At 42.8% G+C, this 66458-nt stretch overlaps 1 protein-coding gene across 2 annotated transcripts; it reads left to right on the top strand.

The window, feature by feature from the left end:
- The first annotated feature begins 12821 nt into the window (after window positions 1-12821).
- On the top strand, window positions 12822-64318 carry bcl11aa (BAF chromatin remodeling complex subunit BCL11A a). 2 transcript variants are annotated; one of them, XM_036574302.1, is made up of 3 exons: window positions 12822-13144; window positions 16751-17086; window positions 58962-64318. In XM_036574302.1, the coding sequence occupies exons 1-3, from the start codon at window positions 13090-13092 to the stop codon at window positions 61025-61027; spliced, it is 2457 nt and encodes an 818-aa protein (XP_036430195.1). In that variant the 5' UTR covers window positions 12822-13089; the 3' UTR covers window positions 61028-64318. The 2 variants fall into 2 exon arrangements, with proteins under 2 accessions (XP_036430195.1, XP_036430196.1); XM_036574303.1 differs by lacking the exon at window positions 12822-13144 and adding an exon at window positions 16088-16298.
- The last annotated feature ends 2140 nt before the right edge of the window (window positions 64319-66458 follow it).

The following is a 66458-nucleotide window of genomic DNA, read 5'->3' as shown; positions in this document are numbered from 1 at the left end:
AGTGTTTCCCCAACATAGACTTGGTATGGTTGGGCCAAGCGCAACAGCAAGACACTAGTTGTTGTCCGTAGTGTTAGACTGTTCACTAGCCTTCTATTTGCTGATGTACTAAAGGCCTTGTGGTATTCCTGCAGTGCAAAATGCAATGTGGAAATGTTATGTAAACACGAAAACAAATGCCTTAATGACATGCCATCATTTAAATTTCCAGTGGATGTAGGAGTGAGATCTATGTATAGTGCAGCATGATGTAATGAGTAATAGTTTAACATGCATAAATCATAAAGTGAGCAAGGTCCTAAAAACTGGAAAAGAGTGCAGAATTCTGCTGAAAGAGAAAGTCCAATCACTATTTATTTATTTATTTATTTTTAATAATCGTGAACTCCTAGAAACACAGAAGAGTACATTCTAATTTTTTCAACTGGGTCTCACTCTACATCTCTCAGGTGGTGGTCAAGAATTGAGCCTTAGCAGAGAAGACAACCTGTTTTTCCAAGACTTGATGGCATTTGCTTAAAACCCTGGTTCACCAAGGCAGTTTATTACAGACTACTTGACTCAGAGGTGTGTATCTGTTTATTGTCTTTTCATGTGAACAAAATCTGAAAGGCCTTTTCTGATAGCTCAGAAACAGAAACAGTCAAATGCAGACATGGTGATCAAATGTACTCATTACTGAATGTTGGTAAATAGACCTAAAGTGATTTTTGTGATCTGTTTTTAACCTTTTCTCAATTTAATTTTTAATGCAAAGCATTGTTTTTAGGTCCTACTTACTATGATAATGTAAAAATTGTGGTAACGATTAATGTCACCTCAAATTTTGAAACTCTCACAAGCTGCACCAAATGGCAACCTCCACAGAGTCTGGTGTGCAGAGCTGGCAACTGCATGCTACTGCTGACAAGCTAGCATTTAGCTTGATAAAACAGACGTCTGTTCCTCCTTGTTAGGGCGTGGTAAACATGTCATTTTCTAATATTTTAATGATCAAATTTACCAAATATTTGTTGCAGCCCTAGTGCAAACCAGACGAAAATTTATGCCACTGTCCCAAATTAACTAACAAGTGTGAGGGCAAACATAGCACACCTTAGTGTTTAACTTAGCTTGGCTGAAAACAGAATGACTTCCAAAGAAAGATTATACAATGAATGGATCTTCAAAATGGACCTGGTAAGAAATCAAACATACTACTACACTGATAACAAAACTCAGTAACAGGACATGTCTATATTAAACCAGTTAAGACTTTGTATGTTTTGTAGAGCGTGTAAGCACACAGCAAAGAAGGTGGTGTAAATTAGAAAATTTATGGAGATCCCTGCCACAACCTAAAGAAGGACAAAATAGACAATCATATTCATGGAGACCACCACAATGCACTTGTAGTCAAAGGTAAGATCATTACCCAATCAAGGCTGTCAACATTTAACGCAATTCAGAAAGTTTTATTTACTGATCCTTAACTTACATAATTAATTAATGTGGTTATTTATCTGTAAATATAGTTCTGTATATTTTACAGGAATGTAGACTATGTGCTCAATCTCTCTTGAAACCTATGCAGCATGGTTATTTACATAATATTTGTGTCATACATATTCCAGGTCAACCTGTTTCAGGTGCCTTTGAGCAGGGCTGTTTTGGGGGCATTTAAGTGTTTATGTTGGCTAATCAAACACAAAATTGTTCATCACACAAACTCTGCAGCCCTGCTAGATTTTTCTGAGCTTCTTAGCTCTGAATGTTTTACCAAATTAAAGGTAATGAATGTATTGACCATTGCTTTTTGTTGTCTTTTCTTGTTTACTTCACAAATTTTTGTTTAACCTTGTGATAGAAAGCACTTTCCCTGCTGTCTTACCTACACCTGGTACATCTCTGTAAATTCATTTGAAAGGAACACCTTAACTTAATTGCCATACATGACCAGTGTAAGCAGCTAAAGAGGGACAAAAATATGTGTCAAAACATTTTTCTTGCTAACTATGATAATCAACCCACCAGATTTCCATGAGCACTGATCAAAGCCATTCAAGAAAATTGAGGAGACTTACCTCATGGATCAAGCCTAGCTGATCTCTTCCGTGACTTGGATGATCCTAATGATCAGGAGATTACCAGGGAGGGATAGCTGGTCATGAGAACTGTCAACGACTGTGGGAGAAGTTTCAGGCAGAGGTATTCCACCATAAATAACAAAACACTGACAATGTGTCAGTGTGATGAAGTGATTTGACCAACATACTAGTTCTCCACCCATGATTTTCATCAGTTGATGGTGCAAAACCTAGAAAGTTTGCTCTTACGACAGATTCCAGAATGTAAACATCGTAACCAGAAGAATTTTTGAGCAACATACACAAGCTGAAAATGACGTGGTGAGTATTACATCCAGCCACAGAAGTTAGTACAGGATGTACTTTAGGAGAAGCAGCCCAGCAAATCAGAGTTTTCATGAATACTTTTTCACTCCATGCAGCTAGTCTCAAAGTAAATGTGACAAACACTTGGTTTCTAACTACACAGAACAAGCATGAACATGGTCATGCAGCTACTTGCTCCAAATGTGAGGAGTTTGTTCACCTCTTCCTCAGCCTCATCACAGCATTCACTTAGACCACCCCCTCAGTGGTCTCAACAGTGAGAGGTAGGGATGCACTGATAAGGGAATTGTGGGGAAATATCAGATTTTCTTTATGTGCATATCTGCCAATGCTGAAATACAAACACTTGTTTGAGACTACATTTACCTAAATTAGGATTACAGAGAAATATAAAAAATTATATGCAGGGTTACAAATGCAGTACAATTAATAAAATTGATATATTTTGGCACAGTTGCCCAGCATCACCTAAACATGCTGCCTTTCCGAAGTAGAACAAATATGTCAAATATATGTTTGAAATATTGGCTAAATCTAAGCAAATGTATATTGCCAGTATTTCTTCTAAAGCAAATATCTGCTAATACTGCTATGATCACTGAGCATCTCTAGTGAGAGTTTTTTTTTTCTTTTTGGCAGTGAACAAAGTTGGGAAATACATGTCTTTTTTTTACATTTTTTACCAAAATACATTCACAAAACATACCCCAGTGTGTTGCAAGAACTGCTACGAAGTCCCATTAAAGTAGAACTGCTGTAATAAAGTTTTAGATATCTGAGAAAATCAGTTAATGATCCTCAAGGCAAAATGTTTCCACTCAGTGAGGAAGGATGAGACCATGTATATAGTTGGACAGTGTGTACCAAATGCAGGGATCCTCCAAACATTTTTGAAAGAGATTTTGAAAGTCAGTAAAACTACACAAACAATTTCGGTGCACTATACAGACACTTAAGTGATATTGCTCCATGACAAGTGTTTATTAATTTTTATCCAGCTGATGGTATTTTTAATTCTATGTGTGTGAGAAGGGTTTATTCTAATAAAAATGTCCAAACAATTCAGACCAATTAGGTATTTTTTGTTGTTGAACAATGGTCCCAGTTAATCTATACTATTAACAGGTTCTGAAACTGAACCTTCTGTTAAGATCCAAGGGTCCCATTTTGCTATTTGAGACGATGATTCTCAGAAAAGCTTAGTTTTGTCTGTCCATTTGAACTACTGCTTTTTCCAGGGTCTTGTGCTATGTTTAGCATAACTATAATGACCCTTCTTCTCTGTTTCATCTGTCATAGCAAGACACAAAATAGCTGATGAGTAGAATTAAACTTTAAATTGCTACCTCACTGTATAAAATTAATGTGGTTGATGTTTGATATAAATATAACACACAGAGAAGACAAACATTTTATGCAAAATTACTGTAAATGTTGGGAGATTGTAATTGTAATTGATACAATCTTGTTTATTTAGGTATAGGTTAATACTTCATTAACAGTAAATTAACAGTAAATTTTCTTTTAGATGCTCACAGTAGCCACACTAAGTGAAATCATCCTAATCTTGTATAATAAACAGGTTTATTCTTTTAGGCCTGCAAGAAGGTATGGTATAGTTTTTGAGAAAGAAGTGGGTTCTAAAATCTGTACAGTTAATGGTATTTTCTAGGACCATAACTCATACTAGTGACAAAAGGTTGAACATGGCTAATTCAAGCTCCTAACAGTGAGGAATAAGAAATCACCAAACAAAGAAACAGAATCCTGTCTTGGGCTTGATTTACTATACATTCTTGAAAATGATGGTTCTTGAAGTGTTCTTTAGTAAAGAACCCTTTGCATGATTAAAGCGTTCTTTGCATCGCTAAATGGTTCTTCAGATTGATGGAGAATGTGCTGTAGATGGTTCTGTATAAAACCTTTTTGAAAAAGGGTTCTGTATTGCACCAAAAAGGGTTCTTCTACTGATGTCAAGCCTGTAACAATAGAAGAACCCTTTTTGGTGCTATATAGAACTCTTTTTAAAAAAGGTTCTATACAGAACCACATAAAACACATTCTCTATCAGTCTGAAGAACGATTTAGCGATGCAAAGAACACTTTAATCATGCAAAGGTTTCTTTGAGTGTTCACGATTCTATATAGAACCATTTTCTTTACTTAAGAACCCTTGAAGAACCACCGTTTAAAGTGTGTAGATCTTTCAAATGGAGGAGAAATTGACATTTTTTTAAATAACTTCAAAATCCTTCCCAGACTCACAGGCATCAACAGTTTTTTGTTTGTGGATCTCAGAGAGCTTTTTTGACCATCTCATGAAGGGTATTAATAACAAATTAAACCAGGTTTTGATGTTAGACATAAGATAGGGTCCTAATCATTTGCTCCTGTTTTAGAGTAGCTGACTAATTACAGTTGTTTTGATGACAGAACTAGAATATGTATGTAGACTCCTCCCTAACAAATAAAGCAGACTTCATAAAAAGACAGTTTTAAAATTCTCCAAAGGACTTTATTGTAAATTTAAATTTATGTTTATTTTAAAAACAACACATGAATAAATAAACACACACAAATATTGTCATATGCTATAATTTTGATTTGTCACAGCACAGGCCAGGTGTGTGTTAGTAAGTCAGTAGGTGTGCTAAACAAATTTAAGCTAATACAAAATAAATAGGGTATTTTCCAAGAAAGTGCAAGCATATGAAAAAATTCTACAGTAAACAAAATACCGAACATACTAGGCTAGTAATATATATATATATATATATATATATATATATATATATATATATATATATGTATGATTACCTTTGCTATTTCAAAGTTGAATGACTTCTTGATTCTGTGAGGTTCGCAGAGGTGAAACTGACTAGGTACAAAATCTGCTGTCACATAAACAAAACATTAGTCATCACAGAACTCTGTACAGTGGATATCTGATAGCCCTTTTTTGCATGACAGTGGTGAAAGTGATATGGATGGTGGAAAATAGCACTTTAGCACCACCACGTGGTTAATGCTTGGGCAACATTCACTTTTTCTGCTCTTACATTTCAGAGAGCGAACTGCCCTATTTAAACAAAACTGTTTATTGGTGATCTTATTCAATGTAAGCCACGAATGAAGGTTAGTGCAGGCTTCTCGTGTTATTGTTGTAGCGGGTTTTGATTTCAGTTTATTAACTGTTAACATGGGGGACGCGCACATACAGCCATAGCCTGACCTGTTTCTGAATCTCAGGAATCTGCTATGAATACCTGTGAAGCTTTTGTCTTGTGTGCGTGGTTATCCAACGAACCAATAAGTTTACAAAGTCATTCTTTAATTAGTAACAAACATTTTTGTAACTAGAATTAAAGCTGACGTTGTCTTTATTTTATTTATCTTAGCTGCCTTTATATCAGCTGTTGCATGCTGTATTGTTATACATATTCACGTATTGCACATATTATATACTCTTCATATTATATAATAAATTTAACAGCTAAAATATTGCACACATTGCTTACACACACATTTTGTAATATAGTTTGAACTGATAAAGACACCCTGCTGAAAGAGCGCACTGACAGAGACAATTTATACACAATCCACTTGCTTAGGAAAGTCTCTTCAGTCAATCCCGCAAAGTTCTGCGTCTCTGCGCACATCCCCGTTTGAAAATCAGGCGCTAAGACACACCCAATAACCTAACTTACACAAACATTTAGAGACCGGTGAAGCTTAAACAAGAGTACTTTTACTTTCCCAGCTCTCACTTTTAATTTTATGTAGTTCTCTGTTCAGATAATGGTCCATGCTTTCTCCTTTTACACTGGGATGCTCCTCGAAAAGGTTTGGGATGCTTTACTGTGGTTTTGAATTTTTATCCTGGTTCGTTCGTATCCTGAATGCATTTGTTTGCATCGTAGTTTACCTAGAACCGTTAGCAAATGTTCTTGCTTAGTTCAGAGATTTAGAATGTGCGCACGGCTTCTGACGGGATATGAAACTCATCGGCTGTATGTGTATTAGTTTTAGACTCTTATGGATGTTTAAGTGTATAGATTTTGTGTGTTTAGGCTAACTGACGCTACTTAGCAGCGGAAACACTGTGAAAACGCGAGGCGGGAGTGGCGCTGTCCAGGGTCCTGAATCCTTCAGTTAATGAACGGGACAGTAGCTTACAGCAGGTGTTGATCCTGAGTAGATTAATTGGAGATTTAGAAATGTTTGTATTATTTCGTCATCTGGGGAAAATGTTGGAATCAGTAACTCGGGGGGAGCGGCGCAGGTAAAGTTTTCCGTCTGGAAGGTAGGTTCGTTTTTAATTCCAAGCACTACTCGTTATTTTCTTTTTTTCTGGTTATTATTATTTTTTTCCCAAGTTTATTCCGCTCAACGTGTTAGCAGCCATATCTAGTAGTTACCACAGTCTGCCAACATGGGCGAATGGCTGCCCCAGAAAACCTGCTCTGATCTTCCCGGTGCCATTATTTTTAAACTGTCTGCGGCCATTTGGATATGACCGTATACACATTCCGTCACTTGTGTTATTATGTTATATTGTTATTTTTATTATTACCTCCACAACGCCATTCTCAGCTTTAAATCTAGGCCTATTTAAATGAATGAAAATGGTTTAGAAATATCATATATGAGTTGCTTCATCGCGGAAGAGCAAATTCGTATATTTTGATACAGCCTTTGAAAATCCTGGTTTGTTAGGATTGTATTGTAAGTATGAATAATTATAATCATTACAATAATAAATAGAAGAATATGGTGAATAACTGGTTTTGTTTTGCATGCTGTACATGAAAAAAAAAAAACTAATGTGACGAACAGAAACAAAAAAATTATGTATGCCCATCTCAGTTATGCCAGTTGTACATTAGGCTAATTTATATTGTCAATATTATGGGAGATTAAACACAAGCATAATCAGATAATTTGGTATAAGAAACTGGTCTCAACTGAAGTCCCTGCAGAGCTAATGGGACCATTTCAGACAAAAAACGAACAATTTAACAAATGTCAGCAAAAGAGCTCTACTATCAGGTGAAAATAAATTTAGGTTATTGAAAAATATTTAAATATGGATTTTTTTTTATGTCACTTTAAAGTATTGAAAGGTAAAACTTTAACCCCACTGTGTTGCAGGCGGCATCACTTCACCACTCGCGGTTGTTGTGGATGTGCGAACGGCTTTGGCTGCATCTTCGAAAGCAGAAAAAAGCTCTCTCTCTCCCTCTGTCTCGTGTCATAATATATTTAGGCACTAGAGGGGGCTTGGACCACGACTGATTGGTATCATAACACTACGAAACCTGTAAAGCGCTCCTCTTTCGCTTTTCAGGAGATAGGGGATAGTACGCCTGTAAGATTACACTTATTCTACCGGCGTGAAATAAATTCACTCGCTTTCATGGACTTAAAAAAGGTACGCTTTTTAAAGATACCTTGCATGGTCTATTCTATATGATTTAGAGCCCTAGTGATTATCCTAGCCTTGTACTACACGATTAATTTCATTCATTGGCTAAGGCTTATTGGCATATTTTAGGTACCTGCTTATATGTGACCAACTATCTTATTGTGGCTTATTTTATGTATCTAATAACGCACTTGAATATGACCGTACAGATACGTTTTGTGCACTTTCCAATCTGAAATCTGAGAACATAAAAAGAAAGCAAGGCTGTGCAGCAGGCCTGCAGATAAACGTCCCCAGTGTGCTATCTTGGCCTCCTCATTCATCATCATAACTACCGTTTAGTGTAAAATTAACAACGACTTAACTATCATAGCAATAAACACGGGCATGCATTAGCCTCTACCATAAATTGATGAGTGCTTGACAGATTCCACAACCCTACACGTACGATGGGCATGTGTGCTACTGAAACTTGTCTGCTTGAATTAAGGACGGTCAGATGTAATCATAGTATCACAGAGCTCGTGTGTATGTGTTCGATTTAAATTCAGAGACTGCGCTGTTTTATTTTAAATCTCTCTCTCTCTCTCTCTCTCTCTCTCTGTCTCTCTCCACATTCACATCGCTGCTTTTTTATATAAGAACCACCAGTACTCACGTTTAAATTTTTTTCCCACAGACACCTAATCCCTTTGATTATATCTAATACCTGCCAAACCCCAGATGGCATGCCCACCCATCGCTCAGTGTGATAATGCCATTGTGGAATCTACCCATTAATATTAATTTTCGGTCTCTGAATCTGTCTGAACTACTAAAGCTTGAAATTTCTTCAAAAAGGCAAGCATGACTTACTAGGGATTTTTTTAGATAATTCCCATTCCGCTTCTCTTTCTTTCCTTTGAGGTGAGACTCATATTCACTATTTTGGCTTAGTGTGGTTAAAAGCTTCCTTTTTGGTCTTTGAAAACACACGTCGATTCCCTGTAGAATTTCATTTTAAGCAGCCTGTTGATTAAAATGTTTATCACCGTCAAATAGCCTATTGGTTTCAGGTCCGAGAAAATCTCGTTTTAATGATCTCTCTACAGTAGTCGCCCATTTGACTGCAGGCCTGTCACTAGGCTCCGTGTCTTCAGCGCATCCTGCTTAATTCCACGATTGTAAAGCAAAGGTGTAATCGAGCATTTGTCACGGGTTTCCATGCTGAAGTAAAGCTTGTTCAGTAGAAGCTTTAGCCTTGCCTATAGCCGTCAAAATGATGATGATAATGATGATGATGAGAATGTTGGCAACTTGATCATAGAGACGCATGGCACATTATTTAGAAGGAACAGCAAGGCCAGACTGATTTAATTCAGTCCAAGAGGGTCAGTGCGGGCTCTATCAGAGCCTAACCTCCTCGCTCTCCATCTGTACGAGCCCCAATCCAAACCCTCTCCATGGGGCCTTCTGTGTTCAGCAGCGTCCACTAACAAACTCAAGTGGTGTGGGCGCGCGCGCACAAATACACAAGTATTTACACATGAACTAGCAGTTAAATGATACACAGCCTATTTGTGCGGAAACGGCGTGAATGATTGGGTTAAACCGTCGTTTTTTTCGAAAAAGAAGTGAAGTTACTAACTGTAATCTTTACATATTGCGATAAATATGAAGGAAGGGGCTGCCTCCCTCAGTCTAAATGCAGCAATCTTTACAGTGAAATCGCTTGTGAATAACAGTTTGCAAACAGTAGAATGAAATCCTTTTAAAAATTACCCCGTAGTGATCAGAAAGTTGTATTCAACTATTTATGAACCCTAAAAGAAATTGTTTACATAACAAAGTTGTCTAAATTCACACCTGAGCAAAACAGCTTTAAAGGTACAAGCACGCATGACTTTGAGCACAAATAATTCATAGACTAATAACGTTTACACAATAGACTAGGCCTGTTTTAATAAGCTGATAAATCCCTCCGGCTAACCATTCACACACTACAAAAAGTAACTCTTGAATCTGCGCATCTCTTTTCATTTATCTTTATCTGAACTAGATAACTTCATATACATAGTACTGATCAGCCTGTTGGTATGATTCTCACTTGTCTGTCGCTGTATTTGAAAAGAAAGAATGACAACCTGGGAGAAGTTGTGCCACTTTCTTTAAATAATATATATATATATATATTTTTTTTTTTGCACGTGAAGCAATCTCCAGCGGGACATACAGCTCCAAATAGTTTTAAACCGAATGTAAATCACTGGGAAATTAAAAATACAAAGGCGAAGTCGGTGGCTGGAACTTTTGGATCATTAGAGCTATGACATCCAGACAAGTTCGGTGGAAATTTGGCTGTGATTTAACATACTTTCATTTGAGAGGAAGATATTGTCTGGTTATGGCCGAAAGAGAAGTGTATGAAATGCAAATAGATCATGCGCTGAGGAGACTTATGATTTAAAAAGAAAAAAAAAAAACAGAAAGTGGTGGAAGAGAGCTGCACAAAGTAGAGATTAAAGAGATATAGAGGGAAAGAGTGAAGCATGAAGAGGATTCTGCGCTGATTTATCATTCCCACACGCTAAAATGCGCACAAGCGGCCAGTCGGTCACTCAGTGTCCGTGAAGACGTGCCTGTGACTTAGAGGCGTTTCACGGCGTTTTTCTGGATCATGAAATTTAAGTTTAAACACATCAAGTAAATGTTGAGATAAAACGGGATCCATCAGTTTGCATGCTTGATATTCGTTTTAAGCATTGATCGGTTATCGGTCACACACACACACACACACACATACACACTTTATCTGTCTCTCTCTCTCTCTCTCTCTCACACACACACACACACACACACACTAACTTCTCTGGAAAGCGACTGAAGCGTGCCTGGCAGTGCGCTATAGGCGACATGGACACTCCAGTATATTTGAGGTCGGTTGACTGGTGTATGATGGGCTCAGTCCCACTGCCGTTTACAGGCAGAGCTTTCCTCTTTCCCGCGCAGGGCTTTGTCTGCCTTATGCTCTCAGTCCCCGCAGGAGGCGTAGCGCTTCATCTGCTTTGATCAGTGTCCGCCTAAAGGAGCTGGGCTGGCGGGAGAAAGAAAGAGGAAACGCGGAGAGAAGTGGGGAATGTGTGCAGGTCAAGGTTAGCCTTGTTCCCTTTCTACACAACGCACGACACGGTGTGTCTATATCACAGAACTAGTTACCGCGGTCCGTCACAACCCCCTACCTGTCCACCAGGTTCCATTATAAATGCGAAAGGCCACATTTTATAACGCAAAACGCTGCTGCATTCAATCGGTTTGTTATGCTAAACTTTGCGCTATTTTCAGCGTGCATCAAACTGATGTTATATTATCGTTTGTTTAATATGACGAGGTGCAGAGGTTATGACAACACACTCCCAAAAAAGCATGTTCCCAAAGCAGTTTCTAAACACCCTTTCAACGTCTCGTTTACTGCATGCAGCATGACTGCCACCGGCACGACTTCACAGAAACACCGTGAATCCTAAAGTCACATTAATCAGTGTTCCCACTCTCCCTGTTGTTTGGACTGTTTTCAGTTTAAGAAGACATATCATTCTACTGTCGTGCTATACTACAGTTCATAAGCACATTAACGCATGAAAACTGCTTAACAAAGTTAACGAGGTTGCGCCCTTCGCGTTTCTGCACCACTTTGTCAACACGAATCGTCCCTCTAGCGTTAAGGTGGCTCTGTCCACTCGGTGCCAGCTTCTGCCGAAAGTTTCTGCCACTTCACTGCTGAGCTCAGAGAACTAACCCGCGCCAACACACCGATCGACTCTTCTCCAAAACGAAAGACACCAAAACAGCGTAGCCTGTAAAACATTGTCACTCACTCGCTCACTGACCACACCTTATCTCGCAGGTTCGTCTTTCCATCCCAGCTCCTCTCACTCTCAGAGTCCCTCCTGCCTCTCTCCCCTTCCCCGCAGACTGGCGCCTGCTCGCGCTCCCGTGATTGTGTCGCGCAGCCTTGCTAAGACTAGTCCTACTTCAGCTACTTGGCGGGGATGTGTCTCTCTTCCTCCCGCCTCGCGTGTGCGCAGCCTACACGCTCCAAGCCTCTTTACGTGGCGTTATTTGAAATGTTTTAAGCATCTTCTACTGGAATCCGCGTGGAAAAGCTTCCATAAACCCCCCTCCCCCCGCCGCCATTCTGACCTGAACACAGCTGAAACTTATTAAACCCCAGCCCCCTTTGTAGTGGGCTGCTCCCATCATATAGTCGTCACTGTGGTATGGGTTTTAAAACTAGGCTACACTTGTGTAGTATTTAAGTCCCACCTACATCATTCGGGAAAAAAACTGTGAGTGTCCAGTTTTACTTGACGGATGTCGCTAACATATTGTTTAACTCGTTTTTGGGGGGTTTCTGTGGCAGGGCTCGGGGACATGAGGCGCTCTTCCGATACGCTGAGACTCCGTGCCCTGGTGCGGAACCTGTCCGTCTTGTTCACGCGCAACCTGATCGTTTGTTTTTCAGCGCAGGTTCGCCGTCGCTCTGCGTCCGTTTGAACTCTACACTTCTGTTGAACCACGAGCTGAACGTGCGTTTCAGCCGCTGTGTTCGTACTCGCTAGCCCTGGTCAATGTCCACTGAAGCAGCTTCTATTAAAGGTTTCTTTCCCCCTCCCCTCGCATAGCGCATGTCCAGCCCCCCCTGAATCTCATGGCCATTGGCTTTTCGTGGTCCGTGTTCCTACGTCCACCCCCTACACACACACGCACACACACAGACACACACACTGCACACTGCTTTCATTAAACTCTCTCTCTCTCTCTCTCTCTCTCTCTCGCTCTCGCTCTCGCTCTCTCTCTCTCTCTCGCCTCTTGTCCGGCCCCCTGATCTTTCTGTCCATTGGCTTCTTCGGGTCTATTTTTCATGTCCAGCCCCTAATGAGTGTCCATTGGTTTTGTTATTTCCACTCCCTCCTCCCACTCCCCGGCTTTGCCCTGCCCATGTTTTGTATGTCTGTGTCCATCCATCTCCTGACGTTCAAGTTCGCAGGGACGTCACGTCCGCACTTGAACTTGCAGCTCAGGGGGGCTTTTGCCATTTTTTCATCTCTCTCTCTCTCTCTTTTCAAAAAAGCCATGACGGCTATCCCACAATCCATCTTCCCAGCGCCATCTTTCTATTATTTCTAATTTATTTTGGATGTCAAAGGCATTGATGAAGATATTTTCTCTGGAGTCTCCCTTCTAACCCGGCTCTCCCGATGTGAACCGAGCTGAAAGCCACCACCAACCACCATGTCTCGCCGCAAGCAAGGCAAACCCCAGCACTTAAGCAAACGGGATTTCTCGCGTAAGTACAGCATGTGTGTGTTGTGTCCTCCTTTCCCTCACCTTTTCTCGGTCTCGGTGTGTAACGTGCAGTAAAGAGGAAAAAAAGCAGCTATCGAGGAGCGAAACCCGGCGAAGGCACACTGGACAGTGGACAGCGAAGACCGTGGTCAAGTGGACTTCACTAAGGAGCGCGGCGAGTGTTGCCGTTCACGAAAGAGCAGGACGCGTACCTTCGTCTGCTGAAAACTTTTTCGCTTTCGTCCACACACCGCCCGCTGAAATTTCGAAGAAGTTCAGAGCGCGATTTTCTTTGTAAGCACGTGCATTGCATTCCGTGCCCCCGTCCGTCCGTCGCTCTGACCACCTAAGACCCGTCAAGGTGCCGGACTGTGGTAGGTATGCAGCTCCAGCCCTGGCTCTTAGCGCTTGTGTTGTGGAGTAAACCGTAGCTCTCGGCTGCGAGCGATTCTGGGCAGGATTTCCCCCCTCTCGTACTATTTTTGGAAGATTTTCAAAAAGTGGAAGTGGATTTTGATTGGGAAGAAAAAAAAATCTCGTGTCCGACTGTTTACAAGCGCGGCGTGCGCGGTACTACCCACCGGCAGCAGCGCTGCAGCGGAGACACTCATCGCGTATTTGAAACTAAGCTCACAAACCGGCTCAACTAGAGCTTTTATACATACAGCAGTGTTTTTAAAACTTTAAGCGCTGCTATTTGAGAGAGAAAGCACGTTGCCGGCTGTGCTCGAGTCGATGTCGAGGAGCAACAGGAACACGGCTTAAGTGCTAGTGTTCTTTTTCCCTGTTTTTAACTCATATTGCATGTGGAGAATTTCGCTTTCCGTTTAATTAGGTATACCTGGCAGTGACCCAAAGATACATCAACACGGTACTGTAATTTTAACTTTTTAAAACAGACGTTCGTCAAAGCGTTTTAAATTTTTAAACCAAAAACGGCTAAATATTTTCGGAACTCCGTTTTTATGACTACACTCCAAAAAGTGTTCGCACACACTCGAGGAGAATTGCGTTGTTATGCAAAGTCGGCCTATTTCATATTTTATAGCCCCATAAGCATGTTCGGGAATATGGCGATGATCCTATACGAAAGCACACAGTTATTGTTCTTCTCTTGACTCGTTTTCTTCAGACCACACCGAGCTCCAAAAGCATTAGGCTCCCCTTTACGTGATAAACATGCTTGACACAAATCCCACGTTGTTGTAACGTTGTAACGTATCGTGTAACATTATTGGGTTTCCCCCCCACACACACAGGCTGTTGGGTTTCAGTGCCGTCTCCAGGTCGCACGCCAGTCTCTCTCTCTCTCAGCCGTGTGTGTCAGCCGTCGCTAGGAGGCACACTACGATCAGAAACTGGAAATGAACTTGAACCTGATCGATTTTGCCGCCACCTCTATCTACATATTTGACGATAGGTTTGTAAGAGAGGGAAACTTGTTATGCAGACCTGCAGCCTATTTCACACCCGGAACCACGTGCGTTATTTAGTGGATTGCAGGTGAAATTTTAAGAAGTAGGTTAATCAACTGAGAAGACACACACAAGTTTAGATAAACTTGACAACAAAACCACATTGACGCTGTGGACATGGCTTTTACTGTCAAACACCAGACGAACGCTGGACAGCAATTACTTTAATTCAGAAAGAACACTGAACACTGTAAACTGAGACTTCAGTGACAAGTATTATGTTTTTTTATCCATTCATTCATTTTCTCACACCATATGCGATCTGCATTTATGAACTGCCAATATCTATGTATATATTTTAATTTTCGATTTTCCTGATCATTCTTCGAGCTTGATAGGATTTGAGAAAACTTGGGAAATAATAAATTGCAGAATTTTATTTAAGTGCGTTTTCAGACCATTTCAGCCTTTGATACAGGCTTCGGTCTGTTTAATTGGCTTTAATTTGATTTAGACCAGCTTAAACGGTTCTTTTCTAAACATTTCAACTCTGGTTTAAATGGGCTGTCTTATTTAGTACACTCGATTGCAGTACCACTACAAGATTTATAGAAAAAGATGAGCTGCTTATTCTCTTATAAATTGTATGACAGCGTAAACATGCAGATTGAACGTATATTTATCAAACATCTGTAATTACTCAATCCAAACGATTCCCATAAGAATCCATCGTTGTCTGCATTATGATGATTAGTTATATGTATAAGTAGAAATACATCAGCCAACTGCATTCATAGATTTGCATTTTAATTAATCAGCCTCAAATATTGGAAGGGAACTACGGTTAGAATATGAACGGAAAAAGCAGACCTAAGAAAATGAACGGCAAAATGAAGCAGCTCTTCAAACAGCCCCAAACTTAATATTTCCTAATGGTTTAAGTTCCTCTTTTAAACGCGTTTGCCTGTACGTGGTGAGAGTTAAACGTGTTAATCCACGCAGGTAAAAACGCAGGGCGCTACAAAACCCCCCGCTGTTCTCCGGAAAGAGCCAGCGTTTAAAGAAGTAGGCTACGGACCAGCCGGGTTTCAGTCCGTGCTGTCGTTTTGTCCGCGATCAAGCGCACATGTGGTGAACGTCTGGGTGCTCAGTATGTGCTTCAGCATGAGCTAAAATCGTTTAGCCTCATTCTCGCAAGAGCTCAACACCTTAAAACAGAGAGGGGAAATCAAAATCCGCCTTTATCAGTCTTCACTAACTAAAATGAGGATCTATTTTTTGATCCTCTGCGGTTTTAAGTCCATTAAAGTGTGAGATTGGCAGCTTAGTAAAGAAGGTCAGGATGCTTCGTACTGGGAAACTCACAGAAACACTTCGAGTGCGATAAGCACTAAAACACTGCTCTTCTCTTCCACTTTGGTAGCATGTAGTCCTGTATTATCTTTTTCTCCAGCTGGAGGAAACTTTATCACGACTAAAAAAAGTGCAGTCACCGATGGTGTGTGAGGCATTTTGCTGGAGCCGTTTGGGAAAGTGGTTATGAATGAAATAAAAGTATCGCGCATGATCTTGCTTTGGTTTGCACATATCTTTGGTTCATAGCCTACATGTCTGTTAACCACGTCCTAATGGGTTTTTCTTCACATGTGCGCACATACAAACTTGGAGAGAAAAGAAAGAGAACCATGAGCTGAGTGGTGTTGCGTTGCACTGTACTAAATGCTGTCCATGCATAAAAGCGTTAGTAGTGATTTTTTTTAACTGTATTTAAAACTTTAAAATACCAGATTTTGTCTTTAAATTGAAATATGCAGTTCACTGTAATATTGGTTAATTGATGCAAATCTTTCTCCCTGAACTAGAGCACAGCAAATTACTTTTAATTTGATTAGGATATCATTTTTTGTACAATTTAATGATTTCATAATGCTTGGATCTATGGAGAGGGTCCAGAAAAGGGAATTTGAAGGGGAAAATTAAAAATTCTCAAGTTAATGAGCTAATTGCGTCAAACAATCTTTGCACAGAAATTCTTGTGTCAAGATAACAATAATCTGTAATATTTGGTTGATCTGAATTCTCTTTCAAATTGGTTGTGTTCATCTCAACACCCCTAATCGCTAATTTTCTCTCTGTCTCTGTGTCTCTCCCTCATTCCTTGTGTCTTGCACACCGATGCTTCCCGTGAGCAGCCGAGCCGCTGTCGTCTGTGGTCTCAGAGGAGAGGCAGGAACAGCACGGGCTGGTACAGGTCGCTCCGGAAGGGGACCAGGATCTGCTTACTTGCGGCCAGTGTCAGATGAACTTCCCTCTGGGGGATATCCTGATTTTTATTGAGCACAAACGGAAGCAATGCAATGGCACCCTGTGCATGGACAAGGCAGTGGATAAACCCCCTTCGCCTACACATGGTGAGCTGAGGAGAGCCTCCAACCCTGTAGAGGTGGGAGTCCAGGTCACACCGGAGGATGATGACTGCTTGTCAACATCTTCTCGAGGAATCTGTCCTAAACAGGAGAACATTACAGGTAATCACAGCCCAGAAGACTCTTCCAAATGACATGGCACTCATTGGAAAGTGCAGTAAATGAACGGAGAGAGATTTTGTGTCCTCGGTTGCATGTTGTGTATATGTGTGTGTCTGTGTGTGGGTGGGTATGTGTGCTCAGGATGTCTGTGATGCACACTTTTTGCGCTGTGGAATCGAGTGGATGTGTAGGCCACATATCGCACACACATGTTCTCTCTCCGTGGGGTTTCTCGTCCACAACTCTGGAGACACATATCAGAGTGTTGAATATTTACGAGCTGTGGGGTTGGAGGATTGGGGGCTTATATATCATACCATTGCATGACTCTGTTAGAGCACGAAGATGAAGGAAAAAAAAAACATTCTTTGTTCTGATTTATTGTCTAGGGCTCATCGCAGTTTGGAATCAGCCTGGCTCTCACTCTGCACTTTGACTGGGTGGGATTTTGTTAATTAAACTCAGTCTTACTGCATACATCATGCATCTCAGACATTGGCTGTATGCTTGTTTTGGCACATGAGTGAGTCTAGTATTACCTCTGTTCCTTTGGTCTTTCTGAGCAGTTAACCAGTTAACCTTACTCAGGTATTACCCTGGGATTCATTCTAGTTTAACGAAGTGGTGCTTTTTTCCATAGTAATCAAATCCAGTCCGGTGGTGAAGAGGCCCATCGAGCCTTGATTTTAAGTTGCCGTTTTGTGATCAACCAAAGCAGAGCACTAAAGGGTGTGTCAGGAGGACAGCACATCCACGCCAAGGGAATTAGGGAACGAGAGAGAGAGAGAGAGAGCAAGGGAGAGACAGGGCAGTTTGGGTGCTGGAGGGCTGGTTGGAGGAGATCGTAGTGTGACAGGAGAGGCCATCCCCTCAGTGTGTGTCCACAGGCCCGTGGGAAATGCCTTTCTGCGCTGCTCATACTCTCTCATGTGGTTTCCACAGATGCATCTTGATTTCACTGCGGTTTTTACACGGCCACATCTTATCCATGTAAATGTATGCCTGCACATTTTCACTTTCTGACCAAAAAAGTGGAAAGGAAATGGAAGGCCATTCGGTTATTTTCAGATGTTAGGGGACAGTCACTTATTTAAAGAATCCTAACACCACTAATTATTTGTTTTAGTTTTTGCGTATTTTAATTAGAATGAGTTTTAGTGCTATTTTAGTTTTAGCACTAAATAAGGCATGGGAAAACACGGAATACTGCAACGGAAACAAAGAACCAAACAAGACAGTTTATCACTTTGATTGTAAACAACCTTAAAAAAGAAATGTCTGGAATCCAGTGTGTTAAAATGTGACCCAAGGTAGTCATAAGTCTCCCCGTGCCTTGAGTAGCTAGCTTTAGTGAAGTAAGCCATTATTGTTCTTCATGTAACATTAGAGATGTGATCTTGGTGGCTATATGAGTGAGTATGTGTGTGAGTTTGTGGCTGCTGGAGGTGATTTACAGAGAGCGTTTGTTGAGAGAAGAAAAAGTGTGAGTGAGTCTCTCTAGCCTGTTTTTCTGCCCTGGCCTCACATTGGGCCATTCTCTGGTCTGCTTCGAGGATCAGGTTCCGGGAAGCGCCTCAGGCCCAGTCAGTCCCATCTACAGTCGTTTGGGCATCGCCCTCATTGAGGGCTAATTATTGGTTACGCAGTTCTATCATAGAGGTGTTTCTGTTTCCACTTCTCTTTTATGTAGTGGAGTCAGTGAATCTTAAGGAACAATAAAAACCCAGGGGCTGTGAATAGAGTCAAATGGTGCATGTGGGTTTACTGTGGTTCCAGTAGCCAGCACATACATTTGATTGATTTAGGTTTTAATGGATAAGGGTGGTAAGCAGGGTCAGCTACGTCTAGTTAACCCCTTTGTTTTAAAGATGTTGATGCCATTTCAGCACAAATTATACAACCCCTTTAAATGCGCAAGCTATCGTGCACACGTCTCTTGTTTCTGTCAGATGCTAAACTGGGTTATTAAACTCATTTACATCATAATGTAAAAGGGTTCAGTTGATAGCGTTGGGTCACTGGTATTATGTGTGCTTCTTATGTTTTAAAACAGCTTTGTGGGGAGAACTTTAACAGCTTCTCAGTGTGTTATTGAATGAGCTGCCATGACTGGTCAAAAGAGTTATTAATTAGTCTTATTGCTGATGGTTTCAGACATAATGTCTTCAAGGTTAGCTTAGACTGTAGGTTACAATAAATGTGTAAATGAAAAGTATGTGCATAGGGGAAATTTTTTAAAATAAAGAGAAAAAAATGGTTTGCCTCGAGACTTTAGGAACGCTATTATTATTATTATTATTATTTTTATTATTATTATTATTATTTATGTATTATGTTTTATTTGAGGAATAGTGTTCCTAAAATAAAGTCAGTCAGACATATAGCTAAACAGGTTCAGAGTGTTGTTCAAACCACCAAATATGGAGTGCTGCATGTGTGATGTAACATCATAATTTCCATATAGAGCAGCTCAGTAAGACGAAAGGCAGTACCTGTCACAGAGGAATGGACTCTGAAAAGGGGCAGTCGAGAGGAGTGTGTGTGTGTGTGTGTGTGTGTGTGTGTGCACTGCCCCAAATAGGCCATGTATCCTGGTTGGGGGGCCCAGCCAGAAAGCACAAGGCTAATCGACTCTGCAGCCTTCTCTTCTCTTCTCTTCTCTTCTTTTCTCTTCTCTTCTCTTCTCTTCTCTTCTCTTCTCTTCTCTTCTCGACAGTTTGATGTGGACTTCAAACTCCTGTTTAACTGTACTGTTTTATTCTGCTCATCCCTAAATGAGATTATATATCCAATCCTGAGATTCGTTGGCAGAGGGGGTAAAAATGAAAGCAGGTTGTCAAAAATCAGGTAGTGCTTTTATTTTATTTTTATTTTTTTTCAAGTTTTATTAATCATTTGTTTATAAGAGATCTGAATGTGGACTGTTGTGTTTTTGGCTTTATTCTATTTAAATTATAAATAGTGTAGTTTAATACACAATGCATGAATTTGATGAAATGCAACAGTTACGCAAATAACATCCTGCAGTCTCCTGTTTTGAGACACATTGTCCAAAAATATGTCTACATGACAGATTTAATTTACTTTGGCTCTGAATATGTGGCCATTTGGAGTGGTGAAGTTTTTTAACAGGCAGTTTCAAGACTGTGTCCTGCCATGGTGTCGCTTTAGAAATTATGACTGCTCTGCAATAGATCAACCGATTAGTTCAGACGCACGCTGCAGCCATGCAGAATGGACCTCAATGCAGATAATTGTTTTTTAAATGGTCTTTGCTAGGCTGGCTTTCAACGGTTCCAGTTCTCTGTCTCTCTCTCTTTCTCTCTCCCTCTCTCTCTTTTTCTTTCTTCATAAGGCTTTAGCCGTCAGTGTAAATCAGGGGCATCCAATTAATATTGAATCAATTACACTGTGTGCGATTGCCTGGCGTATGAGCTGCCAGCAATTTTCTGTGCCAAAATGTGACCTGGATGAGTGGCTTAACAAAGACCCCTGCAATTTGAGCATTTTTCCCCCTTTATTCTTTATTGTCTAGTTTTGTCTTTTTGAAATCACCCACTATGTTTGGGTTGTCTGTCATGATCATAATTATCATCAAAGCAGAAATCTTCGGATTCAAGAGAGAAGCCTGACAAAAAACATTTTGAGCAGATGCGAAGCCTGTGCAGTTTGCTGGTGGGCTTGAACATAGTACCTTTCACAACCAATGCAATCTACAGCACTCCCTTGAATCTCTCTGTCCCCCTCTGCTATTGCATGTGGACGTGAGCATGTGTGTGTGCATGGCATCATTGTGACGACAGACGTGATAAATGGGTGGGGATGTGCTTGCTGTAGAGGCCCTTGAAGATGTGGAAATGTATGTGTGCGTGTGCAGAGTTGTTTTGGCATTACAAGAGCGAAAAATCCTTTTATTTGTGCAGAGACAGGGGCAGAGAACGATGTGAATGTGTGTGTATGCTGCAGTGCTTTCACCTCTGAATACACACAGCCACCCATACACCACATCTTCCAGCATGTCTTTTTTTCCCCAATATCAGAAAAATGAATTATCAGGAAGTGGCTCGCCGCATGACAAAGAAGCATGTCTTCGCCAAGCCGTGATGGTGTGCAGTGCCTGCAAAGGTGCTCTTTATGAATATGCATTGAAATGGAAGCTCCTCTAATTTTCCAAAGAATGCGAGATTTTATTTCTTTTCACTGGCATGATTGCTCCACAGACTCCGGCTCTGAGAGTCCTGTCCTCCTGTCTAAAGAAACTGAGGCTCCAGACCTTGCCACTATGTATGTTTGTGTATGTTTGTGTGTGTGTGTGTGTGTGTGTGTGTGTGTGTAGACTCACAGATATACCTGAAAGTGTGTGCTATTCATGTATTCATGAGCGTTTTAAATATATTGAAAGACCGGAATGTGTGTTTGTGTACATGTGTGTATGTGTGTGAGAGAGATGCGTAACGCTATCCTCAGGGATGATGTTTAATAATGGTGCATGATAAGGATTAATTCTCTACTTCTAGAGCAGTAGGGTGTTTGGGTGGCTCTCACTCTGAGCAACACTCACAGATGCATTGCGATATCCAGCATCCTCGGCATTGATTTGCATGATCCAGTCAGCTGTGTAGTGTGGAGGGTACATGGGCTTTGTTCAGTTGCTCTTTTCATTTAATGGACCATGGCGTACACACATTTGTGGGCTTATGATTTTTTTTACTGCCTTAACCCTCTACTCTAAAAAAGGAGAACAGTGATGCCCCTTTTGCCCCATTACAAAAAAAAAACAACAAAAGATGTTTTCATTCGTTTCATGATTTACCAATTCTATAATGATTATTCATTTTCTAAGAAAATTAATAAATGTAAAGAAAAGAAAATAAATCTTTTTTGGTCTTTGAACCCCAAATCGTAGTAGACTTGTCCTCGTCACCTGGTTTTGTGGCAAAAGCCAGCTTACGGGAAACAAAGGTATTTAGTAGCCAGACGGGCACTGCCTGGCACAGTGCCACTCTCTCTCTCTCACCACACAGTGACGCTTCTTCCCTGAGACCCTCCCACCCCAGGACAATGGCGGCTTCTCTGTAGCGAGAAGAGAAATGCTCATCTCTTATACCTCTGTTCATCTTGGATCACCAGAACATGCATATAGTGCATTCTTCCTCTAAGCCTGGCTGGTTCAGTGTTATTTAAAGAAATTCTGATGAAATAAAAGACCCCTATTTTCTAACCGAGGCAGAGATATGAGTAGTTGCTTTCTATTAATAAACAGGCAGTACTTAGTAGGTTCAGGTAACAACGGCCTTTCGTTTTCTACAAAAAGGAAAAACACTGAAGTTATACTTAGAAGTGTTTTTGCCAAGCTCCGGTGTGTGTGTGTGTGCATGTGTGTGTGTGTGTGTGTGTGTGTGTGTGCATATGTATGTGGCTTTGCCTGCTCACATGTTTGTGTGAGTGTGGATGGATGTGTATAGACCCACCAGGTTCTGTCATAGGGTAGCTCTCAAATTATGTCAGATGTTTTAGAGAATGAGTCCATAAAAATGTTTATGTACTACAAAGTGTATTTATAAATCCCGGTGGATTACAGAGTGGGCTTTTGGAAACACCAGGGGAACGGTGCAGAATTACTGTGCTACATCTGCGTGTGTGTGAGTATGCTTATGTGTGTCTGTACATTTGTACATTTGTTTGTGGTTACTGAGAACAGTGTGTGTGTGTGTGTGCGCACATGTGAGTGTATGTGTCGGGTGGGACGCGGTACAACATGAAAGGCTACGTGAGTTGGCAGTGTTGCAACAGGACATCCCTCAGAGGACGCTGCCAGAGAAGAGTTGGCACAGAGCAAGACTGGCGGCCTAGGGTGGGCTACAGTGAGGCCAGCTTTTACTACTGTGTTTACCTTTACTGTTTTACTGTACACACACACGCACACACACACACACACATGCATTAGATTACATCGGCCTCGTTTTGTGGCAGCTTGCCTTCAGAAACCAGGACTGTCACTGCTATGTCTCTGTATGTATGTGTGTGTCCATCTATTCTTTATTTTCTTCTTTTTCTTTCTCTCTCTTTCTCTTTCCCTCTCTCTCTGGTTTCAAAGGGCAGATGAAGCTGCACTAAGTGTGTGAGGTCACCTTGACCAGCAGTGCCACTCACTTTCAGCTTCTGCCAGCCAAGACGCTCAATGCGATCAATTCATCAGGGCTATAATGGTTACAAATGGCAGAAGTTGAGTCTCTGAAGACACCTTCAGGGCTGTGCTTTTTTCTTTTCTTCTTTTCTCCTTTTCTTCTGGCTCTGTTTCTCTCAATTGGCCCTCTCTGTAGTACTCTACAGAGATAAAGGCTACCTGCTTACGGTCAACCAGTTACATAGTTTAGATTAAACGGAGACTGAAGTGTTATGGCCTGTCAGTGAATCTGGACTGATTCCACCCAATGCTCAGGCTAAAGAGCCGGAGCCTCACTCCACTCAAGTCTATGACACACCCCTCACACATGTGCCTGTTTAAAAGAGTGTGTGCCAAGACTGAAATGTGTGTGTGTTTCTATTTGTGTGTGAACTGGTTGATTGCCTGCTGATGTTAGTATTGGGCACTTGCCTAGTTTTAGCAGATTTCTATGTGTGTGTGTGTGTGTGTGTGTTAGTAAGTGCATATTCATGGTGTGCCTGTGTTGTGGCCTCAATAGTGGAGGTAAATAGAGGGAGTGTGTCGACTGAAATGCTGCAGAAGGAAAATGGGTCTTGTACTTTTGAAAAAGAATCATGACTGCAGACAATGGGAGAAAATGTATTTTCGTATATTTGCATATTCACAATACCAAGTAACATTTTGAATCAGCATCAAATGCACAAAAATTGAATGAAGTAGTTATGTGTCCTTCCGAGATTAACTGTGTTTTTGTTGCTGTTGTGTATATGACTTACAAAGCATGTCCTAGGAAACAAATACTTTAACAGAAACATCTGCTGATATTCAGATAGCATCATAAGTACTCGCTGTAACTGTATGTGATGGTACTTTTACAATTGACTGAAGTGTAACATACACCTACTGACCTTTAGAATAAGTACATGAGCATGTGTGTACACGTGTATCCTGTGTTGTCAGAGTACTTACTGCTTTGTGCCTGGTCTAGGTTCACAAGTCTTGTTAGAGCAGCAGCATAATCCTGCAGTGCACTGGTTGGGCCTGTGAGGGTCATGACCCCTCACCCAGCTCAAGAATGCCTGTCATACACCCCCCCCCGCTCACCAATAAGTTAATTGCTTTATTTTTAGATGATCATAGGATGAAACGGGCCAAACCCTGTGGAAGGCAATTTAATTACATTTTTATATTTTAACATGATAATCCATGATTTTTTTTTTTCCCAATGACAATGTACTATGCTTTATATAATCATTTTCCCTGTCTCAAAGGAGAATCCTGTCTGGGGTTTCTTCATTCTGATTCTTGCAGTATGTTGTGGTATTTCAAAAAATCTATGGCATGTCCTGCTAACTAAAGTGCTGATACAAATTCTAGATAGTACTACTAGTGTTATCAGTGTAGCGGCTGCTACACTCAAAATAGTATATTGCTAAATTATGCCACACATTTCTATTTAATCAAATAATGTGGAATCAGTATACACAGATTTTGTAACCTCAAACAACAAAACTGAAACATTTCAGTCCAATTTATTTGGGTTAATTGGAATGGAATTCTCTTTGGATCAAAATAATCAGTCTGCATTCACTGAAATGTAGCATTCATTTTTGTCCATTTAACATAAACCAGTTAATTTAATTAGCATCGACTTTTCAGTTTGTAAGTCAAACAACCCCACTGTAGTGTAATGTCCCTCTTACTCTTACTCTTAATCTATTCCTGCTTTGTCTACTACCTCTATCACCACTACAGTTGTCATTCTCATTGTATTTGTGCTACTGGATAGTAGATTATTGAATACTTTTCAGATTATCATTCATGATGACATTATCTCACCACTGGGAAAGAGCAGTGTTAATGAAATACCATTTCTCCATTCTGCAAGAGTTGGGATGATAAGAGAGGAACTAAGTAAGGTAGATAAAGCCGGGCGTTGCAGTGAGTCTGGAGTAAGAGGCATGGAGACTGAGAATTATTGCACTGAAGATTCTCTGAACACGCGCACTCACTCAAACACACAAACGTTGGTGATTGCTGTTTTCCTGTTAATTTTGAGGAAAATGGTGCAACATGCACTTAAAAACACAGAGACAAATGTGAGCACATGCCTGCATCCACATACACATTCACACATACTCTCTCTCTCTCTCTCTCTCTCTTTCTCTCTCTCACAGACACACATGTGCACACACACTCACATACATACACATAAAGCCTCTACTTCCTGACTGAATCTTACTGATAATTTGCTCAGGCTCATTTGAATTTTAAGCACTTCTTTAATCTTCAAAGCCTAAATTGCTTTATGAATATGCATGGTATGGGCAGACTTTAGTTCATTACCTAGTTGTAAATTCTAATGACCATTAGATCCTCTCAGTAATTGCCAATTGTTTTGCATTTTTGATTGGCCTATTACCATGTGCATTCCGAACACATCAGCACGGCCTGTCAGACCTTCTGCAGGGAGCAGTGTGTGTGTGTGCTTGTGTGCGTATATGTGTGTGCGCCCCCTTACACAGGGGAGGGGACACTACAGAAAAGAGAAAAGGTGGAAATTGCTTATATGGCTTGCGTTTTGTTTTTTTTTTACGGCAAAAAATGGAGGATGTAAATGAAAGCAGCGTTTTGCGTGTGAAGATTGAAAGTTCACCAGGAGATTTGACATATTTAATTTACATGATGACTCTGCACCCCTTCATTAATGCGCTTTGCATACGGTGCTGCAGTTAATCACTGCTGATCAGCCTCAGCACGGCAACACACACACACACACGCACACACACACAGCACCACACTAGAGCTCTCTCATCTAGCCTTTCTTACTACAACACCAGGTTCTACGTTTTACATTCTCCATGGCTGGGGGATGGACATGTGTAAAGCTGAGTAGACAGCCAGACCTTTATGTACCCTCCCACTTCTGTGTGGAAGCAGATGTTGACCAGCCTCTACACACACACACACACACACACACTCTGTCACAGCATTGCTATGGTTTTAATCTTTTGTGCCATTTTGTGAGTGATTTGTCTCTGTTAAATTGGTGAGACTTAAAAAGGGAAATTCATTTATTCTTTAATGTCATTCTCTGCAAGTAAGCATGTTGCTATAACAGGACCTCTTCTGAAAAAAACGCAGTTGCTCCACCAGACCTACACACACCCTCAGACACTTACACACTCACAGGCACACATACCCCCACATGCCTTGCTATGTATCTGGCTGTGCACTTCCCCGAAGACAATAACTTCCATATGCAATAGAACCAAAGATAAAAAAAGGACAAAACAAAAACAAAGATGTCAATCAAATGCATTCTTGCATATTCTATAATGAGCTCCAAAAAATTGAAAATGAAAGAAAACTCAACCAAACAAAACAGTAAAAAAATAAATAAATAAAAAAAAACAACAACAAAACAAAACAAAAACTCAAGGGGGTAATTTCTCTCTTTTATATTTTTTTCTTGCTGTACATTTCGTTGTTGTTTTTTTTTTCTCTCTCTCTCCTTTTCTCCTTACCAGCTTTCTGTGAAGTGCTTCAAGGGAGTGCTGAAACCTACATTGTGATGAAAAGGAATTTTTAATCAGGGGAAAAAATAAGTTGTGTATGGTGCGGTGGAGCGCAGTGCGTTTCTCTAATGGACACGTTGGCGGAGGGCGGGAGAGATGGAGGGAGGGGAAGTGGAGGGGGTGTGGGGGGGTGGTTAGTGCCTGGGCCAGGGGGACCCAGCAGGCACTGTTTCCTCAGGACTCTTTTAGCCCTACCCTGGCTGTGAGCACGCTTCAAAGTTGTTAATATTCAGCTGGGAAACCGTATCCAGAACACAAATAAATTATTAAGTGCATGAACTTTTTAAGCAGTAAGATGAACTGATGGGGCACATCTGTGAGATCCAGGGTCTTTTTTATTTGTGTGTGCATGTGTGTGTGTGTATGGGGGTGGGTGGAGTTCTGTGTCCCTGTGTATATGTGTGTGGTTTGTAGTGGTGTGGGTTTCTTATTGTGTGTAAGTGTGTGTGTGTGAATATATGTGTGTGTTTAAGTGTGTATTATATGTGTGTGTGTACATGTGTCTGTTGAGTGGATCTGCCCTCTTCGACTTCCCGGCCCTCTGGTCTCCGGCCAAGGGCATGCATAATTGATTCCACACACGCTATCATTTTCTTGATGTAATTGCCTTAGTAAGATATGATGAAATCTAATGGATAATTTAGCGTTCCAAAATGGGTAAAGAAACAGTGAAATGACGCTGGAGGTTTAGTGAGCCGAGGGCGAGAGAGAGGACAAGGTTCTGTCCAGGATCTCTTACTCTCCACTGCTGATCCACTTATTACAGGCTGATTAGCCCTCCATGCTCCCTGATTAGTTGACTAGAAAATTGATCATTCTCTCTCTTTCTCTCTCTATCTCTCTCTCTCTCTCTCTCTCTCTCTCTCTCTCTCCCCGCCTCTGCTCTTTCCTTCTAACTTTTAAGTCTTCTCCTTGCCCTGTCTGTTTACCTCTCATTAGTTTGCTTATGTCTGTCTCATTCTTTCTTTCAGTCTTTTTTCTTTTTGATTGCAGCTCCTCTTGATCTCTACTAGTTGATGGAGGCAGATGGTCTTAATACTTAGAAGTCTAGTTATTGTTATTTTGCATTCATTCAGTTCACATTACATACTTATGTATACTTAATTATGTTAATAGTTACAGAAATGTGATATCGGCTGAATGTTCATAATTCTCACGTTTAATAGAATTTTTCTGCTTTTTTCAATGAGGTACAAGTAAGAAATCATTTTATAAAAATTATAAGAAGTAATTCCAGGTATAAAAACCGTGGGAGACATACCCACTTAAAAATAGAAATTTTTAAGTGGTTATTTGCTTGGAGGTATTAGGAAAAAGCACTTTACATTACATGGAGGTTCTTCAACCTCCTCTAACTCACACTTCTAATTTACAACAATGGTTTTTAAAGAACCACCCGTCGAAAGCTTTGTGGAGCATAAAAAGGTTCTTCTATGGCATCGCCATTTTAGCTCCTGTATTTTTAACAGTGCAGGTGGGTTAACATAGCCATGGTGGTTGAAGAGCCTTGCGGCTCTGGGGAAAGCTGTTTGTTTTGTGAGTGGCGCGTCCTGCTCAGAGTCCTGGACTGCACACAGTTGTAGCTGCAGATCATTGTGTGTGTGTGTACGGTATGTGTGCGTGCATGTGTATGAGAGACAGGTTTAGATCCTGGCAAAGGCTCTGGACTGTTTGTTTCACAGCGTTGGGTTGTGAACCGTGTCTGTTTGTGCTCTGAACAGGAACCTATCCCCAAAGGACGCTGCTGCCTCCAGCCTGTTCCCTGAGCTTAGAGTGTGCACACACACAAGCACATACGCTCATACACCCAAGCAGTATGAACTTGTTCTGCACATTCTTCCCTTCAACTCTCAGAACACATACTACCAGTCTGGAGGACGCTTTATGTTGTTGTTTAAAGTACAAGGGGTGCTTTATGTTTTTCTGCCCGAATCCTTGTTCAGTATCAGATAGCTGCCGGAACAATAGGCCCAGTGCCATGTCAGCCTCTGCTTGTTGACAGCGGCCAGTAACAATACTCAGCACTGGTGTGTCCCGTTGTGAGCACGGTCGTTTAGAGAAAGCCCTGACCTTTTTGAAAACTTGCCAATTGATTTAATAAGTATTTGTGAAAACAGAGACTGTGTTACACAGTAATGCATTACTGAGCAAAACTAAGAAAGGGACCTGTAATACCACCATTGGTTGCCAGATGAAACAAAAAATAAATTGTAGTAAATGAAAAACAACACTCGCTACTTAAATCCCTGTAAGCAACTAAAATACAGTTTCAAACTTCCTCTGCTATCCTTTCTCACCTCATACAGTCTCTCATTCCCTTGTTCTTTCATCCTTTTTTCCCCCCACACTTAAGTTTCATTCTCTCCGTTGCATGTCATTCCCTGGGAAGATCCAGACGCTGCATGTGTCTCAACACGTCTGGGGCTGATGCTAACCGTACTTCAACTTGCTCTTTCTTTCTTTCTCACTCTCTCTCTCTCTCTCTCCCTCTCTCTCTCTGTTCTTTCTTTTTCCCTCTCTCTTTCTTTTTATCCTTTTTTCTCTCCTTCATCATGAATTTGGTTGTGTACGCTTAGAGAGAGAAAGAAAGACGAGGGATATATCCAGACCTCAGAGGGACTGGTCAAGCACATCTGTGTCTATGAAGGGCCATTGAAACGGGGGCGCTGGAGCAGAGGGGGCAGCCACACAAAGGCAAAATTGTCCAGCGGTCCCATTAGTCTCCTCAGGCTCAGTGTGGTCAGACTGGCTCAGCCAGACAGGATGATAGATTGCTTTGTCAGGGGTCCCAGGGTGTGCCCTGAACCTGAAGCACTTTGTTTATCTTGAATAGAAAGGGAAAGGCACAGGAATAATCTATGTCTAGTTTTTTTTTTCCTGGGAGAAAAGAAGGGAGAGAGAGAGAGAGAGAGAGAGAGAGTTTGGGAGAGTTGGAGAGAGCAAGAGGGAAGGAGGGCATGGGAGGGGAGGGGAGGAAGAGTGTGTCGGTTGGAGGGGGAGGGGTGAGGCCTTACGGTGGTTGTCCATTAACAGATGAACTTGGCTGAAGTCCAGACATTTGATGAGACAGTGTCATAGCCTGTGCTCTTTCTAGCCTTTTCAATCTCTCTTCTGCTCTTCTCTCTTTCACGTTTACTGCCACACTCTGCCTCCACTTTTTCTGTTTTTCTTGTTCATTTTCGTCCGTTTTTATCCATATCTATTCCCTCCTTACCACTGTTGCCCCTTCTCATTCTCTTTCTTCCACTGTACCTGCTGACGATACATCAACGGTTCCTTTTTGGCTAAAGGCAAAAAACAACGCTACACTTCTCTCTGCCAGCACATCCCTCTCCGTGCCAGAACCAGTTTAGACCGGTTAGCTGGCCTTGTAGCCAGGGCTCTGTCATCTTGCCTTACCTTGGAGGACTTCTGGAGAAGAAAACAATACACAAAAAAGAAAATGAAAGCCTAGTTCTGATAAGGGCATTAACCTGTGGATCCCCAACAGTGAATGAAAAGAGGAGGAAGTAAAGGAGGGACTCAATTTAACACGAAAAAGGCTTATCAGGAGGGGAAAAAGTTATTTTGTAAAAATTACATTTCATGAGTGCCCGAGGTGCAGCAGTTTTACTACGAGCATTTAAAGTCTTTAAAAACTGTCAGGCAGAGGTCGGAGGCTGGAGCAGGGGAGCACACAGGACACGGCCGGGCTTTAGAGCCATGTGTGCTGAGCTGGAAAGGGCCACATATTGAGCGTGCCCTAGCAGGGGCATTTCCTCTCTGCTGCCTGTCACTGCCGGCTGTGCTCCAGCATGACTGGCTGCCTGGCTGGCGCTCGCTAAGCAGCGCTGGACCCCTGGACCCTGATGTATGACCCACTTACTCCAGTCAGTGGCGGACGCCATTGATTTCTCCTCTTCCTCTGAGGAATGGCCAGTGAACCCTAGGCCAGTGCTGACCCAAGCCCAGTTATTCATCACCCCAGTCCTCTCCCCCTCCCTTCCCAGGTCCAGCTGGAAGCCAGTTTCATGACTCAATCATTTCTTTCCAGCTCAGGCCCTGGCTTTATTTGGGATGGAAGACGCTCAAAGGAGCCCGGTGCCAATTTGTAGTTTGGCGAAGCTTTCTGTTATTGATTGAGCATGTCTGGTTCTTTAGCGTAGGTCACTTAACCTCTTTCTCTGGCTCTCTTAGCTTTGCGGTTGTTGATTAACCAGGTCTGGCACTGACCCTCAGAGGGCTATGCTATGGTCCTAATAGCCACTCAGTTTCCCTGGCCTGTGTGGTTCAGTGGAGTGTCTGTGGTTGTGCTCTGAGTGGAATGGAGGTCATATGGGGGGAAAGTTGGTTCCTGTCTTCAGGAACAGAGGGTCATAAATGCGCTCCCTCTTATCACAGGCACACCCCTCATCTCCACCTGCTGCAAGCTGCATAACAAAGGTGAATGGCACATAGAGGGCATAGGGCAGTACTGGCCTGATTGGTGGTAAACATCTGCCTTAGTGCTACATTAAGTGCCATATTATTGCCCTGCAGCCCTCCACACTCTACACTCACACACACAGAAGCATTGTGCTGCCAGTCCCCCACTGGACAGTTATTGACTGATTTATTTGTATGAATGACAGAAGTAATGGTTCAAATGTTCAAATGCAATGGTTCAAATGTCCAGACCTGTTTCTGGATCACGCCAGAAAAGTCATAGGATGACATCAGTATTCCTGATTATATAGTGTACATTTTAGTGTGTATGTAGATTAATAGTACAAATGATTTCTTTTAGATTTAGTTTTAGTACAGCGTTTTCTGGCTTCTTTGTCTAAATATGTGTCTGCTGAAAGGGAGCAGTTGGTCCAGAGCATTGATACATGGTGGGTTTTTTTTTAGATAATCTTTTTGGAACCAGCTAAATTTAACTACAACATTCTCCAGGGGCCAGGGCTAGCTGACCAGCATATTAACATATCTGTGTTCAGACCAACTGTGAAATGGCTGTAACAGGGTAAGTGGCTGTGAATGTGTATAAGCTATAGAGTGGAATGTATTAGTAAATGTTCTTGCTGAATGACTTTGGTCGTGGTCTGCATAGAGAGGGGTTTGACAGCATTGTCCCAAGCTGCTACCTGGAGTCGTGTGTGTGTGCCATGTGAGCCAGCTGCCGTTACAGTGCATGTTAATTTTACGTCATGAAGAGAGAGTGGCTACGGTGCTGCTGTACATGTAACAGGATCAGGGTCAGAGAACTAGACCCCCCGGTACAGATGCAGCCATGGGAGAGATACAGCTTAGTCAGCCTGGCCTGACAGCCTACTGGGTATGTGAGGTTTGAGACAAGGATAATAGTTACGAAGCAAAAGAAACATTATTTTAACTTGGTTGCAACAGTTGCTGTCTTAACGATTAGCAGAACAATTTCATCCCACCTTTTATTTCTTTGTATTTGAGTAGTTCAGATAGGGGTAATATTCCTACCCCCTGATCAGATCAGCATTGGCCAATTCTTCTAACAGAAAACTAAAAATCAAAACCGCAAACAATGTTGATTGGTCCACCCATGCATTAAACCCATCTGAAAAACAAAAGTGGCTGTGCTACCACTTCCGCTCCTCTTTTTCCCAAGGCTGTCTTCTGTTCACTGAGAGCAGGGTGAGAGTGGAGGGCCGGGAGTAATCATTGTCCACCGCGCCACTGTGGGCTGGCCGTACTGCTGCTAATGCCAGGAGGGAGGCTGGGCTAATGGGGTCGGCAGTAGCAGAGGGTGATGTATGGATTATGTTTACTGTGGCATATTTTGTTTCTGCGTGGGGGCCAAGAGATTGGGTCCGATGATAAATGCACATGCCCTCCAGATCCACATGGCCACCTGTGGTCGCTCGCTGGCCACAGTACAGCCTGCCCCCTTGCTTTCCAGTGCAAGGGCATTCACCATGGTGTAATTGGCTTGAATTAAAAAGGGGGCGAAATTGCCTACTTCTATTCTGGATTTACTTTTGTGTTATTCTAACCTTTCTGTGTTATTTACTGCCAGTGTCTGGCGATGTTACAGAGGTGTGTTGGTCTTGGACACAGGCTCATCCAACGTTAGATGTTTCTGTTTAGATAAGCAAAGATGAAGTCTCTCACTCTTAATGTACGAAATACCACAATATACCACTGCATATTTCCGTTGGAGCTTCTCTTCATTCCGGGAGCATACTAAATCTGTGATGGAGTGAGAGAAGCTGGACAAGGTTTTTTGTTTATTTATCCTTTCCTTCACTCCATTTCGTTTGTGCGCTCTCTCTCGCGCGCTCTCTCAACTTGCTAAGACGAGTCTGGGGAATGGCTGAAGTATTTGCAGCATGCTTGGTTTCAGCTGCTTTCAGAGGCCAGAGGATCTGTAATGTTTGCTTTGGGCGGTGTGGTGTCTTGGTAAAGTGCCTTTTATTAACAGTTTGCCCAAATGAGTGTGTGTGTGTTTGTGTGTATGTGTGGCGTTCCTCTGCTAATCTTCCTGCAAAAGGGCTATCAGGAGCCACATCAGTGCCCTTAATGGAACCTGATAGCTTCATCACATCTGCCAAAACACTCTGATCCTGCATATGAGAGTTACTTTTATGCATATTCAGATGTGCGCTGAATTTGTTCAATTTCACAGTGCACTTTTTTGGTGTGTGGCTCAAAGGCAGACTGAAAGGACTGGAGCTCGGGCGATATGGTTTGAATCAGAGCAGGAGCTGGTGCCAGTCTTTGTGGAGTGGTGAAGCAAGTATGTGAGTTTGATCCTGCTCCACTGTCCTCCCCCCCTTTCCCGAGTGTTCTCCAGCGAGGAGTAATCAATAGCAACAGTGGCTGACTTTCTGCCTTTGTCTGCATCCCTCTGTAGCTGCTGAGACAGTTTTGACATCTTGGCGTGCCGCGGGCAACTCTTCCTCCCTCCCTCTCCCTCTCTCTCTCTCTCTATCTCACTCTTTCTCTCGCACTCTCTCTCTTTCTCATTTTCTCTCTCTCTTTCCTTCTCTCAGCGTGCCAGCCTGGCTGCTCTTTGTTCACTGTTTTACGGCTCCGGCTTCCCAGCGCACACACAGGGGCCTGTGTAGGAGTGTTTCTCCCTCTCTCTCTTTCGCACCCTCTCTCTCTCTCTCACTTTTTTTTTTCGAAACTTTCCATTTTTATAAGCGCGCACTGTTAAATGCATTACTCTGATTCCATAAGCCATGCTGCTCCGCTCTCCAGAACTGACAGTGTGAACTCCGACCCTGCCAGACTTTATAGCCTTTTAACAGAAAGTTGTTAATGCCTTTGATAAGTTGCCGGTCGGACGCATGTGTGAGGCAGTGGGCATTGGGGGAAGAATTCTGGGTAGAAGGTGCGTGTGTACGTGTGTGTGAGTGTGTGTGGGTGACCTCAGTGCTGGAGCTTATGCTGTATCAGTAGCCGTACAGTCTTTGCCTCTTCAGCTATTTTTACAGTTGTAGTAGTGCTTGTGTGGTGACTGCAGTGCTACTGCTGTCTGATACGACTGCGACTAATGATTATTACTCAAATCGATTAATCTATTGGCTATCATTTGATTAATCAACCAATGAACCGTTATGCCTTCTGCTGTTTTGTCTCATTTTGCTGCAACACTGTCATCATTCAAAGTTTGTTATGAGCGACAAGTGATTTATTCTTTTATGGTGCAGCTAAACAATAGAATCTGTTTCACCCTATTATTACCTCTTGTGTTATGCAATCAAAATCTTATATCTTCAAAATAGTGACTTTACAGGAGAAGGAAAAAACTAGACGTTTCTATTGGTCAGTTCATCATGAAATATTCACACAATGTAAAGGTCAGTTGTATTTTTTTCAAATGGTGTATAAAAACAAATGAATTGGCACCTACAATAAGAACATTATAAAGTATTGTAGCGCGCAGTTGTTTTTAAGTAAGCAGCATGTTCATGCATCGACTCCTCATAATCACTTTCATCTGTGATTATTTAACTTTGTCAACTAATAGCCTTCTTCTCTGACTCTGGAGCTTTCTGGCCAAGGATTGAGGAGATGGCTGCAGCAGATAGGCTGAAGGAGTTCTCTCTCTGAGCTGGACCTGCATGGCTGCTGTGTTCTCCAGTCTCCAGCTCTCTCTGGCCCTCTGTGGCTGGCGGCCTGTTTGTTTGCGTTGTGTGAGGCTGAATGGGGCGGCAGTAGTGATACTGGCCCCTTTCATGTCCTTAAAGGCCAACTGGTCACTGGGGCCCAGCTCTGTGCCAGAGAGAGCTCTGAAAGCCTGTCTGAAACTGACACCAGCCATCACACTGCAGAGTGGCACACACACCCAGCACTGCACATACAGTCTTTTTTGCGCCACATTGACAGTGCCAAGGAAATAGCTTTTAAACAGTTGTTTTCTTAATTGTTTTATAAATTGCAACTTTCAGTTTACTCAAATTTTAACGTCTTGTGGTTTAGGCAGGTGTATGGTCCCCTTGGGCCTTCAGTATTTGTGTTTGGGTGAAACAGACACACACACACACACACAGCTGCACAGGATGCTGTTCTGATGTTGCACATGGTTGATTCATGATGACCACTGGGGTTTCACTTGCTCTGAGCTTCTCCTCTGTGCTCTACCTCTTCCCTCTCTCTCTCTCTCTCTCTCTCTCTCTTTCTCACTGTCTCTTTCTCCCTCTCTCTCCTTCCTCTGTTTTGTTTTGTTCTCTTGGCCTTTTGTAACATAAAATACCCCTGTTGCCACACACAGATGCACCTTTCTACTTGACCAGGCAGCTCTGTGTGAGCCGTGTTAGCAGAGGAGCGCTCAATTCTCTGGTGACCCTCTCTGCCCTGCAGTCTAAAGGACTGGCTAATACTCTTCCCTCGCCTTTCATCCCCCTCACTCCTTTCTTTCTTTATTTATTTCTTACACAGAAATGGGAAAAAAAAGGTTTAATCTTTGACATTGAGTCCGCCCAGGCCCTGGTGCAGGTGAGAGAGAGAGAGGGAAAGGGGAAAGAAGTGATAGAGTAAGCGGGGAGAATAAAGGAAGTGTACTGTGTATGGAGCTGAGAAGGCCTCGTCCGGCGGGACCAACTAACTGTTCAGCTGGCTGCCTGATCAATAGGCTGTGGGCCATGTCCCCTTTGCCCTTCAGAGAGGACTGACCTCATCCATCCATCGTAGCACACACACTTATACACACACAGGTGTGAGCACTGCCTAGGTCAGCTGGGTATTCCGCACTGGCCACTTAGATCTCAGAAGATATGTGCCATCATGCAGCTTTCCAGTAGTAGCACAGGCAAAAAAACAGTAAGAGCTAATATGGATTCTTAGGGCAGACACAGTTCATGATTGATTTTTCTGTGAGAGAGAGAAAGTGAGAGAGAGCGAGTATGTGTGTATTGGGGGGGATGGTAGAATTCTCCTGGCCACTGAATGGTGGTAACTTTGCTCAGACGCTTTTCTGTTTATGAGCCCTGTACTGTATTCATAATTTAAGTGGAGACCTTAGCTGCTCAAACGAGGGAATGCACTCCTATCATTATTCATGATCCTCATCAGATAACCACTAATAACGGCCCTCTATGCTGGTCGCTCTCCACTCTTCAGCAATATTCATTGTGTAATAGACCTAACAGCCTTAAGCAAATTATCTCCCATGTATACATGCCACAAGGCTAATATAGCACAACAAATTTATAGCAGGGCCGAGTAGCCCGCGCGCCTTCTAATGCAAATAAATCCGGCCTGGCCACTTCTCATTAGCCGGCGTGTAGTGCACGCTAAATCCTGCTTCTATCATGTACTCCACCCCCCCAGTGACCACGATCTGCCAAGTTGCAGAGGCAGGCTGCCAGTATTAAGCCTGTGATTCCTCTCAGCCGTCATGTGTCAGCATAGAGAGAGTGGCTGGCTCGTCCACTGCCAGTGACACTGGTTTAGATGAGGAAGGTTAATTTGCCTAACCCGGTTCCCCCCACTCTGTTCTCTGTACGCTCCACAGCCCCGCCACAAACACTCACTTCTGCTATTCTATATATACCAGACCCTGAGCCTGGCTAGTGTTACCCAGCTGAGGCCTAGGACAGAGCAGAGAGATCGAGAGAGTTTCAAAGGACCAGAGACACTGCCAGATGAGTTAGGGGACTCTTAATCATTAACGTAGTGTGTATGTTTGCATGTGTGTTAGGGATTCTTTTGACCATTAACTGACTATCATTAGTTGGCGATTAATTTGATAAGCCAAAAACGAATGACTCTGCCCATCAAAATATTAATTATAAAATGGATAGTTCCGGTCCTGAAGTATGATTTGTTTAGACACATTCGAAGCCATTGTACATTACCTGATATACGCATACTTAAGAGCGCACACATCACCTGGATTCTGTATTAATGCACAGAACTAAGGGGCTGACAATTATAATATATTCATGTGGTCATATATTCATACAGTGATGGGATACTGAAAGGTGTACATGTTATATTGAAGGTGTATGATGATATATTTACCACTCGTTCCTGGCCCAAGTTAAAGCTGTGAGCGTTTGCCATGCTTGTCTTGGTGCTTGTGATGTCTCATTAAAAGCCTTTACTGTCTAAGTGCTTCTGGTGTGGACACTCTGTCTTTCTTTTTCTCTCTCACTCTCTCTCTCTCTCTCTCTCTCTCTCTCTCTCTCTCTCTCTCTCTCTCTCTGTACCCCTCCCCATTCTGAAACCTTTGGGGAGAGGTTTTCCTGCCAGACGCGTCCACTCCAGACGCCGCTGCTCTGAGCACCTGAGTGGCGGAAAGCAGAAAACAGGTAGTGAGAATCAAAACAGAGAGTGCAGTGTGTGTGTCCGCGCAGCCACTGAGCTGCAACCTTTTCGGCTTGTTGTTTCCTCTGCCTTTTCACAGCGCGTGCGTTTATTTTTCAGTCACTGGGTGTTTCCTCTCTTTATAAATACTGCCCTCTCTAAGTCTCTCCCACTCTCTCTCTCTCTCTCTCTCTCTCTCTCTCTCTCTGCGGGAGAGAACATGTATGTGTGTGAAAGAGAGAAAAACTGTGAGTGTGTAAGGGGTGTGTGTGTGTGTGTCTGCTGGGCATTTGGCTCTGAAACACACGGCGGTTTGTGTGTGTTGCTCTATTGCTCGGGGCACAGCCCTGGACCTGCCGGGCCCTGTCTCGGATTCCCACGATGGGCGTGTTAGGACCTTGTGTAATGACACCACACTGCAAAAAGCTGCTGAACCTGTCCCCCTCCCTCTGTTGCTCCTTGACCCTTTCTCCATTCCCTATAACCTCCCGGGCTGCCCCCTGTCTTTCTCTCACTATATAACCCCCCTTAGTGCTTATGCACCAAGTCTAGACTTAATCAGCACCAAATCTACCAATAAGATGGACCAAAAGCTTAAAAGCCAACATACCTTCAGAGGTTATAGAGGGTCCTTCCAAAATGGTAACATCTTAGATCACCTGTAAGTCCTATCTTTTTTCTTTCTTCTACTCTTCTCCTTTCCACCCACCTTACCCCCACTCCCTGTCCCCTGTCTCCCTCTCCCCACTCTCTCTTTTCACCCTCCGTCTCCTCCTTGCCCCCCAGACCTCCAGACAAAAGCGTGCAGGGCTATTGTTGCATGGGCGGCTGGGGCTGAAAGAAAGGGAAAGGGGGTCATTGGTGGTATTAGCAGCAGCTAATCAGGCCGGGGGGCACAGGCGGGTTTGGTCGAGGGCCTTGTGAGGAGCCCAGTGGCGGGGGAGCTGAGACCGTCCGCTCCCTTGTTTCCCAGGCGCCCATGGTCCCCTCTACGGTTACACAAAATGTCCGCTGTGGCTCCCATGTTGCCAGGGGTCTATTATTAGCAAGTGTCAGTCAGTTATCTGAGAGTAGTGCTTTTAGCTGCCATTTAAGTGGCTGACACTCAGGTTTTGCAGCAGATTAAATGAAATTTTAGGCGCAGTTTGGCTCGGCTGCGAACGGACAAAGGAGGCAGCTGTTGTTGGAAATGTAATCTGGTACCACCGGGGAAAAAGGGTGCCACGGCCGGTGCTGCCCACTGGCCTGCTCTCCAGCTCCTTGCTTCTTATAGAGCAAATCCAGGAAAAAAAAGAACCTCCATTCTTACCAAGCAGAGCTCCAAGACATAAACTGCCTGTCAATAGTTTGGGGACATGTAGCTTTTAAATATGTTTTTCAAGTGAGCATGTATTTTTTGTTGATTTGCAACAGATTAAAATATTAAACCAAACTGGTTAAAACAGTATCACATGTGAATATTTGTGATAGTATTTGTGACAGTAATAAAATGGGCCTAATGCCAAATTCCACATATTATTGTTGTGATATCAACACACATCAGTACACTTTGCAAATTTTTTTGTGCTTAATTTACAGAATTACAAAATTTCAAAACAAGGCAAAGTGTCACCAAACTTTTTATACACATATGCAGCTCTTTCTGTTCTTGTCCATGGTTTACTTTGCCTTGCAGTGGCCCATGCCCTGCTGATGTGTGAAGATGTCAGGACACCTCCTCTACAAGCAGATTCTAGTCTTTAACATGCTGCAGAGTTTCATGCCGCTAACATGTGCTTGTCCAGGTGAAAAGGTGTTTTCAGTGGACACAGGCAGTAGGGGTAGGTGTGGGCGTTTGTGCAGCTTGGGGATTTCCTGGCCTTTCTTCTGTGCACTGCCTAAAACAGCGGCACTATGCCCACGGCTGCTTATCCACCAACATGCCAGTGTCATTCACAGCCTCAAATTTTTCTCTTAAATACTTCCCTGCTCCACTCCCTCTCTCTCTTTCTCTATCTATCTCTCTCACTCCAGGGTGGCATGTTGCCAGCACAGTGTGTTTTTTCTATCTAGTGTGTATGTGCATACATGTTTGTTCTTTTGGAGAAGGGTCTGTAGTTAGTGGAGAGTCTTATCAGTGCTACTGCGGCCTGTTCCAGCCCCTGCTAAAGGTGTGAAAAGTGACAGTTGTAAATGACCGTGAAGAGTGGTTGGGGTTTAAACTGCGAATGGCATCAATTTTACCCTGCGCACTTCCTCTAGCTACTGCACAGACGAGAGTATTGATGTCAGTCGGCATTTGAAGCCAGACTGCACTAAGTGCTCTGCTCTGTGACTGGAATTTGATTGTCTGTTTTTAATGAAATGCATTCGTTCCACTTGTCCACTGTGAAACGACATCACTTTGCTCAGTCTGGGACAAGGTGGGTTGATAAACTCTGTGTGATGCCATGTAAAGCTGTGGTCTTTACAAATAAATGCGTTATTGGTGCTGTGGTCTAAATATATATATTATCAGTTTGGCTGTTGGCCACAGAGTGCTGCAGTTGCATGACTTGTGTTCTGCTCTACTTATAGGTCCACTTATATAACTGTGCATTATGTGATGCAACATGAGGTCGAGGATCAAACTCAAGGGTGCAAGTATCTGGGTTGCAGCTCAACTATGATCACATATGCAGATACATGCACAAGTTTAACCTACACACACTCAAAGAGAGTGATATATAGAAGGCTGTCTTATTTAAGGGGCAGCATGCAACAGAAGCTGTGTTTGGCAGCAGTGTAACCACTGTGACAGAGAATGGTAATCATTGTGGCCTTTGTTGTCTTGCAGTCTGTAGCACGTTAGTCACTTTTAGAATATATTTAAGAAAACAGACCCCAGACAGGAAAAAATTATTCTCAGATTTATACTCAGATACAGATATACGTTACATAAGTGAACTAGCTACTAAGGCCACATCTTTCCTAGTAACACACCTATGAAGGGAGACCAGTTTCCCTTACCAAGCTGAACTTTGCCTATAGTATGGATATATATATAGATATAGATTTATACCCTATTATGTTTTAATTTTTTGTGATATAAATATCACTCTTCCTAAATTTAATCACTCTCACAAATTTGACCATGTGGTGTTATTCTCAACTATCACAACCTTGCTCCAGGTGTTCGAAAAAAATATTTTCCCTTTTTTCTTTTTCAGTCCGGGTAGTTGAGATAAGAATCTAAGATATGCTCCCTCAACCCGAGTGACCTGGGGAAAAAAACGCTCAGCCCTCCCTCTCTCCGACCCCGGCGTCTCATGCTTCCCCTATAGATCGGCCCTCTGATCTATAGGGCTCTGGACACATTTTTGGCAGGGCGTGCAGGTGGCGTTCCAGCATGCTCTGAGGTCCCGCTCTTTGCCATGTTAAAACCTGATTTATTGACTTCAGCTGCCTATGAGGGCTTGCAGGTACAACCACCTTAATTAACATTTTTATAACAGTTGTGTAAGTGCCCTGGACTAAAACAGCTCTGTTGGCCCTGCTGGCTTTGTTGCTCCTGGGCTCTCAGCTTCTGACAAAGATCTGTGAAGCTCTTCACACTGAACTTGGCCTTGTGCTCTGGTCACAGTGCCTGCTTAGAGTCCGAGTGGAAAATGGAGGAAGACAAAACAAATGATAGTAGCTTGTTTAGAAAGGAGCCAGACCTCTGGCAGGACACACTCTAAAGGGCAGTGTTTTGCAGTCCCAGTGCTAAGTTACCGCTGGTAACATATGATGGCATAATATGGATTGGAACACTTGTATTGAATTATGTGTGGGGCTGCGAGAGAATGTGAGGAGAGGCTCCAGTGTGAAGAATTAGCGTGAACAGCAGCCGCCACAGTACCGCACGCACTGCATCCATCTTGCAGCCCCGTTATTGATGGTAAATGTAATACTTTAGTATTAACGGCTGCTTTCCGCACCATTCTAGTCCTGTTCCCCGTTCACACACACACAGACACATGCACACAATCAAATGAGATGATATTCTGCTGTCATATGTAACAGGCAGCATGTGGGAGGTTTCTCCATGATAGCACCAACTATAGGCTTCTCTCTACCTCTCGCTCACCTTCTCTCTACCTCTCTATGTCCTATTGGCTTATACATTGGAGTCGCAAATTTTTTACACACATATATACGGAAACAAACAGGTAGCAATGCCTCTGTCCGCCTCTCTCTCACTATCACTGCCCTCTGATTATCCTATGAGTGTATTGACACATGCGCTGAATTGTTTTATGATTATGTGGAAGCTGTCTGTTTCCTGCCCTCTGCATTTATGTCTCTGTTATCACTTTCACACCCTCCTCCCTGCGTCCCAGTTCTTTTTCTCTTTCTACCTTTCCACACCTCTGTGGCCTTGACCCAAGATGGGTTTTTGGCAGGGTCAGAGAAGATGGTCCATTTTCACTCTGTCCTTTGGACACTCACCTAGCCACTTCTCTCTCACACTCCTTCTCTTCTCTCTCTCACTGTCAGCCCCGAGCATCTCCGGCACCGTATATTCCAGTTTCTGGATATGTGGGATAGCATAGTGCAGTGTTTCGAGTGGTAGCCAGCACATTTATAAGATGCTTGAAATGAACATGTAATAGAGTGGAATGCATTTCAGCCTTACAGCACAGGCCTGCAGGAATTGGAGACAGAGGGGAAAGTGCATGTATCAGGCCTGAAAAAGAAGAGGACAAGTCTACAGGCCTGGACTCGAAGCACCCGGTTCAGATTCTCCACAGCCTAGCGCCCGAAGGGAGGCATGAAATCAGCCTGTCTTTCGTCGCCCTCGAAACAGTGTGCTTTTTGTGCATGGCTGTGTAAGCTCCGCTGCGCTACTCGCACACTCAAGTGCGCTCTCTTAAAGGCATGGGTGTCACATGCACGAGTCACATAGCAGAGTTTGTCTGTTTGGCTGTTGAAACTATTGGAGAAATTCTATTGAAAGTGCAGTTTCTAGACTTTCAATCAATACCATGTTTGTGTTTATAAGTAGAAGAAGATTGTTGCACATACATCATGTAATTTAGAATGTAATTGTGTAGTTATATTAAAATAGTACAGCATAACAGCATCTGTACTAATGGATAATTTCTCCACACTTTCATTTATTCATGTTGTCAGTTCATAGTAGTGGACTTCATAGTTTGTAAAGCTATGTGATGGGCATGCTGGATAGCAGGCATGGGAGTGGGGAGTGAGTTTAAGGGAGATTTTGGGAATGGGGAGTGTTTTGTTAGACTGGTAGCAGTTGCTGGGTGGGTTTTGGCTCTCTCTGGCCTTGACTGACATCACACAAAACCTTGTTCTTGCACCAACACATCCAGCCTACCCCCCCATACTGGCTCCCGGGCCTTTTGGAAAGCCAGGCAGGGGAGGGGTAAGCACAACAAAGAGGAGCATATAGTAAACACGTGGTGTGGAAGGGACAGTAGGAATAAAAACCTGGCGAGGGTGGAGTGAGACGCTCCAACAAGAATTCCATTGTAAACCAGCGGAAGTGGAAAAATGTTTATGCTCAAACTTGAGCCTTAATTGTAAAGTGGAACATCATCTTTGAAAGAGTCAGTTAAGCAGTGCTAGCCCACACACTATTAGTGCTGGAGTCCAAACGCTATCTGAGGCAGGCTGAATTTACGTGAATAGCTATTTAATATCCCGGTTTTAATGGGATATAAAACCCCTTCCCGGACAACTGTCCTCTAATAGGTCTTAAAAGTTGTTTGTTGACGTTGAGATGGGGGTAATTAGTGGACCCGTAGCTTTGGGAGAGGGCGTCGGTGGTTGGGTTGGGCTCTCCCATTCGGCCGGGCCATCTTTTGGGCCTGGCTAAAAGGCGCTGGCCGCTCCTCAAAGGGAAGCATTTGGAGGTCTTGCGACCGCTGTGCTCTGGCGGGTGGTGGGGGGAGATGTGCGGTGTAGCACTTAGACTCCCTCTGATGGGAACATTAGCCACATTAGGCCACTCTCAAAATGCCCTAATGGAGTACTCACTCTGAAGCACACACATACACACACATACACACAAAACTGAAAAAAAATGGTTGGCAAATAGTTTTCTGGAACTTTTAATGTGTGAATTATATATTTCTTTAAATTGCTTGCTGCCCTATCTCGTTCTCTTTAAGAAAGATAAAAACTAAACCAGGACAGAAGCTCATTTCTCAGAACATGGAGGATAATAAGTGAAGTGGGAAGGTAGTTAAGCTAATGGATCTCCAACACCTCTCAATCTCCTTACATGCCTACTCTTTAAATCAGCTCGGATGAAATGAGCCCATCCGTGCTGTTTGAAAAAGCTTCCCGCTAACTCTGCCTTCCTCCTACTCTTCCCTCTGCAGGAGTGAGTGAGGGTGCGTTGGGCTGTCTTTGAAGGGCGTGTGTTTGGGGATGTTTGTTTGGTGCTGGTGGCGAGGCCTTCATGTTTGTGTAAATGTCAGAGGCTGTGTCGTTATTGACTGCTCTGCTACGGCCCTGTGCCTCTGTGTTCTGTTGCACAATGGCCCCAGGCAGCCTTCTACTGGAAAACTGCCTTTCATCTGCTGTTGATCAAACTTCTGCTTCTCTCTCTCTCCCCTCTCTCTCTCTCTCTCTCTCTCACTCTCTCTCTCTCTCTCTCCTTCTCTCTCTCTCACTCACTTTCACTGTCTCTCTCCCACTCCCTTTCCCTGTCTCCCTCTTTCTTCCTCTTTCTCTCTCTTACACACACTCTCTCACTCTCTCTCTGAGGATATGTTCTTTTAGGACAGTGCTCAGTAGATGGGTGGCCGTCTGCTCTGAATAATTTAGAGAACTTTTTGTCCGGCTCTGTGAGATGAGCCTGGAGCAGGGGGGGGAGTGATGGGTCTGGATCTGTTCAGGCTTGTCTTCTCCTCTCTCTGTTCAGGCGCTCCGAACCCTACGGTAACAGTCAACTTAATGGACAAGCGCAAACCTTTACACATCTTGTCCTCATGTTTTTTTTTCTAAAACTGCCTTTCCTTATAGTAAAACTGAAATCCCAGTGTGGTAAGTGTATATTACTATTTTGTTCACTTTCAGTACCTTCCGACAATCATCAGCCTATCATATCCAATAGCCTGCTGCCTCAAACTGTGGACTGCTGAACCAACATAACCTCACTGTTGTAAGAAAACCTTGTATCACTAACTTTATAGGAGAAGGACAAATGTTATTAACTTCACATCTGTTAATGTGACTTTCTGTTGGTCCATTCATCATGAAATGTCCACATATGAAAAGTGCAGCTGGTGCCTTTTTTCAAACGTTTTTGTTTTGTTTTTTTTTGTTGTTGTAGCAGAACTATGTTAAATCAGAAACTTGCCCATGTGTTAACTCTCCTAAAAACACAGATGCACTCTCTCTATCTTCCTCTCCCTCTCTTTCACACGCTTCCTCTCTCCTCTCCCTCTGTCCGTCTCTTTCTCTCACACCTCTCTCCGCATGTCTGTCAGCTCTTCAGACCTAGAGAAGAAAGGGTCAGCAGCACCAGGAGGCAGTTTGAGGCAGCGGCGCGAATAAACTCCTCTATCTTCACTCTCCCCTTCGCTATCAAGAGACTTACACATGGGGCCTTTTGTTATTGTTGATGTTATGCCTTTTTTCCTGTTTATGTTATAAATCTGTGTTAAAAATGTCCTCTTATCGATTGGGTGCTCTTGGATGAAAATGCTTAAAGAAGGTTTCCTCATCAGAGAAAGAGGAAGAGATGGAGCTGGAGAGAGAGAGAGAGAGAGAGGGTTTCTGGCAGGGTGAGGTTGGAGCGGCGTTGCTGCCAAAAGTACAACAACTGCAGCGGGCTCCATGTTTTCCTAGCAGCAGGTTCTCAATGACTCAAACCCTGATCATCTTCTTCACCTCCCATCTTTTTCCTGTCCTCTCCTTTGCTGCTCTCTCGTTCTCTCACTCTCTCTCGCTCTTTCTCGCTCTTTGGCTCTCTCGCTCCCTCCTTTACTTATTTGTTATTTTCAGAGCTCTGGACGGCAGCGTGCCAGAGAGAGGTCTCTTGGCAATGGTGAGGTGGAGAGGTGTGTGTTTGTGTGTGTATACAAGTGTATAAGTGAGGGGGGGAGTTGAGGTTGGTGGAGGGGTTGGGGGAGGTCACTCTTCCCCAGGTTTCTTTCCTAAAGAGCTTCTCCTCTTGAGACAGCAGTGCAGAAGAGGCCTGTGGGTTAGAGGTTGAACTTCTCCTTTTGCCCCCCTCCATCTCTCCCCCTGAGGCTGAGTCAGAATGGGCCTGCTGCCTGGAAGCTGCCAACTAAAGCCTGAGCCGCTCCAAAGATAGTCAGGGTCAGGAAAAATAAACACCTGTACACAGCCTCTGATGGACAGATGGAGAGCGTTGGAGGGATGAGAGAAGAAAGCGAGAGAGAGGAACAAGGCAGGAGTCAGAGAGAGGTAAAAAAAAAAGTAAGATGAATGGCCTCCCCTTTTGTGACACGCATGTTTGTTGAAATAAAAGGAGAGGATATTCAATTTTCGGGGTGCCTGTTGTCAGATGGAAAGTATTTCTGTGGTTTGTGTGTGTGGCCAGCACCCTGTGTTTGCTCTAGGGGATGATGATGGTACACAGTGCTGTAAAGCTGATGACTGATTCCCTCTGGTCAGCAGCTGCTGGGGCTAGCCAGGTCTACAAGTCCTTGCAGGTCCCCATTCTCTACACAGCTCTTTTACTGCTGCCTTCTACATTTTTGTGTCTGTTTGTGTCACTTTTAATCGACTTTTTCCCAAAGCGCATACCATACATGTTCATTCTTAACGATTCTGTTTGTGTGTGTGTACGTTCAATATGTATCATCTTAAATGGGCGTATTTATTATAACTACATAACTTACATATTAGTTTTATTGTAGTAACAGAAAAATCACAGTAGTTACTGAATAACATGCATATGTTTCAAGGGATTAGAGGAAATCCACCAGATTGTTCAAATTTTCTACATAATTAAATCACTTATAACAGTTTGATGTGAAATGGTGCATTGTAGAGAAATTTTATCAACAGTGGTATTTATAGGGTTGTTATGTCTACAACGCAAATATAGCCTTTTAATTTACCATTAAAAATGACGAGTGTACCCACATGTATCTCTGAGTTTTTCTATGTAATGTTGCAAAACAGTGGTAAATCCCCTGTTTTGCATTGCAACACCCTGCATATACCTCTCTACCATGAATTACCTGAAGTAAAAAAAAACAAAACCTTATTTCAAAGGTATCATAAAACAATGTCTCGGATATCAAGCAGCATATCTGTAACCATTTCATGCAGTAGCTTCCTGTGAAGTAGATTTTAGAGGCATTAAACATTTTGGATGTCTGGTTCCTATCACCACTGCTGTGAAAAATTCAAAGTCTGTAGGTTTCTCTAGAACAACTTCACATCAAACCACTCTGAATGACTTTATAGTTCAACAATTTATTTTGAAACTTTTGAAAAATTCTCTTTTTAAAAAAAGAGAGCAATCCCAACTATTGTGTCCAATTTGAACTCCTCTTAATGACATGTATGACATGTTCACCACAGGACAAAGCAGAAAGGCAAAAACAAAAAAGTTTGTGAGATATACGTAAAGTGGCTCCCAGTGACTTCACCACAGCTCCCCTCACTGGGCAATATTCCATTCCAGCGTCCTATAAGAAAATATATTCAAATTGAAAAGGCTCAAAAAAAGCCTTAATGGAAATATGAATTGCCAAAGCTGAATGTGGAAGGGACAAAAAGGGTGAATATGCTGAGTGAAGTGCAATTATGTGAAAGCAAATGTTATGGAGCCTTGGAACTGGCTTTGGTCCTCTAATTAAAATGGCTGAAAATGTTTTGACAGTGTCTGAAGCCATGCCCCAGGCCCCGGCTCCGCGCCGCTCCAATTTCTCCCTCTTAGTGATGCAGCGATACATTTATGCAGAACGTGCCACGAATATCTCCCTCACTCCCTCTCGCTATTTCACTCCCTTGCTCCCTCGCCCTGTTTCTCTCTCTTCCTCTCTGAGAGAGGAGCTATGATCCCTGCAGCAGGAGTGTGAGTGCTCAGGCCTCAGCTGTAGCACTGTGCTCATAGCAGTGCCTTTCTCTCTTTGATGATAATGTATTGCTATTGGAATTTTTGTCTTATGTAAGTAAGACTTCTAATGTTTCCTGTTTGAACAAGTTAAATGAGTTGTCACACTTAATTATGGCCAGATTGTAAATGTTGACGATGTTCTGGACCTTGAACGAAATGGAGGGCCGGCCTCATAAGCAACAGCCATGCAGTTAAAATAATAATTATACTTTTTTTTATCATTAATTTGTCTCCCTTTGAAAATCCTTAAGGTTGCCAAGGCCAAGTGTTTTTTAAAACTCTTTAGGCCTTAGACATGCTCTTTCTTTATTACCTTTTCATGCAGTAATAGTTTAAGGTGTGGAGCCTGTTTTTGCCGAACTCTGTGCAGTGCTTTCTACATGAATAAATGAATCTCACTCTAATTAAATGAAGCATGTGGAGCAGTGTAGTTGGTGCAGTGATTAATTAGGCTATTTATGAGTAAAAATGTCTCTCTTGTATTCTCTTCCAGTTTTTTCTCTCCTGTCCCCTTCTCTTCTCTTCTCTTCTCTTCTCTTCTCTTCTCTTGTTAATATGCTCTCCATATACTATGTCTGTGCATGTGCAGGCAGATGCAAGAGTGTGTGTGGGATGTTTGAGTGTAAATCCTATGCAGGTGTGTGGCAATAGTGAGCCTTCTTTTTGGTATATTTTATGCTGCTTTAAGGAAAAAAAATGGAAACACACAAGCCTTTCATGCTGTAATTTGTGTTCTCTGTAATTTTGACATTTTGGTTCTGGTTTAAATGCTGGCTAAAGTTGCCACCATCAGTAGAGAGAGAGAGAGAGAGAGAGAATGAGAAGCGCACACACACCGTTATTCGCTTCAGCGATTATATAACGATTTGGCCATTTAATTGCAATCATAAACACAGTTTAGTAGACTCTGACTGTAATATTAAAATTATGTTTACGAGCTAAGGCAGAAAACATTTTTTCCCCCTCCTCTCTGGTCCGTTTAGTGTTTCGGAGCTCTTTCTGTCTCCTTAAATTCACAAGTCCTTGCGTCAAGTCGAGCAATAGTTCATCACTCCCTTCCTCACACACAAACACATACACAGTCGCACTCAGTGAAGGACCGGTGGGGCTGGAGACGTTACATTAATCCGGGTGACAGAGGCAGTGTTTTGTTCATTGTTCACGGGTGTCTCCGCCAAGCGTACTCCCCCATAAGAACCATCTGTCCCTCTCCAAGCTCACAGCTCGGCTCTACACACACGCACACACAAACACACATACATGTGTGCATGCAGTCCATCCTCGGCCCAGTTCAGTCCAGTCCGCTGGCAGAGCTCTCTACCTTTCTTCAGTCTCCTCTCTGCCTGCACTAAGCTGTGCATTCAGATGTACATTTACTCGCACAGGGCACTGATTTGACTTAATTTGTTCTGTACGAAAGTCACATTTAAAGTTCTGACATTTAAAAACAAAATCTAAAAAGCACACGTTGATAGTGCTAATGATTAAGTGTAAATTTGATGAGAAAGGACTACATGTACCTCCTGGGCCACAAACACACACATACACACACCCTATGTACGTCCTGTATCACTGTCGGAGCTGAGAGAGAGCTGGGGAACATGGTCTGGAACACAACAGGGGGCCAGCAGTATTGACATTACTCTCCCCGGCCACACACACACACACACACAGACTCATTAGAAAACCCTGTAACCCCCTTTTTTTAAATACAATTCGAAACTCTAGTGGCCCTTTATGTGTATAGTTAATAATGAATGGACCAATAGAAATTATTCAAAATTACCTGGAATAATATCTTGTTACATTAATGTACATTGAAGTTTATTTGTTTTTTACTTTACTGTATCAGAGATACACGGTTTTGTCATGATACCAATGATATATATATATATATATATATATATATATATATATATATAATGTGTGCATGTGTGTGTGTTTGTTTGAGTATATATTCCAGCACAAATCAAATCAATATCACTTTCAAAACAGGACTGTAGACGTCGCAAGCTAATTGTGTTTTGTCTTCCTTCGTGCACTGCAAATTGTAGTGCTGCACTTCATAACACACCAGAAATTAGTCTCATTGTTGCTTTAAATACTGAAATCATTTTCAAGTGTTCCACAATTACAGAGTCTGTGCTTACAGTATGTTGTTCCTTCAGTACAAAAAGAGCAGGCTGACTAAAGCTGGGTCTGAATGCAGCTGTAGTGGGAGAGTGATGCATGCATTGTTGCGCTGTTCTGCCGAACTCCGCTGATTTCTCTGGTTATCATTAGCCAAGCCTGAGCAGTTGAGGTGTGTGTGTTTGTGATTGGAAGGGGCACGTCTCTCCTTGCTGTAATAATAAGGAAGGGGAGTCAGGTGTGTGTAAATCTCCCCTACTCTTAATTGCATTTGTGGTGCACCAGGCATGTGAGAGAGAAAAAGAGAGAGAGAGAGAGACGGAACGTGGGGGTATATGTGCAGGATCTGGCTATTGCAGGGATTACACACATAAGACTGAGAGGAAACGCCACTAGGACACAGATCCTCCACTGATTTCAACCCCCATTTTCTGCCTGGGCTGACTCACCCTGTTTACAATCCACAATAATGGGTGATGCACACTGAATCACGCCTTCATACCGGAATAATAGACCTGTAGGAGTTTTACTTGAGCTTTTTAGCATAGCGTCGCTGTCATAAGCAACCTCGTCCCTCCGAAATAGTAACTTTTACCATTTAAAAAAGTATTTCTGAATCATTTCTATTGATCATATTCATCATGAAATATTCATACAATTCAAACTATGTAAAAGCGTATAAAAACAAACAGGTTTCAATTTTGTTTCCTATGACAGTGACAAAATGTTTTCCACCTATTCTTATTCCCCTGTCTGTCTCCTCCCTCCTGTGTGTGTCTGTTTGGTGACTGTCTGGATTGTGTGAAAGGAGGAGAGCTGGGTCCAGGGCCCTGAAGGTCATGTGACTGGACACACAGGGTGGGCCACAGCGAGCTTGACACTAACAGGACGTTTTGCTCATGCACGCTGCTGCTGGATATGTTTGGAGAGAGAAGGAGAGAGAGAGAAAAGGAGAAAATGCCTCAGTTTTACATGCTTCTTATCTGGGTTCAGGAAAGTGAAAAGTAATAAGTGCGAAAGTCAGATTTTTGCCAGCCTGCCCAGGTTAATTACTGGCACGCTTGTGCCCATGAGCATTAGCCTCAGTTATCACAATATCTCTTTCAAGTGATTTTTTTTCCTCTATTTCCTTTCTCTCTCTCTTTCTGTCTCTCTCTCTCTCTCTCTCGTCCCTCTCCTTCTTTCAGTTTCTCCCTTTCTCCCTTTCTAAGTGTGTAGTTAATAGTCAGACTAAAAGCCAATGTTTGGATATTTATGTGCACTTTCTGGCACAGACAGAGAGAAAGAGAAATGCATAATGTTTGGATTGTAGACAGAGACAGAGATAGAAGCGATTCAGACTCTTGCACTGGTCTTTATGGCACTTCCTCCGTCCAGCTTTGTCTGTGAACAAGTGTTGGTCAAACAGGCCTTTGTTTGTGGTCAGTCACTCGGCACACCACAAAGAGTCTGGGCCAGGACAAAGAGCCGAGTGTGTGAGAGCAGCGCTGGGTCGACTGGGCCACAGTGCTCCGGAGAATACTGATGCAAAACGGGCAGACAACACACACAAACACACACACACACACACACACACAATCACACGACCGTAGCATGGATACACACACTATACTGCTCAAATAACCCGTGCGCTAATATGCACAACCTGAACATGCACATGTGGTCTCATACAGGACCGGGATAAAAGTCAAACATACACATAAAACACACATGCATACTGCACACCAGGGATAGATATAAAAATCTGGCCACTAGGGCCACCAAGCCAATGAATCTTGTGGCCAAAATTAGGAAATTGTGTCCAGAATTATTGAAACCGTGGTGGACCCCCTGGCGAGATGGTCCACCCTGACATCATCCGATCTAGGTTATGTGTTTAGCTACTGGAGTGATAGCCTCTGGATGTAATGCCAGCTTATTTAACACTATATTTTATTTAAGACATTTTTCCATAGAGCAATATTAGCTTCAGCAATAATTCTGACAAAATCTGATTGGATGCAATTAGTTCCGTGTCCAACCATTTGTTTTAAGAATCTCTAAGACAAGTGGCCACTCTTACAGTGTTAGTGGCCAAAATGTGAAATGTTGTGGCCAGGGGCAAAGGGCAATCATCAGTGTCTAGCCCTTCTGCACTCACCTAAAAATAGGGGCAGTCAGGCAGACTCCTAGAGTTCCACAGAGTTGCCACTGACATATCATCACTGCAGATTTTGAGAGCAGTTGTAGAGTGCCATCCTGACTCTGGTGACTATGAATTTGAGTCATCTTTTAAGATAAGAGAATTTTACACAAATCATCAATACTGACTACTCTGAACACTTTTGTTTTTTATTCCATGCCTAGCCAGTGTGTAAATTTGTTTTGAAAATGATAATGAAATCTATTTTAGAGTTAGCTGGTGCAGAGGGACAAATCACATATGACTGTATGCAGAAGCTCTTGAAAGCGTAAGCTGCCGCAAAATTCCAAAATGATTTTACATGACATTGTCCTTTCTCCCCCTGCATTCGCTAATCCTGTTACTGCATTGTTCCATCACCTCAATAACTATTATCGCTGAGTGCTGTTGAATCTTAACACAATCGTCAAGGACGAAACAAAAGGAGTCAGGCTGAGTGAGTGACAGCAGGATCAGCACAGGAAGACTCAGCACCACAGCTCGGAAGATGCCAGCAACTGTCCAAATGTCCTGGGCTCTAGTACATGCACTTTTGTATAGGTGTGCATGTGTATGCACATGTGTCCAATGCTTTTGTTTAGTGTAGATAGTGTCTATGTGTGTGTGTGAGAGTGTGTGTGCGGGGGACAGAGGGGGGTGGTGCGAGTGTGAGTGAGGTGGGAGGCAGATGAACAATGGGTGAATCTGCATGTCGGGGATACAGGGCTGCCCAAGCTGTTTTAATCTGGCATCCATCTTAGTCTGCTGCCGCCATCGATCCAGACGGCACACACACACAAACGCACCACGCTTTCTCGGTGAGGCCAACTGGAGACAGGGCTCCAAATATTCACACTTTTCATTTATGTGTCACACACTTTCTCAGAAATATTCATCTGCACAAAATGCTTTTTTACACACACATATATACACACACTCACTTTCAGGCAAATGACTGTTTTAATAAAATGGAAAATGATTTTTGTTTCTCCAGTGCTGTTGCATAACTAACATGATTCCATATAACAAGAACAGTGTGTGTGTCTGTGTGTGTGTGCTTATACCAAAACAGAATCAAATGCTGTTGATCTGTCCTGAAGCAGAGTTAACCCTACAGCAGCTAGTTAATAAATAAATAAATAAATAAATACATATACATACATACATACATAGATACATGCCCCAGATGAGCTGTTGGAAGTTTGCTAGTATCTCCTCAGCTTGGAACAATTTGTTTATTTTCACACTGTAAATCTAGCTTTTTTCAGTACACTGCATTTACTGAGAGTGGCGTTGGGGGCGAGGAGTGAGGTGGATGCTGGTGGGCAAGGGAGGCACCTCACAGCATATTTCCTTCCTCCAAGTGTCGTGTTTCACCATGGGCACCAGTCACTCCGTGCCAAGCCATCACTGAGCTATAACACAGCCTCACTTTTTGTCTAGAGCATTTCAGCATGCCTTTAACTAAATACAGTTAAATGTGTGTGTGTGTGCGTGTGTGTGTGTGTGTGTGTGTGTGTGTGATGGAGCTGGATTGCTGAGTCTTTTGAGGATGTGGTTGTGTGTGTGTGTGTGTGTGTAAAGGAGGGGTTAGGACTGCTCCTGTTTTGCCATGTCTCCATGCTGTAACATCACTCTGACATTTCCCTGTGTTAAAACTGGCAACAAACAGGCAGCGTACACTCTCCTGCATGCGAGTGTATGTGTGTGTGAGCGGCTGCACGGCTGCCAGTGCCTGCGGACCGGTCCAGAGACTGTCACCAGCTGCCTCAGCCTCGCAGCCTGTCCACGCTGACCCGCATTCACCGCAAATTGGAGAGGCTTTCTAATTAACTCAGGAATCGGCAAATTAGAGCAAGCCCCGCTCTGCGACTTCCCCATAAACGCTTAAAAGTGTCAAGCCACAGATTATCATTACGTCTAACAAACTCCTGGATCCAGCAGCCGCTACAAGACCAGAACAGCATGGAGGAAATCTCTGTCTCTCTCTCTCTCTCTCTGTCTTTCTCTCTCTCTCTCTTACTCGCTTACATTTTCTCCCTGTCTCTCTCACTCACTATCTCCCTCTCTCTTCCTCTCGCTCTTCTCAGTCACGCATATTAAGCAGCTGGGAAGCCGACAGTGCCTCCCCTGCTTTTGCTGCTCGCATGTCTCAAATGCACAGCTCTCAAATTCTCCCCTTAAAAAGACAGGAAATGACACAAAGAATATTCTTTTCTTATTCTCTTGAGAAAATTAAAATTAGACCAATAAAGGGGGAGGAGGTGGGGGGCTACCTTCTTTGGCATGCCATTGCTTTTAATTCCTGCCTGAAAAAAGAAAAAAAAAAAAACTCTTCAATGCCTAATAGCAGATTATTGGAGTACCTGTCTGTGGCTAGCTGACTTGCATCATTAGGACAGATTATGACAGTTTTGTCAGCAGAGGAAACTGGATGTGAGTATGCCAGGCACAGTCCCGGCATGCCATGCGCCGATGTCTGCCAGAGCCGTGCCAGTCAATAATACCGCTGCCTGCACAAAGCTATCAATTATTGTCGCAATTATTTGTCTAGTTGGATATTCAAAATGTCATGTGAAAAAGATGATTACACATTCCGCCGAGCCTTGCCATGTGTAATCAAATGAAGCAAGCCCTTGTTAAACATGGTGCTGCAGTAACCCGTCCTTCAGTTATGTCTCAGCCTGTGGCCAGAGAAGAGGCGGCTTCCATAGGCAACACACGTGCACTCATACACACAGATAAAATAAAGCCTTTCTTCCTTTCCACACTCCACTTCCACTGAATGTGTTCATTTTGTTACCACTGATATATATCAGAAATATTGCTTTGCTGAGATTAAAGATTTATGCATAACTAATATCAACAATGGTATAACAATATACATAAGTGAATGAGTGTATCAGAATTGTACCTGAATAAAGACAAACTGTCCCTTGACCTTTAACAAGAAACAGCCATTGTAATTCCAGCAATGCAAAATTGTGTAAAATAGCCTTTGCATGATAATAGAAAAATGTATACTAGGTTAAACCCTTGCAGGTGGCAACAATTAACTGTAATTTCTGCAGATTGTAATGATCCATAATTTACCGTCCGTAGTTGGCCTTCGCATCAACCCCCTGATATAAAGTTGTGTGCAGTCTTGATTTGGCGCTGAGCTTTCAGCTGTTGGTCTTTAGTTCGATTGTCAGGAGGCAGTCGTGGGTGGCAGAGACGTAGAGCTGCACTGTGCTGTTATTTCTCTCTGTTCAACACTACCTCTCTCTCTCTCTCTCTCTCTTTCTCTCTCTCTCTTTCTCCCTCTGTCTATCCAGTGGGTCGTTCTCTTTTAATTTTAGTGTTGAATAGTCATGATCACTTTCTCTGGGGACCCCATGTCTTTAAAAGAAATCTGTTAACATATGATGCTGGTTCAGCATAATTCCATTTGAATTACTTCATCTGAACCTTGAGTACTGTGTTTGGAAAATTTCTGTGAGTTTCAGAATATCTTGTGCTCAAATGATTTTCCTCAGTTTACCACGGTCATTTATTTTTGTCTTGAGTTTCTCAGCCCTGTCTGTAGTTTCGGAATGAGAGCGCTACGCCTATGCGTTCCTTCACAGAAAAGGGCCCGGACGCACACACACAAACCAATGACAGCACAAAAGGGTGCAGGAGTGTCTGGAGGAGGCTGTGTGTGCCACTGTGCCGAGCCTTCCAGAACCGCCCCTATTTGTGTGCATTAACAGGATTATCCCGCGAGCCCTCGGTGGCTCCGGCCTGCCTCCCTAACACACAGCAACACTGCCCGCTCGCCCTGTTACATGCTTTGCTGCCTATTGAAGACTTCAGAGAAACCCCCTCTGAGGAAAACAAACGAGGAGATGAAAGAGTGTGCACTGCCTGTTCGGGTCCGTTCTGCACCTCTCTCTCTCTCTCTCTCTCTCCGTCTCTATGTATCACCCCTCACATCCCTCCATCTACCATTCTCTCTCCCGTACACTCTCTCTGGCTCTCTCTCCTGGGATGGGCTAAAAAACAGCCTATGATAGCAGTTTAAAGAGCTCTGGTTTAGGAGGAGAGTTCAGTCCTTCTCCCATGTCCATTTTCCCTCTTTGTTGTTGGCCATGTGTTTATTTCTTTATGTGGACAACCTTTTTTCTGACCGCTCGACCCCCTGCTTTTGGGAGAAGAGCAGATAGCTGCGGAAGTGAAACATAAGGTGCACCTTTTAGTGGTGCTAATTTGCGCAGTTCAAACTGCCACTCATTACCCTTTGATAAATATCCAGTTGTCTGCTTTCTGCGAGTAAATAGAACAGGTCTTTTTTGTCTGCGGGCATGCAGAGTGACCTGACCTCTGCTTGTTTCCCTCTGAAGTTGTAAGTAGTATTTATCTTTCTTTTTTAAATTGTTTATTTATTCAGCTTAACTTTCAGAAATGATTTTGCAGCCTTTTTATAGCTCTCCATTTTGACTCTTGAGCATATGTATGATATATGAGCAAATCACATTTTAGGGTTCACTAGGGAATAAACTAAGGTGGCATGGCTATTTGGTGTAGTTAAAAAGGTTTGAGTCATGCTTTTAGTCATGTTCTTGTATTCTCGTAGCAGTATCACATGCTAATTTTGATAGCAATCGGAAAGATATCTCTCAAGATTCATTCTGAACCAAAAAAAGTAACTCTGAGCCATAAAAGTAACTTTTTTCATTGTAAGTGTTTTTTGATTACTGAGTTGTTTTTATAAATCATCCCTATATTGTATAAATTCTCTCCTATGTTATTTTAACTATCCTCTTTGTGGATGCAAGATTTTGAAGCGTATATATACCTCAATAATCAATATGTATTTTGATGCTGGTATTTTTATCTATTTACCTTGGAAAGCCTGTCTGATTCAAACAGCATAGGATTGTACTAAACTAATTGTGTTCACACTGATTTACCACATTTTTACTACATTTTCTCCATCAGTTACGTTTAACCTTATCTGTGGGGTAAGTTGTAATGCTTGCACTCATGCCACTTTTGGCTGAGTTGTTCATAAATATTAGGTGCTGGAATCAAAGTTTATGTTTTCATTCATAACAAAAATGTGTAAGTTGCTTGTATAAAAAAGTTATTAATTTTGCTCAAATACATCCAAAACACAAAATTGTTAAGTTGTGCCTCATTCTCCCTTACTTTGCAAAATGTTTTTATTGTTAAAAATATATTTAGTTTATTCAAATACTTTAGTTTGTTTTTATATATATTTAGTCAAAACATTTATGGAAAGAATAAGAAATGTTTTTGTAAGGAAAAGTACATCTTTGAAGACAGTATTTCCCAGTTATTGTTACTGTGTGTGAGATGTGGAAGAATTCATTTTCAGTCTAACCTGTGGAGAATCGAGATCGACTCTCGTGTATGAGCAAAAATAAAAAAAAGAAAAAAGAGAAAAAAAATCACACAAAGAGAAAAGAACACTTTCTTTTTCCTCACTGCATCATCCTCATCCTCTTACTTTTACAGCAGAAGAAGAGATCTGTGTGTAGGTGTTTGTGTGTGTGTGTGTGTGTGTGTGTATGTGTGTGAGAGAGAGAGAGAGAGAGAGAGATACAGAGAGTTAATATGAAATAAAGATATAGAAAAAGAAATGTGTTTTTAGGCAGCAAGAGATCTGTACATCATCAGTCTCTCTATTGAAAAATCACAGACAAAGAATCTTTCATTGGCGTGCAGTGTATGGCGCTTGGCTGGTGTGTGTTTAATGTTGAAACACTCCCATTCCCTGCCTGCTTTATTATCTAATCTTGTAAATGAGTTGGTGGAGGAGCTGAGTACATTTAATGAGATTACAAATGAATTGTGAAGCAAATCATAGGTCATTGCCGAAGTGCCATTGAAAGTCAATTATTGTTTTAAATGTTCCTTTACTGTCACAATTGTCTACATACTTCAATGTCCTGCTACTGAGAGAGGAGTTTTTTTTTTCTCCAGTCTCTGATGCTCATAGGTTTTTTGTCCCATAGTTTTACAGTTATTGCAAATATTTGGCTTATTTCAAATGGCTAATTTATATTAAACTGTGTACTCATTCTGTACAAGGAGAATATGAAAGTCGTAAGTGCAGTACCTCCCCAGGACTTGGACAGGCGCTTACATGGTTCCTCCTGGTTTCAGTGTGCTGAGATGTGACAGAGCCTCAGTTACAGTGCCGTTAACACGCTGTAATTCATGCTCTCTCCGCTCCCTCCCCAGCCCTCCACTGGCACTACTACTGTAGTGTTTTCATATTGTGTTTGTGCCTCACGCTCGCCTATTTCTGTACATGAATGAAAGACAGCTCTCAGCTGGGAAGGCGCTATTGTTTGCTTTTACAGCCTTGCTGCTGAGCAGCGCTGCGAGTGGAAATGCCTGCGCACAGAGCGGGCCCAAGCAAAGCGTGGGGAGGCTCGGATTCCCCACCGTGCTTCGAGACCGCGCTAACCCTTACCGGGGCGTCTTCAGCCGCGCTGCCCGCGCTTTGTTTGGGCCTTCTGAAAAGCCGAGCTCCGCCGGGCCTTGGCCTGTGGTGCCATTCGGGAGCATGTTTTTAATAAGAGCCGTGTTTACTGCCATGTGATACTTTCATTAGACGGCGGAGCGGCTGCTGTGGGGGGCGTTTGTGCAGGCGGCCGTGCCGGGCCCCAGGTCTTGGGCTGGAGAGGAGGGAGGGAGGCTTCATGAATGATTAAGCCCAAATCGGTAGTGCCTCTCTCTGGCCAGCGAGAGCCAGCGGGCTGATGAGGGAGGGAGTGGGAGCAGACATAAAGACAAGCTCCATGTGTGTTCAGCTTCTTAACCATTCTCTCTCTCTGCACTTTCTACAACCCGTGGTCCTCTAATCATTTTTTTAATGGACTGCAGAAAGATTTTGCCTTCTGGTCCAGTTGGCTTATTTATTTAATAGGTTTTTTTTTTCTTTCATTGTCCACAACGGGACATTTCACCAGATTTAGCAGTACTTATCATCTGCACTGCCTTACAGTTTGAACTAACTGAAATCTCTCTGTTGTTTTCCACAGGTAAAGATGAGCCCAGCAGCTACACCTGCACGACTTGCAAGCAGCCATTCAGCAGCGCCTGGTTTCTGCTGCAACACGCCCAGAACACTCACGGCTTCCGCATCTACCTGGAGAGTGAGCGCGGGAGCCCCCTCACACCTCGGGTGGGCGCCCCATCGGGGATGGGTGCCGAACACGCCTCCCAGCCGCCCTTACATGGCATCCACCTGCCTGAGGGCAGTCCTTTCAACTTGTTACGGATACCCAACTCTGCCCGTGATGGTCCCCCTCTCCGAGAGGGGCGGTTCCCACCGACTCCTCCGCTCTTTAGCCCCCCGCCCCGCCATCACCTGGACCCACACCGCATGGAACACTTGAGCCCGGAGGAGTTGGCCCTGGCCACCCACCACCCGAGTGCCTTTGACAGGGTGCTGCGCCTCAACCCCATGCCCCTGGACCCCCCAGCCATGGACTTCTCTCGCAGGTTGAGGGAGCTGGCCGGCAACACCTCAGGGTCAACTCCGCCCCTCTCGCCCAACCGACCCAGCCCTATGCAACGGCTGCTGCAACCATTCCAATCAGGAGCCAAGCCGCCCTTTATCTCCACCCCTCCCCTTCCCTCCATGCAGTCCCCATCCGGCTCCCAGTCCACTCCGACTCCACTGCTCCAGCAACCCAGCACCCCTATGAAGTCCAAGGCCTGCGAGTTCTGTGGTAAGACATTCAAGTTCCAGAGTAATCTGATTGTGCATCGGCGCAGCCACACAGGCGAGAAACCCTACAAGTGCCACCTGTGTGACCACGCCTGCACCCAGGCCAGCAAGCTGAAGCGCCACATGAAAACGCACATGCACAAATCCTCGCCCATGACAGTTAAGTCCGACGATGGTCTGTCCACAGCCAGCTCCCCGGAGCCAGGGACCAGCGAACTGGTGGGCAGTGCCAGCAATGCCCTTAAGTCTGTAGTGGCCAAGTTCAAAAGTGAGAACGACCGCCTGATTCCGGAGAATGGAGAGGAGGATGAGGAGGAGGAAGAAGAAGAGGAAGAGGAAGAGGAAGAAGAAGAGGAAGAGGAGGAAGGAGAAGAGGAGGAGGAGCTGGAACGGGAGGGCAGTCGCAACAACTTCCACTTTGGCCTGAACCTGGAGGCTGCGCGGCACCATGAGAACAGCGGGGGGCGGCTGGGTGTGAGCGAGGATGGCATCCCACGATCCCTGCCCGAGGTGATGCAGGGTATGGGACTGGCAGCCAGTATGCAGCACTACAGCGAGGCCTTCCACCAACACAAGCGAGGAGCTCTCAATTCGGACAGTGACGCACACAGGGACATATGTGACAAGGACTCTGTCCTGGAGTCGGACCGTGCACAGGAGGGCTGCGGCTCGGCCATCAACGGCCGAGGCTCGTCCCCCAGCGAATCGGCTTCTGTGGGTCTGTCCAAGAAGCTTTTGCTGGGCAGCCCCAGCTCCCTCAGCCCCCTTTCAAAACGCATCAAGATGGAGAAAGACTTTGATCTCCCTACGCCCACCATCCCCAACACCGAGAATGTGTACTCCCAGTGGCTGGCCGGCTATGCTGCCTCTCGCCAGCTCAAAGACCCCTTTCTGAATTTCGGGGATTCCAGACAATCGCCTTTCGCCTCGTCTTCAGAGCACTCCTCAGAGAACGGCAGCCTGCGTTTCTCGACGCCCCCAGGGGAGCTGGACGGTGGCGTCTCCGGCCGTAGCGGGACGGGCAGTGGGGGAAGCACGCCACACCTCGGGGGTCCCGGCCGGCCCAGCTCGAAAGACGGCCGGCGCAGTGACACCTGTGAGTTCTGTGGCAAAGTGTTCAAAAACTGCAGCAACCTGACGGTGCACCGGCGCAGCCACACAGGTGAGCGGCCCTACAAGTGCGAACTCTGCAACTATGCCTGCGCCCAAAGCAGCAAGCTCACGCGGCACATGAAAACGCACGGGCAGGTGGGCAAGGACGTTTACAAATGTGAAATTTGTCAGATGCCTTTTAGTGTGTATAGCACCCTGGAGAAACACATGAAAAAATGGCACAGTGATCGTGCCTTGAACAACGAAATTAAAACTGAGTAGTGATGGAGAATGGAGGCACACCTGCCAGTTAACAGCAACCCTCTCCCTAACCCCAACCTTGTAGATTTTCCCTGTTTGGCTAGTCCAGTGGAGGCTAAGACAACGTGCTTGGCACCACCAGCACACCCTTCTTCATTTACCGTTGAATGCATGTTCTGTATCGGGGCAATACTATTGCATTGACGCAAACTTCGAGCCTTTCTCTTGTGCAATAATTTACATGTTGTGTATTTTTTTTTTCCTTTTTTCTTTCCCTTTTTTGATAATTAGACAGCATGCATGGTATGTTTTGGCTATTTTTAAAAAAATTGTCCCTGGTTGGTTAGTTGTTGAGTAAATGTGTTGCTGTTTTCTTGTTCTGTTTTTTATTCAAAAAATGAGAAGAGAAAAGAAAAAAAAACAACCATGCTGCATACATTCTGTAATACATATCATGTACAGTTTTGTGTTGTAACATGGAGGACAACAGTCTATTGCTTAAACCCTCTTTGGAGGGGCTGGGAATCGCACTTAAACTAATCTTTCAAAAAGATGTTCTGTCCACATAGGGTTAAAAGTATGAATTGGCCCCTATTATGGAATATAAAGTATTGACAGCCTTTGAATTTCTTAAAAAAACAAAAGTGATCAAGATTAGAATTTGTACTATCATTTGGTAAAACAAACAAAAAAGAGTGCCTTGGATCTTGAAACTGCATTGGTTAATCTTCCTATCTGCTATAAGCTTGGAATCTCAGCCAGATACTGGAAATGGATTTATATGATTCACATAAGGTTCTTGCATCAAGTACCTGACTTTGCCGGTCTACAAGGAAATGAGGATAATCAAAAAGCTAAAAGCTAATTTGTAGTTAATCATCATTAGCTACCTTTGACACATGCATCCTTCAGTTGTGGTGTTTGTATTGTACACGGTACATCCAGTATTGTGTGGGATTCAACCATGTTTACTCTCCAGTTAAGGGTACTATACTCAGCGGTACAGGTTTTAATCCGCAGTCATAAGCTCTTACATAGTTTGTGAAGATTCTGTTCTCAGTAGCACAGCAGTTTTTGTTTTTGTTTTGTTTTTTTTAGGTGTGAGTGTGTGTGCGCATGCGTGTCTATCAGGTTATGTGAACGTCCACTGTATAGGTACTGCATTTGTGGGCCTATACAATGAAGAAATGTAGTGTTTTTGGACATTTCTCTTTGAAGAATGCATTTGAATATGTACACTTCTCAGTGATGATTAACTATGAATTGCTTACAGGTTTGAATCAAAATCCTCAAAAGAATATCTCTATCAATGACTGCAGTACTTAATACCTGTGTTCCCTAAATGGTTCAGTTATCCTGGGAAAGAGAGGGCAGAGGGAAAGAGGGAATGAACAGTACAGATGACTTGTTTGTAATATGTGTTTGGGGAGATTTTTCTTTTCTCTGGTGAGTTTAACATCCAGCCATTTTTTGACAACCATGTTTTCAGTGTTTAGATAGCACTTGTCACTCGGCCCCTTCAGTCTGTGTCTGACGCTTTGATTGGTGGGATAGTGGTTGAGTATAAATTAAGACTGCTTGCTTATACAAAAAAATGCACTGTTAAAGTTTCCCAGTTTACAGGTATTCACATGAGGGAAAACTTCCTATAATGCTAAAAAAAAAATAATAATAATAAAAAAATACAGTGTCATTGTTTAACATAACAAAGCCAACTACTCTTTACCCCCACCCCCTCACCCCCCCTTACAGAAAGCCGTTCTCCAATGTGATGTTCAAGCGTCGGGGCATAGACCTCCAGTCAAACAATGGACAATTGAAACTTGCTGCTTTCACTGCAAGAACATTTTTTTGTACAAAAACGTTTTTAAGTATGAATATAAAACAACATTTTTTAAAAAAAAATAGCAATTCATTATCTTAGGGGAAACTGTATTTAAGTTTGTTGATGTTTCTCTTTCCTCTTTGTCTTGGTGGTGTTCAAGACTTGATCACGATATATATAGAATGGGAAAAAAAATCTGTGATTTTTTTTTTCTTTTGTTTTCTTTTCCTTTCTTTCTTTTTTTTTCCACCGTGGCTCTTCACAGCTCTTCAGGTCAAACGTAACTTGCATTGGGGAAAGGTTTAAGATTATATATAAATATATAATAGAGAACTTAAATATAGGAAAATGCACACTCATGTTCAATTCCTATGCTAAAACACATTTATGATCTACTTTTTTTTCTGTATTTCTAGAATGGTATTTGAATTAAATGTTCACCTAGTGTAGGCACTATAGTATTTATATTGAGGCTTGTATTTTTAACTGTTGCTTGTTCTCTCGAAAGGTATTATTGTACCTTTTTTGGTAGTGGAAAAAAACAACAAGCTGCCACGGTATATTTTTTTAATTTGGCAGGATAATATAGTACGAATTATTTGTATGTTTAAAAAAAATGAAATGAAAAAAAATTCAATAAAAAAAACTAAAGTATGTGGCATTGTACAAAGGAGGCCATCTAATGGTTTCCCTGAGGAGTCTTTTGCGAATGTCCACACTAGCTAAAACAGGTGGTCGTACATATCTTTTTTTCTGTTCTTTTTTTAGACTCTCCTCTTCTGCTGCCATTCTGTATGCAGTAATGCAAGCTGATGTTGGGTTCTTCTGTAATGTGCTTCTCTGTCTTCTCACCTATCTCACCTGACTACATTCCAGCATCTTAAAGAGAACAAACTTCATATGCAGTAAATACCAGTACAGAAATGAAAATCGTACAAATAAACGAATTAAAAATAATCAATGTTTTGCAGGTTTTTTTTTTTCATTGCCAAATACTAAATGGTGCTTTATATTTAGATTGGGATGACTTTCATATGCAAAGCATATTTAAAAATGAAATGGAAATAATGGAAAAGCCCGCTTGAGTTCATACTTTTTTGTAAATGGCAATGCGGAATATTTTGTTATCAGCCTTTTCTATTCCTGTTCTGAAAGCTGTTTGTTGTAACTTGAACTTGAACTTTATCTTTTACAATGGGAGTCACTATTTATTATTACTTAAATGCTCTGTTCAGAACGGAGACATGGAATGGATCTTTTTTGGTTTTCTTTTTGGTTATTTTTTTATTTTGTTATTGTTGTTTTCTTTGAAAAATGACCAAAGGTCATTGACAACTTTTGCTTTTTTTGTCGTATTTGTTTCTGGTCTATGTTGAGTTTTATTGGAGAAACCACTGTCTGTGTTTTCTGGCAGTTGTCTGCATTATCCTGTTCACACACCCATTTTGTCCCTTTATTGAAAACAATTAATAAAAAAAATTAAAGTATCACCTTGTTGATAACATTTTTGTGGAACTGAAGATAAGTCACTGTATACTCCTCAGTCTCACACCAACCCCCACACACGCACGCACACAGTGCAGTGATAGAACAGTAACCGAGAGTCTGAAGCTCTGTTTAGGCTCCGTCTCTCTTGCCCTGGTCTTCGCTCAGGTTTGCTTGATAATTAGGCTGAAATGAAACTGCAGCTCATTTTGGTCATGTGACTTGTGCTGTGTCACCCTACCTGTACCCTCAGATCAAAGCAGCAGCTTAGCGGGTTTACTCGCTGTCTCTCAACACACACACATGCACACACACGCACACACACACACACATTACATCAGTAACAGGCTATTGTGTTCTAAGCATTTTCCCCTTGTCATAGTCACAAAAGTAGTGAACATCTATTTGTATGTGTCAGTAAAACATTTGGCATGATTTTTTTTCAAGATTTAGAATACTAGTTGTTATATTCCAGCAGTGAAGCTGCTACCAGAACTGCTACCAGAATCAATGGTTGTGTCATCTCAGTTAGTTTTCTTTAGTATTCATCAAAATCCAAGCCCATTCAAACCAGAACTTCCCACCTCAAACACAAACTAGAGAAGTCTGTTTGTACTTAGAGAGAGTCTTTTGTTTTTTTCCAGGTGGGTTAGCCCTAAACCCCTACTCATCCCTCACCAATCAACACCATTTATTCCTCCATCTCACAGATTCATTTTCACCCTGTACAAACAATACCTCTCTACATAGACACAGTGGAGAAGACAAATAAACAAATCAGATGCACAGGCCTGTATGTGAAATAAATTAACAGGCTTATAAACTCTCCTCATGTTTACTGGAACTTAGTACCATGTTTATATGTGGAGCAGAAAGCTTTCTGACTCTGCTTCCCCGTAAAGTGAGCTTAGCTGTTTATCCCCCCAAACAAGTGTTTTAATGGTACAGCATTCTCCACTGACTTGGCCCAGAGGTTGAGTTGTCAAAACCAAATGTGAAAAGTTATCTTTAATTACTCTTGCTGAAGGAAAATTATTCCTTTAACTGTACCCATTACTGCTCAACTAGACCCAACCGGTTGCTAAACAGAGATTAACTTTAAGTTGGCATTAAGTTGTGTTGTTTCTCTTCGCTGCTCTAATGTTCATTTCTAGCACTAGTTTGTGGTACTCCACGCTAATGCTCTATTGCAGGGGCCTGAAATAACCCTGCCTCATTCCACTATGGCAGTCATTTCTGGCTTTGCGCTATTCATTCTGCGGTGCAGGAAGGTGAATGGGCCAAGAGCACAAAGTAAATGCGTCTTAATGGACACTGACCACCGAGTTAAAGTCAAGATGATATGGCTTCCGGACCCGAACGCAGCTATAGCCTCGTGCACTGCTGGACATTTACAGTGGAGAGGAGGAAATGGGCATTAATCATGCATTACCATTGACTGCACTCTTTCATAAGCACTGTCCTCACTTTCACTTAAGCTCTTGGCCAAACCTTGGGGCCTGACTGCCCTGTCCATTTGGTCATTAAGGTTAAGAGGTCAAGTGTCATTTTATCTTTTTTTCCAACGATCCTTGGGGATAGCACCCCCCCCCCTTCATTTTTTTCTGCAGATTGTCAGGGCAGTCTCAGGGAGTCATTAGAAATGGACACCTGCTTTGTGAATGGGGGTCGAGCAGTGCCACCGCAACTTGTACCCCAACTGCAATCTCATTAAAGGAGGAATCGTTCTCTTCACTGTTGTGTTTTCCCCCTCAAGCACAAGACAATAGATAGATAGTTAGGAGCAACCATGTGTGTTCCATGATTAGATTTGTGAGGGATAATTAATCACAAATGGTGCAAGGGAGGAAAACACACACACACACACACACACACACACACACACACACACGCACAGCAGCATCGTTTGAATATGTGAGTGCTTTAATAAGCTAAGTGATTGATCCCAGGTGAACACTTTGTTGTGGAGATTGCAATGCCCTTTAGGTTTGAATAAACAGAGCCTAAAGCATGCATACACACACTCTCACGCACACACACACACACACAAGCATAAAGAAGCGTGTTTGGAGATATGAGTCTGTTTGAAAATAGGGAGCTCATTTCTGCAGGGTAGGTCACTTATACATAAATATATTACAT

The sequence above is a fragment of the Colossoma macropomum genome, unplaced genomic scaffold, assembly GCF_904425465.1.
Source record: "Colossoma macropomum unplaced genomic scaffold, Colossoma_macropomum, whole genome shotgun sequence".
In the NCBI taxonomy this organism is placed as follows: domain Eukaryota; kingdom Metazoa; phylum Chordata; class Actinopteri; order Characiformes; family Serrasalmidae; genus Colossoma; species Colossoma macropomum.
Note: the sequence above shows the minus strand (reverse complement) of the source record. Positions and strands in the feature narration are given on the sequence as shown.

Excerpts from the sequence above, each read along its gene's own strand:
- bcl11aa (XM_036574302.1), top strand. The coding sequence starts at position 13,090 with ATGTCTCGCCGCAAGCAAGGCAAACCCCAGCACTTAAGCAAACGGGAT. Across the intron at positions 13,145-16,750 it reads AAGCAAACGGGATTTCTCGC|CCGAGCCGCTGTCGTCTGTG; the intron begins GTAAGTACAGCA and ends TCCCGTGAGCAG. Across the intron at positions 17,087-58,961 it reads TAAACAGGAGAACATTACAG|GTAAAGATGAGCCCAGCAGC; the intron begins GTAATCACAGCC and ends TGTTTTCCACAG.